Genomic DNA, 72,089 nt, shown 5'->3' with positions numbered 1-72,089 from the left:
CTTGGAATAAATTGAGGGGTTTAAACAATAGGCCAGAAGTACCATGGTTTTGTGCAGGGGATTTCAATGAAATCAGTAGACAAAATGAAAAATTGGGGAGAGCACTATGAAGTCACACCCAAATGCAACAATTTAGAGACGTAATTGATGAATGTGGTTTCATTGATTTGGGATTTGAGGGATCCAAATTTACTTGGATCAAACACTTTACTGATGGTCACTCATTATGGGAACGGTTGGATAGAGGATTGGGGAATAGTGAGTTCCTCATAAGATTTCCGAGCTCAAGGGTGTCCCATCTCATATGTATGTCATCAAATCATATTCCACTTCTTATCAATCTTTCAGGGTTGGAAGCTCCACCTAGGAAGAAAGTGTTTTGCTTTGAGGAGATGTGGTTATCTAATTCACGCTGTGGTGAAATTGTGGAGGCGATATGGAGGAATGGTGAGGAAGGTGATATCATGAAAAAAAAAAATTGAAAAATGCAATAAGGATTTGGGATGGTGGGAAAAAAAATGTTTTTAGGAATGTTAGGTGAGAATTGAAGGAGAAAAAAAAGTTGTTAGCCAAGGTTGAGGCTGAGGCAATGAGGAGGGGAGATAATTCTTGGCTTAGAGAATTGAGCTGAAATTCATGTTCTCATGGACAAGGCAACCCGAATGTGGAGCCAAAGATCAAGAGTGTTATGGTTGAAAAATGGGGATAGCAATTCCAAATTTTTTCATAACAAAGCAACTCAAAGATTTAGGAAAACTTTCATTCTTGGAATTAAAGATAAAAGAGGTAATTGGCAAGAGCAATCAGAAGTGATTGGAGACATCATTGTGGAGTATTTTGAAGACTTGTTCACTACAAGGAATTCGGCCATTGAAGAAGGTTCACTTTCCTTTATCCTAAAGCTGGTCACAGATGAGATAAATGAACAGCTAATGGGGGAGTTCATGGAGTGGGAAATTCAAGAAGCACTTGATCAACCCCTAAAAGCACCAGGTCCTGATGGGATACCACCCCTATTCTTCCAACACTTTTGGGGGATTATGAATAGAGAGGTGACTTCCATAGTACTGACTTGGCTAAATTCAGGTAAACTACCTCACCCAATAAATCATACTTTTATCACTTTAATTCCAAAAGTAAAGAATCCTGTTTTAGTCTCTGAATATCGCCCTATTAGCCTATGTAACGTATTTTACAAAATCTTCTCCAAAGTCCTTGCAAACAGATTAAAAAAAAAAAATCATGCCAGAACTTATAACTGAGCATCAATCTGCTTTTGAAAAGAATAGGCTTATTTCAGATAATGTTTTAGTAGCTTTGGAGACCTTGCATTGTATGAAAAATCATAATTCTAGACAAACAGGTTTTATGGCTCTAAAACTAGACATGAGCAAGGCATATGACATGGTGGAATGGAATTATCTTCAGAAATTGATGGAAAAAATGGGCTTTTGCTCAAGGTGGATTGGTTTGATCATGAAGTTTGTTTGCATTGTCTCATACTCAATTCTGGTGAATGATGATCCGAAGGGGTTAATTAATCCAACATGAGGCATAAGGTAGGGGGACCCACTCTCCCCTTTCCTATTCTTATTATGCACGGAAGGATTACATGGCTTAATCACAAAAGCCGTAAAAGCAAAGGAAATCAACGGCTTCTCAATTTGCAAGAGAGGCCCCAAACTAACCCACTTATTTTTTGCAAATGTTAACTTGCTTTTTTGTAAGGCAAATTCCCAAGAATGTGGAAATGTGCTCAAAATTTTGGCGGAATATGAAGAGGTGTCTGGCCAAAAAAATCAATGAAAAAAAGACATATTTTTTCTTTAGCAAATCCACAAAAGTTGATGTTAAGGAGGAAATTAAAAATGTGTTGGTGTGAATGAAATAAGGTCTTATGAGAGATATTTAGGGCTGCCCTCATTGGTGGGAAGGGGTAAAAAAGCAAGCTTTAGCTATATTAAGAAGAGGGTTTGGAGGAAACTACAAGGGTGGGAGGAGAAGCTCCTTTCTCAAGCCGGTAGAGAAGTTCTTATAAAAGCAATTGCTCAAGCCATCCCAACTTATGCCATGGGATGTTTTAAACTACCCTTGGGCCTATGCCATGAAATTGAAGCAATGGTAAAAAAATTCTTTTGTGGGTAGTGAGGTGACAAAAGAAAAATACATTGGGTTAAATGGTTGGAATTGACAAAACCAAAAATAGAAGGAGGATTGGGATTTAGAGACCTTGCTCTTTTCAATGACTCTCTTCTTGCCAAGCAAGCATGGTGGCTTCTACATAATGAAGATACTCTCTTTTACAAAAATTTTAAGGCAAGATTTTTTCCCCATTGTTCGTTCATGGAAGTAAAAGAATCGGCATCCGGATCCTATGCTTGGAAAAGCATTTTGAAGGGGAGAGAGGTGATCCAAATGGGAGCAAGATTTAGGGTGGGCAATGGAAAAAGCATCAAAATATGGCAGCACCATTGGCTGCCCATAAAGCACCCACCATTAGTCTCGTCCCCAATTATAGAGTCTATGGAGAATGCCACAGTGGACTACCTCATTGATGACAACACAGGTAAATGGAATGCTGAAATGCTTGAAGGTATTCTCATACCAACTGAAGCGGAGCTTGTTTAAAGGATTCCACTACCTCGAAGCCAAATAGAGAATGCTTTGTATTGGCCATTCACTGCAGATGGGCAGTGCAATTGCAAGTCTGGATATAAGTTTCTTAAGGACTTGGAGGTGAATCCAAAGGTGAGCACTCAACCGGAGGTGGATAAGAAAGTTTGGAAGAGCATTTGGTCCCTAGAATTTCCTAACAAATACAAGAATTTGGGGTGACGTGCATGTAGAAACTCCCTACCAATGAAACAAAACCTAGTCCGGAGAACTATAATACAAAATCCAAGCTGTGATCGATGTTCCCTACAAGCAGAGGATCCTTTGCATGCACTGTGGAGTTGCTTGGGTTTGGATAAGGTGTGGGAAGGTGACAAATGGAGCTTTCGGTCAAGGGAACAATTTGCTGATTTTAAGGAGTTGTGCAGCTGGATTATTGAGAATGGGAAGCCAATGGACCTATTTGCTATCTAGGTTTGGTGTATTTGGAATCAGCGAAACAAGCTCAGGATAAACCATGCTTGCTGCCTTACCAAGGACTTGCAACAGAATGCAGAGGATAGCTGGAACGAGATCAGAAGATGTAACCTCAAGCGGGACCGAATCAGTTCAAAGCCTCAAATAAATTGGACAACACCTTCACCAAATACATACAAGATCAACTATGATGGAGCAATATCAAATGCAGACAACAAATTTGGGATTGGAGTAGTTGTTCGGGATTGCCAAGGGGAGGTAATTGCTTCACTTGTGTAGCAGATGGATCAGGCATACCAACCCATGGAAGTTGAGGTAATGGCAACGTGTAGGGCAGTGGAGTTTGGCAGTGAGTTAGGAATTCATTGCGTCATTGTCAAGGGTGACTCGGAATTGGTTGTGAAGGCCTTGAGATGAAAGGATAATGGGTTAGCTCCTTTTGCCCATTTGATAAATGATTTGTCGTTATTTTCCAGTTTATTTTCAGAATTGTCATACTCTTACATAAGGAGAGATGGTAATAAAGTTGCTCACAGTTTAGCTAGGTTAGCTCTAACATCACCAAGTTGTACTGTGTGGATGGAGGACGTTTCATTTCACACTTTACCTTTTGTTTAGGCTGATTTAGCCGCTTTTTAGTTTCTTTCAATAAAAGTCTTCTTTCTCAACAAAAAAAAAAAAAAAAAACCGTTAAGGTGGTTTAGATCATAGGTATTTATACAAAAAAGAAGAAGAAGAAAATTAGAAACTTGGACACTTGGCGCAAAATTAGACTTTAATTGAAATCCAATTTAAAATCTAATTGAATTTTCTCTCAACTTTGGTTATATATATATATATATATTCCTGTGCATTGCACAGTTTTGGCTACAAACTTTTACAATAATTTAATTGAGAAATAATAAATTAATAATCACTTGAGTCTAAATTATATAAATTGTAATTAAAGCATTGTTCATTAAGGCTTCAAGCAATCACACAACATATTTATATGAAAAAAAAATCCTAAATTTTATAATTAAAAACCTAAGGAAACTTAACCCGAGGTTTTTCATTTGCTAAAAAATAAAATAAAACATAATTATCTTCTAACTAATCGATTGGCTTATAATGACATTTCTAGTTACATCTGAATTGTGTTATGCACTTAAAGAGTATAGACTACATAGTATTTTTTTTTTTTTTTTCAAACCTTCATTTAGAGTTATGCTTTGATATACTAATGGTCTCTTTTATCTAAATAGGATCTCCTTAAGGATGAGTGGAGAGTCCGAAAATTTAATATTAAAAGAGTCCTAAGGAAGAAAAAGGATATAGACAACTATTAAAGAAATTTATTAGCACAAGCATTCAATTTCATGATGTTGATTTAATGTTACTTGGTTATAGCAATCTTGTTAAGGAATATGTTGTTGATATTCATAACATGCTATGTTTTAGATTTTTTTTCCACCAATATTATTCAAATGTCTTGTGGGTGCTAAATATAGGTATAAATATTGATATATGTAAAATCAATAATAATAATAATAATAATTGTGGGGACGCAGGTCCAAATATATATTGAGCCTTGGGCCTTGTCCGAGGAGGTATAGTGGTCCGAGAATAGATCAATAATGAGAAAGAAGTAAGACTTTGAACTTCACGAGTAAGTTATGACTATAAAGATTGGGAGAGATAGGCCGAAGAAGAGTATCTCCTCAACTAAATGAAGAAGGGGTCAGAAAGTGTGTTTTGTTGTCCAGAATGACGTTCCAAGAAGTTCTATTGATAAGAATATGTACTATGAATGTACAGGACAAATGGGAGCCAAGAAATATTTAAGAAAAAGCTGCTACCACCACATTGAATGCTCTGCAGTTAACTCTCTAGCCACATTTATGTGAAGAAGAATGCATTGCAGCTAACTCTCTAGCCACATTTATGTGAAGAAGACCCTTGAACAGTGCTATCTTAATCGCCCCTACTCATAGAGGGCCTGTAAGAGTATTTGATGGGACAAGCACTTAAGTAGTGGCTTGGACGATCGACAAGTGGAGGGCCAAGATCATTCAAAGAGAGATATATAATGTAAAAGACCCCTGAGGAAATGAAGATCGAAAATAGAAAGGAAACACTGTAGCAATCAAGAATTGAACTTGTAATCAAACTTGAGAATCAATATATAAGAACTGATCTCTTTGGACTGTAGCCGAGGACAGTTTTCTTTAGATTAAACTAGTCTATTTATATTTTCTTGTCATATGAATCCACTCTATTCGTTGACCGATTCATTAAAACCCAATTTTCCAACCCACTCTCTACAAATTCATTGTGTTGAATTTTTTGAGCCTAAGTTCATTTATACTCTGGGCTAGAGACCCAAATCTGGTCCTTACAATAATAATAATTACAATGCCTTTTTTTTTTTTTTTAAGTTGCATGCCTATAATGTTAGACAATCTCTTCCGCACGTATATAACATTACTAATAACAAATATACAAATGAAAAATAGTAACATAAAAATTTTACTATTCAAGAAAATTAATTTAATCTAATAACACACAAAAAACATAACACAAATACAACCTGTGGGGCCTGAAAATTGGAATCCCGGCCCACTTCACATTAAGGGCCCAAAGCCCAGGCCGAGGAGCCCTATCGTCAGGGACACTCAATAAAAGCTCCTTAAAGGCCCAAGGATGTGGCCGAGGACGACTTTATGCCTGACATCTCGCAAAACGCCCGAAGGAAAGGACAGATTCAGCACAGGAGCAACACAGGGGAAAAGGCTGCCATCACCTTAATGTGAAGCCCATCGCCTGACAAACCCATACTCGAACCATGCTATCCAGCTCTTCCCCAACCACTCTGACGTGAGGGTTGATAAGACGAGTAATCACCCCAAATAAGGAGAAACTGACACGTATGTGAAGAACGGGAGAAAATACTAGTATAAAAGGAGGGAGGGGGAGACCCATAAAAAAGAAAAAGAAAAAGGAGGAATGGCGAAGAGGAGACGCTCCTCGGACTTAGTCCGAGGAGATAAACCTTTCAAACCCCATCCGTGTAAGGCTTAGCCCTACAGGCCAAATCCACATTCGAATGGGTTTCCATGAAAATACTGACTAAACCGTTGCCCAACAACCAAGGTCCAGCCTTTCCAAACCCACTCTCTACAAATCATATTGTTCGGGCCCTTCATAAACGAGCCCAAAAGTCATCTTTGGGTTGTTAAAAATCGTGTCCTTACACAACCCATAACTAAAAAAGATGAAACCTTTGTTGTAGGATAGAATACAAAATTTGGTAATTCTTAAATAATAAATAGATAAAGTTATAAATATTTATAGAGGTTTATATAATGGATTTCATGGATTTAAAATTGACTTTATGACCCATAAGAAAGACCTTATAAAAATACACAAAAACAAAGAAGAGTAATACACACGTGGATGGTAGGTTTGATAAAGCATTTATCGTGGATTTCACAAAAGTCAAATTACCTTAAGTAATAACCAAAAACAAAATAAAACAAAAAGAGTGTTAGATTTATTATCAACATAGAAATTATAAGAGAAGGAGAATTATTGATAATGGAGAAGAGAAAAAATTGAATAGAACAGTAAGTAGTGTTTCTATAAAATAAAAGTAAAAATAAAAAAGAAAGAAGAAGCCGTAAAAAGAAGAATGTGTGCTGAGGAATAAATAGGCTAAACAGTTAGAGAGAGTGAGAGAGAGAATTTTTAATTGTAAGAAAGTTAGATTTGTAATCAATTTAGGAATTATAAAAGAAGGAGAATTATTAGGAAAAAAAAAACACAAAAAAAAAATCTACATTGATTTAAAAATTGTACATATACATTAGTTTAGGATAGGATAGTAGCCAGACACGGAGCTAGGGTTTGATTTACTTCAAATACTTTTTTAATTAGAATCTATTTTTATTTTAATTAGGAATTGTTGCATTATTCACAAATTAAATAAAATGTGGAGATCAAAACCTACTATCACTTGTCATTATATATTTAAAACAAAAGGACATGTCTAGTTAAAAAAGTACTAGAGGTAAGCCAAATCCACGGAGCTATCATTAGACTAGGGGGGCAATGGACCCCAAATTTTTTTTAAAAAAATATTATTATTATTATATATATAAATTCTTATATATATAATAATAAGAATTATATATTTATTTTGTTAGCAAATTCTTATTGGTTCGCATAATGGGCTTACTACTGACATCATTTTTTTACTTACTAGTAATAACTTATTATATCAGTTGTAGGGACACGATTTTTAACGACCCAAGAATAACGTTGATCTCGTATATAAAAAGGCCTGAACAATATAATTCATAGAGAGTGGGATAGAAAGGCTGGACCTTGGTTGTTGGACGGCGGTTTAGTCATGATTTACATGGAAGCCCATACGAAGGTGGATTTGGCCTGTATAGCTAAGCCTTACACGGATGTGATTTGAAAGGTTTGTCTCCTCGGACTTAGTCCGAGGAGCGTCTCATTCTCACCATTCTCCTTTTTTATGGGATCCCCCCCTTTTTGTCTCAGTTCTCTTTCCCTTTTATACTAGTATTTACCTCCCGTTCTTCGCCTACGCGTCAGTTTTTCTTTTGTTGGGGTCAGTACTCATCCTATCAATCCATACGTTAGAGTGGTTGGGGAAAGTTGAATAGTAAGGTCTGGAGTATGGGCTTGTCAGGTGTTGGGCTCTACATTACGGCGTGGGCAGCTTTCTTCATTGTAATGCTTTTGTACTGAGTTTGTCCTTTGCTTCAAGCGTTATGTGAGGCGTTGAGCGTGAGATCCTCCTTGGCCACATTCTTTGGCCTTTAAAGGACTTTCATCATATGTCCTGGATAGTAGGGCTCCTTGGCCTGGGTTTTGGGCCCTTAATACAAGCTGGGCTGGGACCACAGATTTTGGGCCCCACATCAGTAATTTATAATAAAAAAAAAAAAAAAAACTTGTAGCTCTAGCATTTTCCTCATTTTAATGACCATAAAAAATAGTTGATAGATCTAAAATCTAAAACAAAATATACAATCCCAAAAAAATAGCTCAACAACAAAAATTACCAATAATAAAACTTAAAAAATTAATCTCAATTAACCAATTTTATCCAAGTTAAACAACCCTGCCCTTAAAAAAAATCTAAACAAAAACAATTTTGTTCTTACCAACAAAAAAAAAAAAATCTCAGCAGCTAAGTAGTAGCAAAATCAGAGGTTGAAATCATCACACGCAGTCAACAATAAAGCCGCATTCCTAATTCAAAGTTTAGCTATTCCATAAAACTTTTATGTTTTATTATCCCACAAAAAAAAAAAAAATGATAAAGTGGTAGATGAGATATTTATAAGAAAAAAAATTTGTTGTTTCTATCCTAAGAATTCTTAAATAATAAATAGATAAAATTATAAATATTTATTGTGGGGCCCAAATGATTTATGGGCCAGGCCCATCTACCCGGGGAGAATTCGAAGGCCCAAGCCGAGGAGGGCTATGGCCCAAGCTCGACAAAATAGCCTATGGATACCGCCGAGGACAGCTCAGTCCTCGGCAGACCCAAAGTCCCCCCTGAAAGAAGGGTAAAAACAGTATAGGGCTAAAGCTTGGAAGAAAGATCTAAAATATCCAGGGAAAGCTGCCCTTACTGCCATTCAATGCTCTGATTACAACCACCCCCAACGACTTTGAATATGGGCTGATGGGACAAGTATCAATCTTGGAAAGGTTGACCCTATACGTGGACGAAGGACAATGAACGCAGGCGAATATAAAAGGAAAAAGAAGTAACCTAAAGAGGGGGTTGGGAAAAATGGCCAAAAACCAGAGCCTCCCAGCCCACCTCCAGGAGAAAGACTCCAGGGGTGAAGAAAAACTTAAACTTATACGAACACCGCGAAAACCCCACCGCCTGTCAACCAGGGCCTAGCCTTCCAAACCCACGCTCTATAAATGATATTGTTAGGGGCCTTTTTACGTGCGAACCCGACACTGTTACGGTTCGCCACGAATCGCGTCCTTACAATTGGCGCCGTCTGTGGGAAAGGCTTGTGTGTAGGTATAGGATGTGGGTCGATAGAGTTTCTTCGTTATTTCTAACCGTTGGTTATAGAGTTCTAGTATAAAGTTCTGCTAGGGGCTACGTTTCTTGACTAGGGGCTTGGCTGAAGAGCTAACTCCCTTAAAGCCAAGATCTCCCGTAAAGAGCAAACTAGGCACTTGATAGCGTTAATCGTATGGATAAACTCTAGGGGCTTGGTTGAGGAGCTAACTCCCCTAAAGCCAAGATCCCACACAAAGAGAAAACTAGGTTTTGGACAGAACCAGGGTATTGCATGGTCCACGGACTCAAGCCTATGGGGAAACCAACTACTTGGATGAGGAAAACTAGGTTTTGGACAGAACCAAGGCATTGCATAGTCCTCGGACTCAAGCCTATGGGGAAACCAACTACTTGGATGAGGAAAACTAGGTTTTGGACAGAACCAGGCATTGCATGGTCCACGGACTCAAGCCTATGGGGAAACCAACTACTGGATGAGGAAAACTAGGTTTTGGACAGAACCAGGGCATTGCATGGTCCACGGACTCAAGCCTATGGGGAAACCAACTACCTGGATGAGGAAAACTAAGTTTTGGACAGAACCAGGGCATTGCATGGTCCTCGGACTCAAGCCTATGGGGAAACCAACTACCTGGATGAGGAAAACTAGGTTTTGGACAGAACCAAGGCATTGCATGGTCCACGGACTCAAGCCTATGGGAAACCAACTACTTGGATTATGGCAAACTTTTTTTGGACAGAACCAGGGATTGCATGGTCCTCGGACTCAAGCCTATGGGGGAAACCAACTACTTGGATGAGGAAAACTAGGTTTTGGACAGAACCAAGGCATTGCATAGTCCTCGGACTCAAGCCTATGGGGAAACCAACTACCTGGATGAGGAACCAACTATTTAAAAAAAAAAAAATGGCACATAAACCTCAAAATCCATCCGAAGAGAACTCCGCGTTAACAGATGGGTTAATACCTTGATTGCGCGGATTCCTCGGTCTACCCTCTATCCCCAGTATCAAAGGGGTTGATGCGATACGGCGTAACGTATTACCCAAAAGCACAACTAAAGTCCCTCGCTACTCGGCTACCCTCTTGGACGAATTACTTAAAGTTTATCGTTCTCGGACATCGCTCTAGCATGCATCGCGCAGCACTCAGCGGTTATCCCGGTTAGTTCCAAGAGTTTAATTTATTGATGATTAACCTTGTTATGCTTGATAATACTTGTAAGTTTAAACTAGTAGGAATCTGTGTTAAGGCATTTTTCTGCCTGGAATATCATTAAGGGCAAGCTTATATTTAATATTCATGCATAAAGTAGTTGTTACGGAGAAGAAAGATATGTATAGAGAAATAGACATATTTTATTAAGACAAAGGAACAGTACAGTGTATAATGAAAAGCTGAAACAAAGCCTACATTGAAGCTAACTACGTATGTAACGAAAAATACAAGAGAGTGAAGATAAAACCGAGGAGGTAGCACAGAGGAGAAGTTGGCTACTGCCTCGAGACCTTATTCCTCCTCAATGCTTTTGCACGCCCATAAACTCAGGCAGCAAAAGAACCCAACTTGGAGCCTGCACCGGTGAAGGAAAGGTGCAGGGAACCTGACCTCAGGCTAACACCATCTACAGAAGAGGTGCAGGGAGCCGGAAGTTGGGGAGCCCCCGCAAAAATTTGCCTGCTACAAGGCAGACGGCGCTAATGGCGGAAATTCCTTTTTCTGACATACCAAAAATCTGGCATGACCAGAACCTGCTTCGGATTTTGACTAAAAGAAGGAGGAGTACCATCTTCCTCCTGTCAAGACGGAGGACTGGCTTGAATCTGTGCCATCCTTGTCCATACCATATCACCTTGAGGATTCGGTGCCTCTGAAGCGTGCGGAGACCTTTCATCCCCATCCACGCCTCAAACATCTTGCTTTGAGGTAGTGGCACTAGAAAGAGAGATCGCGGATATGGAAGAAATATGGTTCTGAAGGGAACAGGAGAGGTCATGTGCAAGTGAAGTGATCCTCTATCCCATTTATACCCAGAAGTAAACCGGTGGCATTTAATTCACGCAGCGTCCCAAGGAACGCTACAGACAAAACGTCTCTGACTCGATTTCCCACGTCGTCTGCAACCCTGAGGCTAGAGGAGTCTCGAGAAGGCGCACCTCGAACACTGGGACGCCAAAAAGTACCGCGTGATCAAAGACTACGGAAATACCTCTCAATTTGTGGGCTCAGTAAATTCGCGGCCCAGGCCCGTTCAACATATGGGCCCAGGGACAAAACCAAGGCCTTGCATGGTCCTCGGACTCAAGCCTATGGGGAAACCAAGTACAAAAAAGAAAAAAAAATCACAAGTTTTGGACAGAACCAAGGCATTGCATGGTCCTCGGACTCAAGCCTATGGGGAAACCAAGTACAAAAATTATAATTATTACAAGTTTTGGACAGAACCAAGGCCTTGTATGGTCCTCGGACCCAAGCCAATGGGGAAACCAAATACTTGGATAAGAAAAGGTTTGAATTTCGTAAGATGGGTTACTTGATAAAAATGTCAGGTCACTTCATCCACGGCTTAAACACCATAAAAGGTTAAGACCAATAAAGTTGTAAGGAAGGTGGTGGAACGCCCCAGCATTTAGTCGTATAAGAAGGCTGTTCATTTGGTGGGTGATATATCTTCAAATGGTTATTCCTCACACGGCATCAAACCTTCGTTTTACTCCTCGGCTAGCATGGGGTAAGTATTACTTTTCACTGGTCGGCCTTATTGTGCCAAGCATTTCTATTAAAGTTATGGCGACATCTTTTTATTATCAAGTATTTTGGTCTTAGTCGTCATTGATTTAGATGCTATATTATTGTGCCGAGCAGCGTTTGTAAATTTAAAAAAAAAAAAGGCATAGAGACAAAACATGCGAAATAAAATAACAACAATTTTTATTAATACGAAAAATTATTACAACGTACAAAGAGGGGCTCAAACGAGCCTATACAAAATGTGAACTGCCTAAGCAACAATTACATCCGTAGTACAGATAAGTAAACTGTCAGGCGTCTTTTAAACTCGTCTTCGAAGTCTCTCCAATCTCTGCCTCAATACTGCTCATATTACGATAAGAACCTTCTTTGGGAAAAAATGAAGGAGAAGGAAATAGTAAGGAAGAAATCAATGAAGAAGATGGAGGAGATGAATGAAGAAGATGGAGGACATGAGTAAAGAAGGAGGAGAAGAAGAGAGAAGAGATGAAAAGAAAGAAAAAGGAGCAAAAGAGGGAGAATTGAAAGCACCAGGATGGAACTGGTGCTGGGAAGACTAAGAAAGGGAGACGGAGGATAGCACCAGTGAAGGAAGAGAGGAAGAAGTAGAGATACTTAGTCCCTGCCTCGATCCTGACTCCCAACACACTGGAGCCATACTAGGTATGCTCATAGGAGAGCGGTTGGTACTGATGATGGGTGTTCTCGACTCGGTCACGCCGAAAGTTTGACGTGACAAGTCCCTGCTTCGGATTTTGACTGAAAGAAGGATGAGGTTGATTTTGAGTCTTCGCCATCCCTGTCCCGATCGAGCCATAATGAGCTTTATTAGAACATGGCGTTTATGGGAGGGGTCTGGCTCCTGCATCACTCGTTGTTATAGTAAAGTGTATCGCGATTTAGTTTATAAACCAGAGGGTAAAATGAACCCTAGGGGAGGCCAAGTATTTCAAATCTCAGAAGGATGAAAATGAATTCTTTACAAAAACAATAACCTCCTCCCTTCCTTCTTATACAGAGGGTGGAGCGGGAGACATTTAATAGGTTCAGATCTCCAAAGGAATCTGTCAACACAAACATGCCGGTTCCGTTTCTCCACCCCATCAAAACAAACCGCCGAATTAAAGTAGTCTCGTAAATAGTGGCCATTAAAAGCACATTTTGGGATACCCAAACGATAAGAATGCATCAAGCGCGAAATCAAAAACTGTCTCATAGACCGGTGCATTTCTTGGACAGACAAAGAGCCGCCAGCATTATTAATAGGCCAAATTGATTGGGCCGCAGGAAGAGGTTCGGCATCACCAAAACCCCCCTTTCCAACCAAGAGGTTGGACAGCCGGGTTTTGAGGGGCTATTGTGGGGCCCAAATGATTTATGGGCCAGACCCATCTACCCGGGGAGAATTCGAAGGCCCAAGCCGAGGAGGGCTATGGCCCAAGCTCGACAAAATAGCCTATGGATACCGCCGAGGACAGCTCAGTCCTCGGCAGACCCAAAGTCCTCCTTGAAAGAAGGGTAAAAACGGTATAGGGTTGAAGCTTGGAAGAAAGATCTAAAATATTCAGGGAAAGCTGCCCTTACTGCCATTCAATACTCTGATTATAACCACCCCCAACGACTTTGAATATGGGCTGATGGGACAAGTATCAATCTTGGAAAGGTTGACCCTATACGTGGACGAAGGACAATGAACGCAGGCGAATATAAAAGGAAAAAGAAGTAACCTAAAGAGGGGGTTGGGAAAAATGGCCAAAAACCAGAGCCTCCCAGCCCACCTCCAGGAGAAAGACTCCAGGGGTGAAGAAAAACTTAAACTTGTACGTACACCGCGAAAAACCCACCGCCTGTCAACCAAGACCTAGCCTTCCAAACCCACGCTCTACAAATGATATTGTTAGGGGCCTTTTTACGTGCGAACCCGACACTGTTACGGTCCGCCACGAATCGCATCCTTACATTTATAAAGGTTTATATAATGGATTTCATGGATTAAAATTGTTTTTATGACTTAAATGAAAGACCTAAATAAAAAAAACACAAAAACAAAGAAGAGTAATACACACGTGGATGGTAGGTTTGACCATGCATTCTATCATGTATTTAACAAAAGTCAAATTACCTTGAGTAATAACAAAAAATAAAATAAAACAAAAGGAGAGTTAGATTTATTATCAACATAGATATTATAAAAAAATGAGAATTATTGATAATGGAGAAGAGATTAAATTGACTAAAATTCCTTGAATTGACCAAAGACTGAAGAACACGAATTTGCTCTTTGAATTAACTAGAACTCAGTACTAATTAATGTTTTGGTCTAACTCTGATGGCCGAAGAGGACGGATCCTATCAATTTATAAAATAAAATAAATAAATAAATAAATAAAAGGCAGAGGTTGCGTATTGCTTCTTCTTATAATTATAAAAATAATAAATAATAAATAATAAATAAATAAATAAAAAGGCAGAGGTTGAGTATTGCTTTTTATATTCTGCTAAAAATTGTGCAATTAAAAAACTGGAGGATGAATCGCAGGCAGTTAAAACCAAAATCACAGAGAGAGAGAGAGAGAGCATGAAAACAAAAGCTGATGGATAATGTCGAGAAAATAGATCACCATAATTAACAACTTCAAAAACTATAGCATTCCCCAGACCCACCGCTACTGGGTCTCTCATTCTCATACCGGTACCTCTCTCTTTCTCTCCCTTGTTTCTTTTTGCTCTTTTCTGCTTTTGTTGAAATTTCAAACTCACGGGCGTTATAGTTAGTTGGGTTCTTTCTTGGCGTCTCTGACCCTTTGGGTGAGTGGGTTGTTAGCCTGCTGCTTGCGAGGTAGGTAGCTACTACGTATATCTTTTCATGGTCAATCAACAATAACAAATGCCGCCATGTTTTTTCATTCGTTCATAATTAAATTAAAAAACCACAAAATACTCCGAATCCTACACCACCTACTTTCACAATTTAAATGTCATTTTCAACATTTTTCAACGAAAACCAAGTCCCCACTGCCATCCTATATAATTCATTATTAAATACTCACCCCGTTTTCTTAGGATCCTGAAAGGTTTACACGATGGATCAAACCCAGAACTATATTTATTGTAGCCGCCAGCGAAAGCCAACCGTATTCGGATAATGCTATTGACTGTGATGGTAGTATGATACAGTACAAAAGATAAAGTCCTCAAAATCCAAACCCCCAAAACTATCTCTAATTTTTCTCTTGCTTACCAAAAAAAATAAAGAAAACTTATCTCTAATTTTGTACCGTATATTAAACAGATTTCTATATTTTTTTTTCTCCTACTAAAAATTTGTTAATTTAGTGTAAATATATATATATATATATATTAAAAAAAATTGATTTAAGTCAAATCAGGAGATGGGTCCACAAGCACAGTTTTGTTATAATAACGTTTTGAGTGTGGGAGCTTTTTCTCTTCCTCCTCCTACGGTAGCCAGCTCGTTCCACCAAAATTCAGTACCGTTCTCTTGTAAGTCCAATAGCTATTGTTGCGGCAAATATTGGCTGTCCAGATCTGATAGCAACAGCAGATCAAGCGGTGTGAGGAGAATGGCTTCTTCTTCGCCTATAAAGACCTCGCATCATCGTCTGCGGCATGTGGATTCAATGACGATTCTACCGTCGGGTGCTGGCAGGATATCGCATTTGAACGCCGCCATCTTGGGTGAATCCTTGGCTTCTGAAGAGAATGATCTCGTCCTTCCCAATGACCAATTCTCTTCTCAGGCTCTCGTCCCATCTCCCGAAAAGGTAAAGCCTGCCAACCAACCCTCCTACTTGTGATGTCCAGAGATTCGCTTGAATATTGATCGAGTGTGTGTTGCGTGGGATGTGTTAAGTCGAGCATAGCATATACTGGGTAATAGTCGTTTTGAGGTATAGTGCAGATGTGACTAACGTGAGTGTTTGTATGTATTGATTTGTTAGTATGTGGAGATGTATAAGAGATCAATTGAGGACCCTGCTGGATTTTGGTCCGATATTGCGTGGTCAGAGTTTTACTGGAAAGAGAAATGGGGTCAGCAAGTGTTTTCTGAGAATCTTGATGTCCGGAAAGGCAATATTAGTATTGAGGTACTTTTGTTTTGTTTTGTTTTATTGTACTTTTCTTTTGAGTTCTTTTTTTTTTCTTTTAAAAGTTAATTTGGCTCTTTATTCTGAGTCTTTTTCTGGTCTGTGTTTTATTTCTCAGTGGTTCAAAGGTGGTGTAACCAATATTTGCTACAATTGCTTGGATAGAAATGTTAAAGCTGGAAATGGGGACAAAATTGCCATTTACTGGGAAGGCAATGAGCTTGGTGTTGATGGCACTTTGACGTACACTCAGCTTCTACAGAGTGTTTGCCAGGTCATTTTCTAAGCTCTCTCTCATGCTATCCATGCACACAAACAAACACACTCATGTATAATAAACTCAAACTCAAGAAATTGAAATTGAAATGTGGGTGTGAGCAAATAACAAAAATTATAAAAGAAGATATTGGGTTTTCAATCTGCAACTAGCCGAATGGCTAAATGAATGTGATTGATTTTATTTTTATTTTTCCTTCTACAGCTTGCAAACTACTTAAAGGATGCTGGGGTTAAAAAAGGTGATGCAGTTGTGATTTATTTGCCAATGCTAATGGAACTTCCAATTGCAATGCTCGCATGTGCTCGCATTGGTGCCGTTCACTCGGTATGGCATACCTTCATTATTTCCACCCACCTTTTTTTTCCTCTTCCTTTTATTTTTGTTCCAAATTCCACATTTTTTCATTTGTTTACAAATAAATCTCTGATAGCTTTTGTTATCCTCAGGTTGTATTTGCTGGATTTTCTTCTGAATCTCTTGCCCAAAGAATTGTAGACTGCAAACCTAAAGTTGTGATTACTTGCAATGCTGTTAAAAGGGGTTCTAAGGTTATCCCCCTCAAAGGCATAGTTGATGCTGGCCTAACTGAATCAGCCCGAAATGGAATATCTGTAGGTGGGGAAATATCTGCTTATGATTTAAGCACAAAATTGTATAGTCTTCGAAAATTTGTCTCTGTAAAGGGTCATACACCTTTTTACTTAACATTTTCTTCTCATGATTGACACAATTTAATGGCAAAAATGAACTTGCATTGCACTTACCTGAAATAGAGCTGCTACTCCTTTAGGACGGTAGTCTGGGTTTCGACAGTCCATTTATGTTTCCCTGAATTTCTAGTTGTTCTAAGTCTCTTCCATTGTTCTTTCATTTAGTGATACATTAAGTATGTTCGATCTATTGGAGTTGTGACCATGAAATTTCATGGATATTGAGTACCATGTCCATTGGGGACAACATATGCCAAAGGTTCATTGTGCTTTATCTGAAGTAAAACATCTACTGTTGAGGATTGGGATCTATATCAGGCCCCAACCAGCTTAGTTAATCTCAGCATTGGGTTCAGATTGTTCTAAAACCTACTTGACTTGCCAAAATTTTACCCTATGTTCAGTATTGTACAACAAAATATTGGGACAAAATCTTTTTTTCCCTCCACATTGACATATTTGTTTCCTTTTTCTTGCAGATGTGTGCTTAACCTATGAAAACCAATCAGCCATGACGAGGGAAAGTACTAATTGGCAAGAAGGAAGAGATATATGGTGGCAGGTTAGTTTTTGGAACCTCTTCTTATAAATGGATTCTCATGAAATATATGGTGCTTGTACTTGTAATGTGCATGTTGTATTCCCCTTCCTTCTGGTATCAATTCCTTCGTGATATGCCTAGAAAGAAGAGAATGGTACTATTTTAATGTAGAAGTCTAATTCCTTGTGTATTTTAACTTATCAAAAAATTCCTTGTGTATTTTAAATGCATGCCTGGGCTCTATATCAAGAGCCTTAATGTACAATTTTGTACATGTTGCTGGACGGAATGGGATATTTATGGCATATACTTTATCAATTGATAGTGATTACAGATTTAGGATAGTTAATTTTTGGGTCATTGATGATTTGCAAATCTCTTTCAGGATGTTGTTCCTAAGTATCCAACTACTTGTGAGGTGGAATGGGTTGATGCGGAGGATCCACTTTTTCTGCTCTATACTAGTGGGAGCACCGGAAAGCCAAAGGTAGTTATATAACACGGTCTTATTAATATATGTTCTCCCTTTCCATTTGTTTTGTTCTCACATAAGTTTTTGAAGGGTGTTCTCCATACAACTGGAGGATATATGGTGTATTCCGCAACAACGTTCAAGTATGCATTTGACTACAAACCGTCCGATGTCTACTGGTATACTTGAAATTAATCCTTCATGTCATTACAAATTCCCTCACATAGAAGAAATTCTATACTACTAACATTAGTTTTTTTTTTTTTTTTTTGATAATATATACTACTAACATTTGTTGTTTCTTAATTTGTCTTTCTCCCAATTTCAGGTGTACAGCTGACTGTGGTTGGATTACTGGGCACAGCTATGTTACTTACGGACCACTGCTAAATGGAGCGTCAGTTGTAGTCTATGAAGGGGTACTTGAAATGAGAACTTCTATTGTAGTTTCTGTTGTCACGGTCATGGAATAACATTCAAGATTAGAAAACAACTTACACATTCAAACATTAATTATATTGGTGCATAGAGATCAACCAATACATTCAATTTTGACCACAGGATTGGAAATTTAAGAAGGGCTAGCTTTGGAATACCAAATGGAGACTCCAGAACTTGGCATCTAAACTAAAATTATCTGTTCTTTATCTCTTTTTAAGAACCATATATACATATGTGGGTTTAAATGTCATATATGAATATAATTTGGCTATTTACATCGTACTGTTTTATGAAACTTAATTGTCACTTATAAAAAAAAATATAGTTTGAATAATACAGTTTGATTTGAAACACCAATTGGCTGTATTGCTGTGTGGAAGATGCTCAAGAACCTCTTGAGCAATATATTAGATGGTCCAAGCCAACATTTTTGGATGGGCTGTGCGTTGAGGGCATTCATGATGTTTAGATGTTATTTTGGCCCTCATAACTCATTCTCAAGAAGAAAAGGCAGAAGATTGTATGGGAATTGGAACCATCAAATTTAAAAAAAAAAAATTGATGTAAATGTTCTAAAGATTCATCTTGATATCATTTTTCTGAAATATTTAGCTTAAGAGGCCATACCTTATGAAATACAATGAGAGGCAATCATACTGTATTTTAAGTTTTCCCATTTATGGCTAAGTGGCTGTGTATTACCTGCAGGCTCCAAATTATCCTGATTCTGGACGCTGTTGGGATATTGTTGACAAATACAAGGTGACTATATTCTATACCGCACCCACATTGGTGCGGTCCCTCATGCGTGATGGTGATCAAGTAAGCTATATGTCTGACCTGAGCTATGTCTCTGTGGATGAAATGATTTATATAAATATTTGTTAATCAAGAGTATCATACAACTCAGTTATGCCTTTTCCCAGTTATGTGGGATTGCTTCAATATTGTCATTTTAGTTAATCTAGGTTCATAGTTTCTGATGCAGAAGAGAAGCAGGATTTAAGAGTATTCTCATGTTATGCTTTCTTTAAGTTTATATGCTGCTAGTTTTACTTTCATTAATGATAAACTACCCTTGATCCCAAAAGCTTAAACTATTAGGAGATAGTGAATTTAATCGTTTTTAACTGTTGTTCTAACACTCCCCTCATGTGTGGACCCAAAATACCCTTAATAAGTGGGGTGCAACACATGATAAATTACCACATGATACCAAAGGCTTATATTGTTAGGAAATAACAAATTTAATCAGCTAACTATTATTCTAATAAATAAGTTCTATAATTTTAGAAGTCAAAGAAATATGGTATAATTTAAAGAAATTCTGGAATTGAGGTTGCATTAGCCCAAGACTAGATTTTTTTTTTTGGTTACTACATATATATAAGCTTTGGCCAAGTGGCACACGCCGCATGTCCACCCTGAATGATGGGGCACATCCGGGAGTCAAATCCCCTTAAACCTTTACCTAGAAATATATTTATTACTTGTTTAGTAGTCAAGCTTACTACAAATACATTCTTTTCACATTCAGAGACCTAAAAATTTATTGGAAGAAAGATTTGGGATACCTTAGTGTTTGGGATAATACATTCTTTAATTTTCAAATACATTCCTTTCACATCCAAGAGTCATATCTCTTGATAAAAATATTTGGGATACCTTAGTGTTTGATGTGGTGCATTTGGAGAGAGGAATTCTAGAAGCTTAAAGGGGTTTGAAAGACCTATTTTAGATCTAAAATTGTTTTTTCTGAGATTGTTTGAATGGATGATAGTGTCAAGATTATTATCATTTTGAAACTTATTAGATTTGATTGATCATTGTAATTATAGAGCTTAATTGTTGGTGTACCTATTGTATACTTATTGTGTATTTGGGCTATGCCCTTAATCTCTTATTAATAAAATTTTGTTACTTATTCAACCAAAAAAAAGAAGGATTTGAACATTCAATACAAAATAAGGATTTTTCCTCCCAATAACCTCTTTAGAAGATTGTGAGGCTTTATATCACGTGTTTTTAGAGGATTTTATTGGATGTGATGACTAAAGAAATTAAATTACACTTCCTTTATTTCCATTTTAAATGTTTTGCCTTCCTTTTTGGGACATCTAAAAATGCATTTCCACTTTTTAAAAGTGGAAGTTACTTCAATTTCCCATGTTATCCTTAAATTTTTTTTTTCTCTCTCTCTAGAAAAGCAAAAAAGACTATTATTAAGTTGTGCCATCTCTAATATAAAGTAAAGAACATTTTAAGAAGATCTTTATATATTTAGCTTTCTATTCAAAATTGTATCATTTCAAACCATGACATTCAAATTGGGATGGAGGGAGTAATAATTTCAAATCTAAAATTAATTTTGTAAACTGCAAGTTATAATGTCGTTCCCAGCTCACCATTCAGGATTTTTGCTGGTTTATGGAGTTTTGTGTTTATTACATAACAAGGGAAAGAGAGAGAGGGGAGAGAGGGCTCCGAAACTCACATGCTCTGATGTGATTAATTTTCATAATGAATGTACTAATGAGAATTTTTTTCAATTTTGCAGTATGTTACCCGTTACTCGAGGAAATCCTTACGGGTCCTTGGAAGTGTTGGCGAGCCTATTAATCCAAGTGCATGGAGGTTTAGCTATCAGCGCTCGTTTATTGTAGTAATCCAAAATTCTTTTCTTTTTTAATAACAAGACAACTTAAGACATTCCAGTTTCTCTCAGGTGGTTTTACAATGTAGTTGGAGATTCAAGGTGCCCTATATCTGACACCTGGTGGCAGACTGAAACTGGTGGCTTCATGGTATCTTAATTCTTTTCTTTATGTCTTTCTTATTGTGATGCCAGCAGAAAACTCTTATTTCCTATCAAAATGTATATATATGAATGAACTTTGAGATTTTACTTTGACATGTTTATAATTGATATTGCCATCCTTTTCTGTTGAGACTATTATCAATGGTTCACAACTTTTACCTGGCAGATTACTCCATTACCAGGTGCTTGGCCTCAGAAGCCTGGTTCTGCTACTTTTCCTTTCTTTGGGATTCAGGTCTTTCATACTGAACTTTTATATGGATGCAATCATCTAGCATATTAGTTTAATCTTTTTTGCTTATAAAAAAAACATATTAATTTAATCTTTCATCAATCTCTATTTTTTTTTTAAATTACTTCTGCATCGATATCTTATTGGGTTGAAATTACAGCCTGTCATAGTGGATGAGAAGGGTGTTGAGATTGACGGTGAATGCAGTGGGTATCTATGTGTGAAGGGCTCATGGCCAGGGGCATTCCGTACACTTTATGGTGACCATGAAAGATATGAAACAACATACTTCAAGCCATTCCCTGGCTATTATTTCAGTGGTGATGGCTGCAGTAGGTAAGTTATTACTGTCAATTGTCATGTTATCAGTCTGCATGATAATATTTTGTGCTAAGGATCTTGATATAGTGTCTTGGACTTGAACTACAATTTGTATACTTAATGGTGTCTCCAACAAATGACTGCGTAGACCAAGACATAAGACATGCAAAGAGTGGGCTAATTGTGTTAAGCTATCTACATCTATGTTTCAGGGACAAGGATGGATACCACTGGCTTACTGGAAGGGTTGACGATGTTATCAATGTTAGGTATCTTTTAGATTTCATAATCTTTTCCTCTTTTAATCCCCCCACACAGATATATATAGCTTGAAAAAATAAAAGAGAATAGGTCATCAAAATGGTCATATATGGACAATTTTTCCCCATTGTTTCATGTGGTATCTTTGGAGGGAAAGAAATAGTAGGTGTTTTGAAAATAATGAGAGATCCATATCAGACCTCAAGTTATTTTTCTTTAGAACCTTAGTGGATTGGTTGTCTGCCCTGTGAAACCAATCATTCTCTTCTTTTCTTGATTTTCTTGATTTATGTAATTTTTGTACTTGATTTGTTGACCCCTGTACACTTCCTGTGTGCTAGGGCATCTATTTTTTTTTATATCAATAAATCTTGTTACTTATAAAAAATAAAAAAGAATAAAAAAAGGTGATTAGTCTGTGGAAGGCCCTACCTATGCGTGGCCACAGAAGCATCTACCCACTGATGACCAATGCTTGAGGAGCCTAGACGGCAAGGGAGCTGCAGGTGCTCCCTCAAGCGGGTTCAGCGATAGCCTGAACTCAGCTCCACCAAACTCCCTGTAGCAACACACACAGAGACATGTGTAGGATCATAAATTTATTGATTTTTACACACTTCATTAAAGCTATGCATCTCTGTCTCTCAAAATTTATGGCATTCTGTTGTTAGGAAGAAAATTATACAAGTTTTCTTCATTGCCTTTGATATTTGGAAAATATTGCAGTGGACATCGTATTGGCACAGCAGAAGTTGAATCTGCTCTAGTCTCTCATCACCAATGTGCAGAAGCTGCCGTGGTTGGTGTTGACCATGAGGTATACCTTTGAGCTTGAATGTGCATGTGTGGGTGGTGGTTGATTGGTATTTTTTCCCCTTTTTTTTGGGGGGGGGGGGGGGGGGGGGGGTGTAGGAGAGGCATCTGATGGGTGATTTCACAACTAAATTGCCCGTACCAAGTATGTCTGACCAAACTAAAAACTACCATATTTGTTGCTGTAGGTTAAAGGACAGGGTATCTATGCATTTGTTACTCTTGTGGAGGGTGTTGAATACAGTGAAGAACTCCGGAAAAGCCTCATACTCACAGTCCGGAATCAGGTCTGTATCTAGTCCAGTGCACTTCTTTCATATGACAACAAAATAGTCAAACATATAATCTTACTCAATACTGCATATAGTGCACTCGGTAGATCATGTAAGAAAGAACAGAAACCGTGCTGAGAGTCATAAAACTAATTACACCTTCCAATTACTTAGAATAGCATTCAACTATTTGTGATGTAGCAGCTGGATGGCTTCCATTGCATTGAGTGAATCGATCTCAAACATGTGAGGTCAATACACAAATTTTATTATAATTTAAGTGGAATTCTGCTCTCAGATGGCATGATCTGTGGTCATCAAAAAACCAGAAAGGAACTGATGCTAAAAGCGCAAAAAAAAATTTAATTTTGGAAGTCAATTGTGTTTTTGTTGGTATTTTAGGTCTTTAGTAATCAATTAGCTTATTTAGTAGTTTTATTTTATTTCCTACTGTCAATTAGAATTAATGTTTCCTAAGTTAACTAGAATATAGGTTTAGTTTGAGTAGTTTATATAAACAGACTATTCTGCTCCTGTGGAGATTTGTTAATTTGATTGATTAATGAACATTTTTTTTTTTTTTTGGAATTTTCCAATGGTTTATTGTTGACTCCAACCAACACTAGGTGCTGCCTCCAAAAGGTTTTCTGTTTTGCTTGGTGCTAACTCCAAGCAAGTATAGGTTCTGACTCTAGGTTGCCTCTATATTTTTCTGTACTTTAATTTTTGTCTTGCATTTTGCCCTCCATCAGGAAACCGGCTTAAGAGCTCTTGTTTCAGTTAATGGTATCGTTTGTCACAGCATGCAAATTATTCAGAAGTATCTCAAGTTCAAACCCAGCTCCCAACATCCTTGTTTGTATTCTTGATATCTTTTAGAGATCTGATTTATGGATTTTCCTCCATTAGTTTTCTGTGCTACTGTGAATGGTAACCAGTTGCATATAGGTTTTGTACTTTCTAGAATCTAGATCATAGAAAATGTTTCCTTGTTGCTTAGCTCGTCAAGTTGAATGCCCCTAGACTACTTAGCAATTGAAACTAGTGATAGGTTCAATTGCCCATAGGTTTAACTGGCTAGAGGCAAGTCCAAATGAATCTTCTTTAGAAAGGCTTCCTACGTTATAATAAATAAATAAATAATTGAAAGAATTTGTTTCCTTGTTATCTATGGACTTCATGCAATTCTGTAGTTATTCAGCATGTAGCAGTGAAAGGTAGAAAAACTAAAAATAGGAACTGATTTTTTTTCCATCTGATCTCTGTACTCTTACATGCAAATTGGGTGATTTAAGGCTGAGATCACAAACCATATAATTAAGTTAATCCCATTTTCCATCAATGACATCCATCTAAGTTACTTACTAGAGGCATTTTTCATGTACCAGAGACAGATGCATTCAAATATATAAATTCCTTTTTTTTTTTGGATAAATAACGAAAGTTCATAAATCAAAATACCCAGGTACACCGAAGTGTATATGCATAGCATTACATCAAGCTCGTAAATTACAAAGATCAAGCATATCTAAAAAATTAGAACATGAAAACGAATTAAAAACAGAACTCCAGTCCAACAAATGTATAAATTCATAATTATGCTTTCTAAGTTTCATGCTTGTTCAACCTTTCAGATAGGAGCCTTTGCAGCACCTGACAAAATACACTGGGCACCTGGTCTTCCAAAGACAAGGAGTGGAAAGATAATGAGGAGAATTTTGAGAAAAATTGCTTCCAGGCAGTTAGATGAGCTTGGGGACACTAGCACACTTGCAGATCCAAATGTGGTTGATCAGCTTATTGAACTCGCGGATCGCTGAAGCTCCACACTTGTAATGTGGGAGGTACCCTCATCAGGACTATATTCAGTCATGTTACAGGCTCTCGCGATTTTCCTTTTCCTTTTTTTTTTTTTTTTTTTTTTTTTTTTTAATGATAAGAGGCTCTCACGATAATTTGTTATTTGAGCAATAGAAAGAAGACCCCTTAATAATACGCATTCATATATTTGGATTTTTTTTTCAAACATTTGGGGTGTTAATTTATCTGTCCTCCTTTATCTGATTGGATACTTGTGTTTGCTCTTTTCTTTTTCACATGAATTATGTCCCGGCATATCCTTGGACTTAGCTTCTAGAGTGAGCAGTATTATGGTCTATTTAGATACCGCTTATTGCTGAAAATTGAAAACACTGTAGTAAAATAATATTTAAATATGAATTGTGCCATGTGGGACCCAGTTTTAAAGTTTTTTTTACTGAATTCTGTACTTGTGGGTCCCATGAACAGTGCACGGGACTCATGGAAAAACGTACGTAGCTGAAATTTGTTTTCAGCTCTATCCAAACTTACACTTAGTCATTCTTTGGTGCTAAAAATAAAAAAAATAAAATAAAAGAAAAAGAAAAAAAGGGAAGGTTAGAAAACAATAGACATTGGTACACTTATTCCTGGAATTAAGGTTTAATTGAGTGCAAAAAATGGCTTAAAATATTTTAGGGCAAATTGCAAAAACACACTTGGGATTTGGGTCGTTTTCAAACACATCTCCTGTACTATGAATTTTAAATTTTTAGACCTGTAAGATATTGTAATTGATCAAATTGACCCTTCGTTTCGCTTTGTGTTCCAAGAAAGTGTTTAGTTAAAAAGAAAATAGATGGAAGTGAATGGTGGGTCTCGGCTTGATTGGTGGTGGCCAGTGAGGATTTATGGGTCTTGGGGTATAGTCAGTTTGTGGTGGCTAGTTGTGTTATGGAGAGAGAGAGAAAGCGAGGGAAGAAGAAGATAACGGCAAGGGAAAGAATTGAAGAGAGGATAGGCAAAAAACAAAAAAAGGAAAAGGATTTTCTCAAATCCATTATTACCATCAACATGTAATAAATTACATGAATTTTTTTTTTTTAATTCAATCAATCATGTGATTTATTAAATTATTTAAACAGGTTACATGATTATTGTATAACTCATGTGATTAAAAGTATACATATATAATTTTTGAATTGCTATGTAGTGGATTAAAGAAATTATATTTCAATGAAAATTTTGTCGAAATCAAATAACCAAAGTAGGTTATTTCTTTTTCAATTTTTAGATTTTTATTCAATTTTATTTAAAATAAATTGTTTTATAAAAAAGTGGTAATGTGTGTTGCACATGACCATTTTCCTTCAATTATAATCCACGATGAGAAAAAAAATGAAGGATTTTGTAAATATTCAATTGTGAACAATGTACAAATAAAATAATATAAAAACAAACAAACAAACTTTTCATTAAAGAATGGAATTATATATTTATATATATAATTTTAAAAGTCGCAGCATAACGTTTAATGTTGTTACATTCTTATTAAGCAACATCATTGACCATATTATCATTTTTTTTTTTACTAATTTGTTCATCTCTTTTTTTTTTTTTTAATAATATTAAATATATTAAACCGTCCAAGATAAAGATGCTCTACCTTAGGGACAACTTCTATTAATACAACTCACCAACTCAACTAAAATGATTCAACCCAATCCAAATTAGGCCAGATTCGGTTTAATAGTTTTTTCAATCTAGACTCACCCCCAAAGTCTCCAACTATTTTTATATAAATATATATATATATATATATATATATTACTTGTATTTTAAGTTTTTACTAGTTTTATTTTTTTGATATTTTGAGAATTAATTTTAATGAATTTGAAATATATTTTGTGCATATTATGTGAATTGTAATAATAATTTAATGGAGGAAAAAAGCTCTTAAATAGTTGAATAAATTGCAAATCATACCCTTAAAACTTAGGATAATTATCATTTTACCTCTAAAGTTTCAAAATTTTGATTTGGTCCCTAAACTTCGAAATTATGGTTAGAAATGACTCTGAAAAAGTAGCAGACTGGCTTATCTGTAACTCCACATATGACATTGAGCTAGGAGCCTTCATGATAGCTCCAGAGATTATATTAATAGTCCCACATTTGACAAGCATATGGGATTAAAATTCTACAGGATACTTGTGGCTTGAAGACACAAATTGTTTAAAATGACTCAGTAATATACGTTGAACTTGATAATTTCACAATTTTCGACCAGACAATATTCCAAGAATTGGTTTGGGGTCCCAAACTATCATTTCACAAAAAAGGAACAGGTGATGCTTACCCAATAGGATTCTTAGACAGAGTAGGCATTCAGGCAAAGATGTTCAGCTGGGCAACTCAATAGAAAAGTCTGAAGAGAGCTCAAAGGTTAAAGCAGAAAAAACAATGTAATTTGGAAGAACATGTTAAAATTGTAACTCATAAAAAAGAAGGTTGCATCCATTAATTCTTTTATAATTAGTCTTTTATTGCTTGTTTCTTTTTTAGTCAAAACACTTGGATCTCTACAAATAGCTTAAAAAAAAAAAAAAATGAAAGCGTGTATGCATATCACATTTAATTTTCATGGTTGAGTACATGGGTCTTGTACTTTTAGACTTTGCTTACTAGTATCTATTTTAGTTTTTGTCAGCAATATTTTAGTTAGATTTTTCCTTTTGTCGAATTTACTTTTAATTAAATTTCAAATGTTTGATAATTGATACACTAAATGAGACCTGTTATATAAACTACTCCTAGAAATATCTACAAAGAAAAAAAAAATTCTTAAAACCTATGTATAGAATCTTTGGTGTATTACATTAGATTTTCCAATTAAATTTAAGCACTTGGTTGCATTGATGAAAAAAAGACAAACAGTATTATAATTTTTAAGGACAATTAAATTCAATACAATTATGTATTTAAATTTAATTAAGAAAAAAAAAATTAGGGAACCTAATATACTGTCTATGATATTGTAACTAAGTTTACATCATTAAAATTATTTTCTGTTGTATAGTCCCTTTCCTTTTAAGCCACTTTTTAAGAACATGAGAATACCCACAAAAATAATAAAGAGGAAACCTATATTCAGACAATCATATGGCTATTGAACGCCAAAAAAAAATATATATATATATATATATATTATTATTATTATTATATCTGAAAAACCAAACAATAATACAATTTGTTTTTCTTCTCACATTGAACATTCTACTTGGTTTAGATATAAATAAACAAATGTCTTCTCAAAAAAAAAAAAATAAATAAACAAATGTTCGGGGCCTTTTTTCGGTTGCTCGGCCACGTGTTATCCACTGGATTAGTGACCTTGCTAGGCCTGGGTTGTGTTTGGAGAGTTGCATCCTGAACTCAACATTGGGTCATGTGGTCCAATGGCTACCGGCGTATTTTTGAGCCTACAAAACATTAAAGCCAAAGTCTAAGAATTATGATAATGGTTGAATAAACATGTTATATGTGTTTGATATAATGGCTTTGATTAATAGTTGTAATAGTAGTTGAAATAAAGTAATATGTATTTAAAAATGAAGTAATCATGTACTCAATAATGTAAATTTAAAGATATGGAAGCAGAGTCACTTATCTTTGTATGGTTTGTAACTCCAATTGTATAGCACCAGTGAGTTGACAGCATTCCAGTAGAATGACTCTAGCGGTAGAGAGGCAGTTTGCCATGATAACTTCAAGATTGAAAGGGAAAAATGGGTGCAACTGGAGGGAGAGAGAGCATGTCCAGTTGTGTGTAGAGGCTAGTTAAGCTTGTCCCTTTTATCATACACTTAAATGAGTTTCCCCTTGGCAATGCTCTTTTAGGTGTTGTGATGTTATAAATAGTATAGCCTTCCATGAGAAGAGTTTTTGTATGAAGTATTTGTGCCTTCTAAAAGAAGGGCTTTATGTAAGATGGATTTGTGCCTTCCATGAGAAGGGCTTTGATATGAGATCTTGGTGCCTTCTAGAGAAAGGGCTTTAGCATTAGAAGTTTATGCCTTCCATGAGAAGGGTTTTTAGTGTGAGTATTTGATATCTCTCGAAAAGTGTGGAGATGGTAAAAGATATAGATGTTTTGTGGGATGTAGTATTTGTAATATGTATGATATATGGAAGTATGAAGGATATGAAGGTTAAAGATAGTAAAAATATGAGATTATAACTACTAGAGAAGTTGTAGAGATTGCTTTCCAAGAGGAAAGATTTTATAAGAGAAGAGTATATATGGAGATGTGTTTAGGTATTTGGAGATAGGGGCAATAAGATTGATGTATTTTCTGAATATGGAGAATGAGTATAATTGGAAGGGTAATAGTGTTGTAGTGTGTTTAGCAATGTTGCTGGGATTTACTGTTGGAGGATTGATAAGGGCTTATAAAGGGCATTTATGAGCTAAGGGCTGAAGAGTTTAGTTCCTGATTTGGAAACTAAAAACTCCAAAGCTCAGAACTTCATTAAAAACTTTAGAAGATAATTAAAGGGAGACAGAAGTTTATGAGAGAGTTCTTCTTCTCCATTAGTGTGTTCCCCTTGAGGTGTTGATGGGGGGTTCTATTTAGAGCTGAGTTTAAAGGGGTATTTTAGCAAAGAATCTCAGCCAAAATCTATCCCAATTAGCAATGAATTTTCAAAAAATCCATCTTAAGATTTGGCCAAAAATGGTATGTTTAGCTTTAAAGTATTCTTGTTGTACGACACCGAGGTCCCAAGACCCAGATGGGCCCTGGGCTCAGGCCCAATGGTACAGCCCCATCGCCCTAAGCTCTGCTTGAAACTACCTTCAAAGTATACAAGTTTTGGGCCTCGGCTCTTGAACTATGCTCGGTAATAAGCTTCCTGAACGGTCAGTGAAACCTTGTCCAGGCGTACCATAGGATGCTCGGGGAACATCACTACCAAGCAAATTCACCTGAGTTGGAATCAAGTTCCAAGGCCATAATCGTTACACTCCACTCTCACCTAAACATCCACTTATAACAGATAATATTGGACCTCCAATTGCACTAACAATGGTAGTAATCATGATTTCCCCACTAACTTAAAGCTATAAATAGAAGAAGTTGGGGAAGAAGAAGGGGTTCAGAAAAAAAAGAGAGAAAAAACAGTAACTAAGAAAGAGAGGAGGAATATTACTTTGAGTCTCAGTGCCGAGAACGACCCAAAGTAGGAAATCCTGAAGCCCACTTTATAAATAAATTGTAAGCCCAAGTGAGGTTGAGCCCTACAGTCTCATTTCAGGCTTGCACAATTGGCGCCCATCGTGAGGCTCTCCTACAAAGTTGTGGTTCGACTGAGACTCAAATAAGGGAAACGGGAGGGCGTGCCCAGAGCGGTTCCGTGGGATCTTCTCAGGGATCCACATGGCGAGAAAGAAGACAGAAAGGGCGCGAGGATAGGAAGCGCCTGCGAGGAGAGGAAGAGTCTGGCTTGGGAGAAGGGTCGGATTAGACCCGCCGAACGGTGTCGGGTGTCTCAGGACACAGGCAGTATGATGATAGAGACCGAGAGCTGGAGTGGTTGTGTAGACTGGTGATGGATCTAGAACTGGAAGCAAGGGGTTGACACCAAGAAAGGGACCGCCACCACCGGCAAAGGAGAAATGATAGCACGGGAAATCGGGGCGAAGAGGGCTCTAGCCAATCTGGTACACAACGGTTCCAAAATCGATCACCCTCTCAAGAATCACACCGGCGTAGGAATCACTCACACTCCCGAGAGACACGTCACCGTCGGAACCGTTCACGTTCGCATGGATACGAGGACCAAGGGTCGAATTCGCCAGATGAACGGCAACCCCGCAATGCTGCCATGGACGCCATGAGCCGAGCCTTACGAAGGGCTGCTCGGTCACCATTCTCAGATGAAATTGAACGGGCCCCTATGCCGAGTAGATTTACAAGACCGCCATTCAATTCCTACGACGGGAAGACGGACCCTGTGGAGCATGTCAGTCATTATATCCACATGATATCCTTACATGCACACAATGATGCCTTGATGTGTAAGGTATTCCCCTCCAGTCTCGGCTCCACCTCCCTGAGATTGTTCAATGGGTTACGAAAAGGCTCCATTCGTAGCTTTGCTGAGTTGATTCAAGAGTTCGGTAGTAGATTCGTGACATGCAATCGAGTGCCGCAGCTGGTGGATGCGCTACTTTCCATAAAGATGAGGGTCGGTGAAACGTTTCGAAGTTACGCCAGCCGGTACTGGGAACTCTACAACGAGATCGGTGGAGGAAATGAGAAGATAGCGGCAAGCACCTTCAGGATGGGGCTCCCCGAAGATTCTGAGTTACGGGAGTCATTGATGAAAAGACCTCCGGAGGATATGAGGCAACTTATGAGGCGCATTGAGGAGTATAAACGCCTGGAAGATGATCGGCTGTAAAATAAGGGGAAAGCCCCGTTACTCGGGAGATCTCGGCAGGGCATTATCCCAGCAAGACCGAAAAAAGATTTCAAGATGCAAGAACTAGAGGCGCAAATTGAGGGAGTTAATGTGGCATTCAAAGAACCTGTGCGCAAAATTCTAGATCGGATTAAGAACGAATCATTCTTCAGGTGGCCGAACAAAATGGGGGGTGACCCATCTCTAAGGAACCAAAACTTGTATTGCACATACCATAGGGACAAAGGGCACACTACTAAGCAGTGTCGGGTACTAAAAGATCATCTCGGGCAATTAGTAAAAGTAGGGTATCTGAAAGAGTTTGTAGTGGACTCCGCAGACCGAGATGCCGGCCAGGGTGTTCAGTAGAGAAGGAATCCCTTCCCACCACCGCTTGGAGTGATCGAAGTCATGCACGCTGCCCCGAGAGGTACGGCAGCAGCTAAAGGGGTACTGATAGTGGCATGCACAGAAGGAGAATCACCCGAGAAGAGGATGAAAGTTGGTCGGCTAACCATCTCTTTCGGCGAAGAAGACTTACAAGGGATGATCCAACCTCATGATGATGTGTTGGTAGTAACAGCTCGGATAAGCGGGTTCTTGGTAAAAAGAGTGATGATAGACCAAGGAAGCAGAGCCGACGTGATGTACCCGGATCTATTCGAAGGGCTCGGATTGAAGAGTCAGGATTTGGCAAAGTATGACACGCCACTGGTCTCGTTTGACGGAAAGGTCGTGGTTCCCGAAGGGCAAATTTCTCTCTCGGTGGACATGGAAGGCAAGGAAGTAATAGTGACCTTCATAGTAGTCCGGTCATTCTCACCGTACACTGCAATCCTGGGAAGGTCGTGGATCTACGCAATGAAGGCCGTTCCGTCCACCCTGCACATGAAAGTGAAATTTCCCACCGAGTATGGAGTCGCCGTGGTGCGAGGGAACCAACGAGTGGCTAGGCAGTGTCTGGTCGCCGCGGTCAGATGGAAGAGCGAACAGCTCGGACAAGCGGAGGAGACCAAAAAAGAAACTTTATAGTAATCACGGAAGCCCCGAGGGGAAACAGGGGCGGACATTGCCGAGGAGGTTTTGAAGGTCAGAATTTTTCCGGACGATGACAGGTATTTCCAGATAGGCACGAGCATGAACGACCGAGAAAAGGTAGAGATGTTGTTGTTCCTTTTACAGAACGTGGAGGTTTTTGCCTGGAGTCCGTACGAAGTGCCCGGCATAGATCCCGAGTTCATTGTCCACAAGCTTAACGTGGACCCATCATTCCCCCCGAAAAAGCAAAAACCAAGGAGAGCATCGAAGGAGCATAATGACGCGGTGAACTTGGAAGTCTAGAGGTTGAAGGAAGCAGGGGTGATAAGGGAAATATACTTCCTGAGGTGGTTAGCGAATACGGTGGTGGTAAAGAAAAAGAATGGTAAATGGAGAGTTTGTGTGGATTTCACAGACTTGAATAGGGCGTGTCCCAAGGATCCGTTCCTAATGCCCAAAATTGACCAACTAGTAGATGCCACGTATGGGCACCCGAGGATGAGCTTCTTGGATGCTTTCCAAGGGTACCACCAGATTGCCTTGGCGCCCGAGGACCGAGAAAAGACAGCATTTATTTCCCCGAGTGCTAACTATCACTACAAAGTCATGCCATTTGAATTGAAGAACGCCGGTGCCACATACCAGCGGATGATGACGAGGATGTTCCGAGAGAAAATTGGGTGCACAGTGGAAGTATACATTGACGACATGGTGGTAAAGCGCAAAAAGGAGTCGCAACATACGGAAGACCTCTGGGGAGTATTTGAGATACTCCGACAGCACAAGTTGCGCTTGAACGCCGAGAAGTGTACTTTCGGTGTGGGGGCTGACAAGTTCTTGGGTTATCTGATTTCTACTCGGGGGATAGAAGCCAATCCCGACCAGATAGATGTCGTGAATCGTCTCAGACTGCCGAGCAATCCAAAGGAAGTACAAGTGCTAACCGGGATGTTAGCCGTCTTAAACCGATTCATCTCCAAATTCGCAGATCGCTGCAGACCGTTTTATCAACTTCTGAAGAAGTGGAAGAGGTTTCATTGGGACAAGGAATGCGACAAGGCCTTTCGAGAACTGAAGGAATACTTGGCAAAAGCACCCACGTTAACGGCCCCAGAGTCCAGGGAGGATTTGTTTATGTACCTCTCAGTGTCTGACCATGCCGTGAGTGCTGTGTTACGAAGGGACCAAGGAGTACAGCAGCCAGTGTATTACATAAGCAAAACCTTAGTAGATGCCGAGACGAGATACCTGCCCCTTGAGAAGCTAGTTTTGGCACTAGTGCACACCACGAGGAAGTTGCCGCATTACTTTCAGGCTCATACGGTATTCGTCCTCACCGAGTATCCCCTGCAGTCGTTGTTAAAAAGATCGAACTTCACGGGCCGAATAGCCAAATGGGGAACTCATTTGGGTTCGTTCGACATAAGGTATTGACCACAAAACTCGATAAAGGGATAGGTTCTTGCTGATTTCATTGCAGAATTCACCCCTAAGAACGACGAGAAGATAATCTGTAATGTGGAACGTTGTCCGTGGAAAGTGTTTGTAGACAGCGCTTCGAATGCTATGGGGGCCGAAGTTGGTATCGTCATAATCACCCCGGAGGGCATACGATTAGAACTCTCCTTCAGATTAGGATTCAAAGCCTTAAACAACAAAGCCGAGTACGAGGCCTTCCTGGCCGGGTTGAAGGTCGTATTGCATTTGGGTGCGAAAGATGTTGAGATTTATTCGGACTCTCAGCTGGTCGTTTATCAAATCATAGGAAGCTTTGAAGCTCGGGACTCTCGGATGAAAGCCTATCTGAGTGCAGTTAAGCAGATCATTGGCCGGTTCGGGACAATGAAGGTAGCCAAGGTAGGTTGGGCACAAAACAGACATGCCGACTCGCTGGCCACGTTGGCTTCATCCTCTACCGAGAATATACCTCGGCTGGTCAAAACTTTGTACTTTGCTAAAGTCAAGATAATGATGAAGTTACTTGTCTATACTGTTTTCGATCCCGTCATTGCACATTAAGAGAATTGCATGTTTTGTACAAAAAAAAAAAAAAAAAAAAATTTCTAAGGACAGAAACCTCGTCCTCGGTTCGATCAAAATCACTGAGCAGGTGGAAACCTTATCGTTACAAAATTTTTTTTTCTAAGGACAGAAGTCTCGTCCTCGGTTCAATTAAAATCACCGAGCAGGTGGAAACCTTATCGTTACAAATTCTTTTTTTCTAAGGACAGAATCCTCGTCCTCGGTTCGATTAAAATCACCGAGCAAGTGGAACCTTATCGTTACAAAAAATTTTCTAAGGACAGAAGCCTCGTCCTCGATTCGATCAAAATCACCGAGCAGACGGAAACCTTATCGTTACAAAAAAAAATTCTAAGGACAGAAGCCTCATCCTCGGTTCGATCAAAATCACCGAGCAGGTGGAAACCTTATCATTACAAAAAAAAAAAATTCTAAGGATAGAAGCCTCATCCTCTGTTCGATCAAAGTCACTGAGCAGGTGGAAACCTTATCGTTACAAAAAAAAATTCTAAGGACAGAAGCCTCGTCCTCGATTCGATCAAAATCACCGAGCAGGTGGAAACCTTATCGTTACAAAAAAATTTCTAAGGACAAAAGCCTCGTCCTCGGTACGATCAAAATCACCGAGCAGGCGGAAACCTTATCGTTACAAAAAATTTTCTAAGGACAAAAGCCTCGTCCTCGGTTCGATCAAAATCACCGAGCAGACGGAAACCTTATCGTTACAAAAAAATTCTAAGGACAGAAGCCTCATCCTCGGTTCGATCAAAATCACCGAGCAGGTGGAAACCTTATCGTTACAAAAAAAAATTCTAAGGACAGAAGCCTCGTCCTCGATTCGATCAAAATCACCGAGCAGGTGGAAACCTTATCGTTACAAAAAAAATTTCTAAGGACAAAAGCCTCATCCTCGGTTCGATCAAAATCACCGAGCAGGCGGAAACCTTATCGTTACAAAAAAATTCTAAGGACAGAAGTCTCGTCCTCGGTTCGATCAAAATCACCAAGCAGGCGGAAACCTTATCGTTACAAAAAAAAAATTCTAAGGACAGAAGCCTCATCCTCGGTTCGATCAAAATCTCCGAACAGGTAGACACCTTAACACCCTTACAGACACTAACTACAATGTCATTCTCGGATTATCCAAACACCGTGCAACAGGTTTTGGGGCATCATACCATTTACGGTCGGGGGAACTAAATCTCATTGTATATACGCGATGTATTAAGGCATGATTTAACCGAGCGGGCTGCTCTTGGCCCGACTTACTACAGAATAAAAAACCACAAAAATAGGTAAAGAAAGGCGGCACATACATAATCTAGGCAAACACACAATGAATAGAGCGTCATTCAAAAAGACAAGAGCAGAATTAAAAAGCAGAGTTAATATCTCATCGCCAAAACTCGGCAACTGTTTACGGGTATCCCCGTAAAATGAGGAAATTGTTCAGTCACCACAACCCAGTGACATAGGCAAATATACCAATAATAAAATGAAATAAATGCTGTAAAAATAATTAAAATCATGAAAAGCTGGACGACAAGTAACTTGATCAGATGGAGGGCCGAGTTGGATCTGTCACTTCGTGCTGCTGCTGGCCGGTCACGGGAAAATGCAGGTCCTCACCGAGTAAGTCTTGCATAGTTGGGATGCTGGTGGCTTCCGTCTCATCTGGCTCGGCATGAGCATCAATCTGTTCCATCAGCTCCCTCATGCTTGCCGTCTCTTCCTCCTCAGCGGGCACCGTTGGGTCCTGTGCGGTAATAACGGGGCTTGGAAAGGGAATCTGGCCGGAGTCTCTCAGGGGGGAATCCTCGGGAACTCCCAGAGCTTGTAGGGCGGCAAACCACCCAGCCTCAAAACCCAGCCTCCGAGCTTGGGACACCACCAGTTCCGCAGATTTCTCGGCGTCCGTGAACCCCTCATTGTACCACTTTTGCTCGCAGGCCTCCAGGGCTGCCCTCAGGTCGGTGAGCTCCTCGGCTTGAGAGGTGGTGAGGCTAATAACTTCTGCTAGCTTCACTTCTGTTTCGTTCTACTTAGCCAGGAGCTCAGAGCATCTCTTCTCCGCCAGTGCCCTATTTTTCTCCGCGGCAGCAGCCTTCTTCTCGGCAGATTCTGCTGCCTTTAGTTTTTCCTTTGCTGTTTTGGCAGCTGACTCCCACGCCCCCTTTTCACGATCAACTTCCTCAGCAAGATCCCTTGCACGGCCAGCCAATATGTGAGCCAATTGAGCAGCCTGACAAACACAGAAGTTAGTACGGAAGTGAAAAGGAGTGTGTGGAAAGTAAAAGACAAACAAGGAGTTACCGCAATAGCATGCCACTCTAACCGGCGGCCCACAGACTCCTTCGACCCTTCCTCGAAGGCATGCACGTCGTTGGGAAGGAGAAGACCCTCGGCCAGGGTCTGGGCAATACGACCACCTTCGCCTTTCTCCCATATCCGCACACAAGCGGTTGAAGGCAAAGGCTTGCCGTCCAGCAAAAATTTGGGCTTCCACACTGGAGCGGTTTAAGAGGAGGACGCAACCCCCGGACCGACCTGGGTCTGCGGCTCATAGATAACAATGCCCCCTGTTGGCCGGGGAGGAGTCTGGATGGCAGAATCTCCCGAACCCGTAGATGGTTGATCGGCAACCCTTTGTTTTTTCCGGGCTCGTCCAGCTTGAGAAAGGGGTGGAGGGGGAGGCACCTGGCCCCAACCCTGAGAAGGTGAAGGCTGGGTGGGTTGCCATGCACCGGGCACGAAACGATCAATTGTCATGACCCTCATTGCCACCATATTTTTGCCGGGATTGGTATCTGCAGCCGACAAAACGGTCGCTTCAAGCGCTTGATGCTCGGGCTCCACAATAGGGTTCTCATGCTGCACTTGCTCTTGAACAGGGGCCTCTTGTTGAATAGCCTCGTGAGCTAACTCTCGAAGGCGCCGAGACACGCGCTCCGCAGACTCGTCCCGCAAAGGAGCTAGCTCATCCAAGCAGGTGTAGCGCTTTCTGTACTCCCTCGCCTCCCCAGTCGTAAGTTTCAGCGGCAAGAAGTTCGGATACCGAACGTCAATGTACGACAGTAGCGGACTATCAACCAATAGCGCCTGCTTGAAGGACTGCCAGGTGGAGTACACAGGCTTTACCCCGAGGATCAGGTGCGATGCTCGGAGCTGTCCTTCCCAGTGCACGAATACCTCGGACTGGAGGACAAAGTTTAAGTCTTTTACGTGGACTATTCTGATGTCCAGAATGAAGACCTTGCCGTCTGTAAAAGAACAAATGTTATGTCAAAATCCGATAATCAAAATCTACTTCAATAAAGAGGAAAGAGAAGGAAGAAGGGGGGGGGGGGGAGAACGGTTAGATCAAGGGATTGGTATAAACCCACTTCATGCCGTGAAAGAGGGCAGGGGACTTCCCCGGCAAACCAGTTGCCGCGCACCCGGACAAACTCCCCGGCCGAATTCCTATTCGAATCAGGTAGGCATAATATCAGTTGTACCCGATTATCTCTAGTTTTTAGGTAAAAGTTGGAAGTTTTGTTCCCACAGAGGCTATACATGTGGTTAATATCATGGTAATCTAACTGTAAATCAAAGGTATGGTTCAACCTACTAACGCAGCTAACTACCCGGTAAAAGTTAGGAGAAAGCTGGTCAGGACACAGCCCGTAGTACCTAAGTGTGTTTATCAAAAGGGGATCTACGAGGAACCTAACCCCTCCCTCTAGAATTTCCATTAAAGGGAAAAAGGCTATACCATGCCCTTGGTGGAGAGCAATTTCACTCTCATGGCAGTAAGCCACTTCCACGTCATCGGGAATATTAAACTTGCACCTAAAGGTGGCCAAGGCAGCCAGGGCCTCTAAAAGATGAGAGTAACCTATCTATGATACTTAATGCTATGAAAAGGAACTCGAAGAAATAAGCTGAAGGAATAGGAAGGGGAAGAGAACTTACTTTGGGTTCTAAGGGAGAAAGGAACTCTGGGCTGGTGAGTAAGCACACAAGGGAGTGGTCGACAGAGAGTATGCTCAAGAGATCAGAGGTAGAAAAAATGGAAGAATGTTCTGAGGAAAGCTATTTATAGGATCAGAAAGAGGTATGAGAGCGTTAAATCAAGCAATAAATGGGCACGATTCACGAACGACCGTGTGAATGCCAAGGTAACTGACACGCGCGCCGCTTCGGTTCGCGAACCGTCAGGCAATAATGACAAACTGAACCTGACGCCCCAGAACAGCGCGTCTTTTGAGAAGAGCATTAATGAGAAGCCAAAACCGCATGAGTCCTTGACCATAGGACTTTCGAGACCAAAAGGCTCGGTTGGCTCCTTGATTCTTCCCGGCAACCGGGTATGAATCAAGGGGGGGTTAATGTACGGCACCGAGGTCCCAAGACCCAGATGGGCCCTGGGCTCAGGCCCAATGGCATGGCCCCATCGTCCTAAGCTCTGCTTGAAACTGCCTTCAAAGGATACAAGTTTTGGGCCTCGGCTCCTGAACTATGCTCGGCAATAAGCTTCCTGAACGGTCAGTGAAACCTTGTCCGGGTGTACCATAGGATGCTCGGGGAACATCACTACCGAGCAAATTCACCTAAGTTAGAACCAAGTTCCAAGGCCATAATCGTTACACTCCACTCTCACCTAAACATCCACTTATAACAGATAATATTGGACCTCCAATTGCACTAACAATGGCAGTAATCATGATCTCCTCACTAACTTAAAGCTATAAATAGAAGAAGTTGGGAAAGAAGAAGGGGTTCAGAAAAAAAGAGAGAAAAAACAGTGACTGAGAAAGAGAGGAGGAACATTACTTTAAGTCTCAGTGCCGAGAACGACTCAAAGTAGGAAATCCTGAAGCCCATTTTATAAATAAATTGTGAGCTCAAGTGAGGTTGAGCCCTACAGTCTCATTTCAGGCTTGCACACTTGCTGTTTTGGGTAAGAACTGTTGGGGAAAGAGCAGCAAAAAATGAAAGTATTTTAGTAAGAAAGAGATAATTACTTTTGTTGGTTTTGGTTTTTAGCCAAATGTGGAAAAATCAGTGATTTCAAGGCTACTGGGTCAACTATTACATTTGTTCTGAAAAAGCTATCCCAGCTATCAGAAAAAGTTATGACAGCTATCATGAGATAGCTGTCATAAGACAACTGTTGCTTGGGGCAGAAGTAGATGAAGTCAGATAACAGGCTGATGGGGATTTGAGCATTAAAAGGCTGATGATATCACCTCCAGCCAAGTGTCAAGTGTTGAACACACTACTGGTGTTTTGCTAGAAATGTTTTCTTTTTTGGGTGTTTGTGTTTTTGGTCCAAGATTCTATTACAACACGTTTTAAGTAAGTAATAGAAGGATTGGTTGAAAGTTAATGAAGCTTTAGAGATTTAGTTAAAGTTTCATTGTGTTGTGACTTAATCTTGGTGAGCAAGAAGAGTACTTAATGCTCTGCTCTTGCAACTGGTAGAAAAATATATGGTCGGATTGGAGCAGACAGCAGCTGGATATTTAGAGATATCATGAATATTCTATATATTTGAAGAATAAAGATAGCCAATCAGATTAAGCCATGTGTTTGAGTTGGATTTTAGCTGAAAGTAGTAATGAGATTTATGTAGAATAATATAATTAAGTTTCTAAATCTGTAAGAACAGCTGAAGGTTGAATGAATAGCTATTTGTTCAGCATTTAGATGGCTGGAGGTATTGAGTGTTTGTCATATGATGAATATTAAGTTTTAGGAAAAGAGCAATAGGGAATTTTATCATTTTAAGTGCTATATGATAAGAGATACTTATCATATGTTACCCGTTACACAGACTCGTCAGAGTTCAAGGAGTTGGAGAAGACACGCCAAGCAACATGTTTCTTTTATCAACTTTAAACCGCTGGAGCTTTACTGAATATATCTCTTGGCCCTCCAAACCACAACACTCAAAGTTTCCTCAAAGAGACTTATGAGCTTGGATCATAAGCCGAAAATGAGATGACATATCTTGGGTTTTGTTGTCATTTTGTGTAAATATGGACTTTTGTTGAAAAAACCGTTTGCCATGAGTGTAAGAGAGGTAATATGGGCCATGAGTTTTGATTCATTGCTTGAGCCCGATCTATATGTTGATGTCGATGATGTCATAGGGTTATGATCCCAATTGATGAAGAGGAATTGTGGACCATGAATCGGTCTCTTGAAGTAAGGATCTTGTAGGCCATGTGAGCCCAATCCATGAGATATAAGCTTATTTTGGGCTTTAAAGAGATTTACCCAAAAAATCAATAATATGTTCATGTGGCGTGGGTTGCCAATGAAGTAGTGCCATGTGGGGCAAAAAAAGAGTCCTTTACAACAAACAAAACAATTTGGTGTTTCAACTTAGAGGATATAATTCATACCTATTGCTGATTAGCTTCTACATATAAGGGTCAAGCTTTCTTCAAAAGAAATAAACATTAGATGAACACCATGGGTGCTCGGATCATGAGCACCCACTTCACAAGCATCAATGGTTCCACTTTTGATATCATAAAAAGCCAATTTTCCTTCAGGCCATAGTATCAATTTTCCTTTGCTGAGGCATGTTAAATAGAGAGAAGGTTGTATAGCATAATATGGTAGATCCTCCAAACTTACTCGACATTCTCATTGATGATCCTCTAGCATAACATATACACCAAAATAAATATAAGGCATTAAGTCAACAAAACACAACCTCCCTTCATATTCCTCTAAATGTATCCAAGGTTGTGAAATATTATGACAATGGCCTGTAGGTACGCTGATTGTTCTGAATGTTTCATCACTGACATTAAATGCCGTAATGACCGATTGCATCAGATAAGTACCAACTCCACGTATGGTATTCAAATATTATATAGTGCCATCCAAATAGAATGTTCCCTAAAAATATATGACGCCGGGGCTGTCAATAATGCTCCATGAATTACCAAAGCCAACTGTTATTACTGCAGTCTTGACTGTATCATCTAAATCTTTTAAGAGTTTGATCACTTTATATTGATTTGTTAAAGGACAATATCCAAACCCAATTCCATAAAACATCCTAAATGTATGATGACAAAGTGGAAGAGTAACAAATTCACTAGTGATGGGATTACATACATGAACATCTTCAACACCAATGAGGCAGATCACACTGTGGATAGAACTAAACAATTTGAGATTTTTGGACCATCTATGGGGTGTAGACGTAGTAGTACTGGAAGATACAGTTTTTGTCATCAAAGTCTTAAGGCCACCTCCTATTTGTAAAGAACATATTTCAAGGGAAAACATACCTTCAGAATTGCGATCATTGGAACAGGTAACATCCCAAGAGAGGTTTCTTTTGAGCGCTTCAGGTATTCGTCTGCAAATTCAGTGATCAGTGCATTCTAGGCCTTGCACACCAACCTTAATCTGAGGACACGATACAGTGGAAGTAGTGAGAATATGCGTAGAGTGATATCTAGTGGGAGAAAATCAAAATTCCTACCTTGTTCCAATTCCATTATTGCTTTTGGTGTACGTGATAGAGAGCACTCTTGTTTTGTGCAATATCTGCTCTTTCTTACTCAGACATAAAATTAACTTGTCGCAAACCCGCGCATTGCGCGAGATAATTTTTTTTAGGATGATCTTATTAAATATATTTTGGGTAATAAGTAATAATACTCTCCCATTCTATTTATATTAATAACAAAAAATTTTAAATTTATTTAAGAATCTGTTTATAAATGTTTAACCATGGTTAATAAAGACATTACTCATAACTTTAGAATTAAAATACAAATTTATAAAATACCAAAATATTTGAAATGACAAATCTCTCTCCATAACTCGTTGGGAAAAGAAAATGGGGAAAAAAAAAGCAAAAGACATTTCTTAATTTTTGGAATACACTTTAATTTAAAATTTTAAAATAAGTGAATTTAATTTTAAAATTAAGGATAATTTTGGAACTTACCTTAAGCACAGGCAGGTTAGTACACAATATTTTAATATTAATTTGACAAAGTTTGGTTAAACAAATGTAAAGGGTGAAAATATTTTTTCCTTTCAAGTTTGGGGTAGAGTGTCATTTCTTCAAACCTCAAGAAAGGGGAAGGTAATTACCCCTATATTGTTGTTGTTGTTGTTGTTGCTGTTGTTATTAATAATTGATTTTTCATTTTCTTCTAAGTTAATAAAAACCTTACATATAGTAACTGATTAGTTGATAATGATAGTAACTAATTAGTTTTATAACTTTTTTCCATAATTTCATTTATAACGTTTTTTACTATTATCATATATTTATTGGCTAATGATTTTCACAGCAGAGGTGTTAAATGAGATGTAGCATCGTTTATTAGACTATTAAATGTAATTGTGTATGAAGATAATATATGTGTGTGTATATATATATATATATATATATATATATAAAGTTAAATGAAATGTCAAAAAAGGGATTTTAAAATTTTCTAACTTTATTTCTTATGTAATTTCTATTATTACATGAGAACATCTACTTTTAGTTATGAATTAGAGTTTGATTAGTTTTAAGTTTATATATATTGCTATGATTGTGTTTAATTATGGATTATTGATTCAATTTTTAAGTGAATGTAACAATTGATTTTATTCCATTATAAAGTTTTTAATGTTCTCCATATTGGTCATATTTATTTTTTATTTTTACTTCTCCTTACAACCTCTTTGTTTTCCAATTAATAGTTACTAATTGACATTTGATTTTATTTTTCTTTACCATCTCTCTCTCTCCCCATAACTAACCTACTGTTTTCCAAAATTTGATGATTATTTTATTGCATTAAATAAGCATTGTAGTTTTTTTTTTTTTTTTTTTTTTTTTTTTTCATTTAATTTTGCTACCCTTAAGTTAGTATATCCATAACTATTAGTTTCTTTATATTATATTTGGTTTGATATCCTCATTATTATTATTATTATTATTATTATTATTATTATTATTATTATTATTATTATTATTATTATTATTATTATTTTAATTTAGTGTTTCCCAATTGGCATTTGTTTTGTATTATATTTTTTCTTTGATGTATTGGGTTTGAGAATGAGTGTGTCCCTAGTATTATTCCACTTTATGAGGACACTTTTATTTATTGAATTTAAGTAAAATTTTAAAATTTTAAAATTTTTTAAATTAAAAAAGGAGGGAAAAATATAAATAATTTAATTATTTGGAAGATGTGGGGAGATGAATAGTGATATTAAGGTAGAAGGTTATGGGGAGATGAAAAGATAAAAGTAAGGAAAAAGCTTGGACAATGTGTAAATGAAAAGAAAAAAAAATGAGTACAATTTTTTAAGGATAATTTTATTGATTTGAATTTAAATAAAATATTCCATGTTTAATTATTAAAAATAAAAAAGAGAGAAAATATAAATAATTTAATGATGTGGAAGATGTGACTGAATTTAAATGTTGAATAACATAAGATGAGAAGGAAAAAAAGTAAAAATAAAATATATAACATAAATACCAATAAAGAGAAAAATTGCACATAAAAGATTTTTATTCTTTCTTATAACTCTAATCAAGATTGATGGTTTTTTTTTTAATATGTGTTTTAGTATTGTGTTTTTTAATTTTCCCGTTAGAAAGTCTTTTCTTTCCCTTTTATAATTTTGATTGAATTTTGGTTTGGATTAATACTTAGTTGTTTTTGGAAATAAGAATTTGAATATGCCTACCAATTTTTTGACTAATAAATTATTATAAAATCTATTTTTTTATTTCTTTAGTTTTATTTTAATTTTGGTTAAGTTAACATTGTAATTTTGTGATGATTTTTTATTATTATGATAATTTCCTTATTCCATAAGAGATGAGTTGTATATTAAGCAAATGTAACACACTACAACAAAGTTAGAAAAATATGGTTCACCTTAAAAAATATTAATGAAATACACAAAAAAATATTAAAATGATATATTTGTAGAGATAAAAAAATTAAAAAAAATATTTTTAAAAATATTTTTTTTTAATTAAAAAAAGACAATGCTTGAAGTAATTGTTGCTTTTTATATATTACATTTTATTACATAATATTTATATTCCCATGCATCGTGCAAGTCTGCTAGTTTCCTATAAAAACTGAATGATCCTACAAGTCTTCTATTGGGAATAAATTCTAAGCTTAGGTTGCTAAATGCAAATGTAGTAGAAACATGGTGAGAGAGAATAATGGCTTGTGCTCATGGTTAGTGTAATAAGCATGCGATATGATTGTGGGCTTCCTTTATAATAGGATCTTTTGTTACTCTTAAAGCAAACAAAATGACACCCTTATCACCACCCAAAATGTTTTTTTATAATGACAAGCTTTATCTTTTAACTCTAAGAAATGCAATGCAACGGCCAAAGGATACGCCCCTTTAATATATTGTCTCTAATCAAATATACAAAGGCTCCTGTCCCCTTTAGGTACAGGTTTATACGGAATTCAATTGTTTTCAATTTTTCTTTTCTCTGTAAGAAAGAACCATCGACCTTTAACTAACCCAAAAAAAAAAAAAAAAGGACCATCAACATTAATTAGAGTCATAAGAAAGAACAAAAATAGGATAACATTTAACAATTACAGAGAAAAAAAAACAATTTTAAAAACAAATCTAAATGGCATTAACCAATGTGGAGTTTTAAAGAACTCTTGGTTTACCTAGAATATAATAGAGAAAATAAAAATGAGACTAATACTAAGTCTAGGAAACATATATAGAGAAATAGAAAAAAGGATGCTAATTAAAGAACATTGGCAATACCATCAATCCCGTTTAAAGCTTAATCATAGCTCCACTAATTTGCTAACTTTCAACTTTTGGTTGGTATATATTCAAGCATTCTCCAATGTCGTAAAATTCCTTATTATTGTCTGGTTTTACTTGAATTCCAGCAAACTACTCGATCAAATTAAGTGAGAAAATGAGCATAATGATTGTGTAGAAAAAAAAAAAAAAAAAAAAAAAGAAGAAGAAAGAATTCCCAAAGATTAGTAATTTAGCATAAATAGAAGAATGTATAAAAAATTCATTGAAAAATTGAGAGAGCAAGAGAGAGAACCTTTTTTTGAATTCCGGTAAACTACCCTACTAAATTAAGTGAGAAAATGAGCATAATGATTCTAGTGTAGAAAAAAGAAAAGAAAAGAAAGGATTCCCAAAGATTAGTAATTTGGCATAAATAGAAGAATGTATAAAAAATTCATTGAAAAATTGAGAGAGAGAGAGAACCTTTTTTTGTGAGAGAAAACCATGCATAGAATGGTATAGATAGTTACAAATTTATAGTAAGAGAGTGTGAATAAGAAAAGACTAAATAAAGGAAGATGAAGAGAAAGAAGAAGAATAATATTTATGTAAAGGGTAGTGGGGAGATGAAAAGAAGAAGAAGAATATTTATGTAGAAGGTAGTGAGGAGATGAAAAGATAAGGGTGGAGAAAGAGTGGAAAAATTGTAAATATTAAAATAAAATAAAAAGTAAATGTTAAAAACAATTATAGGAAAATTGGAAAGAAAATGATAATGAGGTGGACGATGATGTGGCTCGACTAGATCGTAGCAACAATAAATGCTACGCTTAAACTTTTAGATATATATAGATATGTACTATATATTAGTATATATATTACACAAAGATAAGTTTTCCACCTTCGGGCAACATATTTATAACAACACAAAGATAGGTTTTCCTATCAAAAAAAAAAGAAAAAAAAAGATAGGTTTTCCACTTTCCGCCAACATATATACAACACAAAGATAGGTTTTCCCATTAATTTCCGCCAAGTCGCCATCCAACAAGTGAAAAACTTATCTTTGTATTGTATATTAAATAATAATAGATTTTTAGTACAAGTAAGATATTTAACTTGCACACAAAATACAATTGGGCTTAGGTGTGTGTGTGTGTGTATATATATATATAATAGTATTGTATAAAATTAGGATTAGGAAAAGGGTTTTTGTCCCCAAAAAAAAAAAATGATTAGGAAAAGGGGTTTATCATGAGGAGTGAGGACTAGAGGTGGTAAAAAATTAAGCAACAATCTGTTTATAAAGTTTTTAAATATTGAAGCCTATCTGCCCATGTGATCTACCATAGACAGAAACAAAGGTAGATGGGCCAAATTCAACCCAACTATTTTAGCCATCCATTTCCAACACCATTGGGCCTTTGAAACCAACAATCCAATCCTATACTAGTAGGAGATTTCTAAATTGACTTTGAGGGTGAAGGGGAGAGGGAGTTTGGTAAGTAACTTTAAAAAATATATAAATAAATAAAGAAATATATATATATATATATATTTAGACAAATTAGTATTGATTACTATGCTTGGTGATTTTATTAATTTTATTTATTAATGAGTGATAAAGAAGAATATTCATTAACAAAATCAAAACTATTGGGTCTTGGATTCTACGCAAAGGTTCTTTTATGAAACTTCCAATCTTTGTCAGCTACTTTCTGTGGAATTTTTGTTCAATTTGAAAATTCCCTACTTTTTTTTGTTTGATAATCTAATAGTTACAACAAGTGCGAGAATGAGATTTGAGATTCTTCTTATAAAGTAAACTAGATAATCTGGCTCTTGAAATGGTTATTACTCAATAGCATTAGCTACTGCAGATGTGACAAAATTATTGTAATATCAAGCCGTCTTTACTATTGGAGGTATCATTTTCACACACATAAAAAAGTAAGGATATTATATCCTCTACCAAAAATTGCAATAAAAAGACTAACACTTGCAATAAGCTCGAATTTGGGTAAACTCTATTGTGGAGGCTTAGTCATATAGTAAAGGATGATTGTGGATTATTGAGATTCTCTTGCCCGTTTAAGCCTAAGCCAAGCCCCAATCAAGTTTTGTCTAAATGAGGATCGTAAAAAGACCGAGGAAATATAGTAATCTATTAAGGAGACACATAAAATTATGATCTTGATCTCAACCTAGCTCTAAAAAAGCACATCTCCCAAATCTGCAATCATATCTGCAATAAATGTTGATTAACTAGATTGAACAACAACAACAACAAAGGACAATAAACCTAGGGATGGATTCATATCTCGTGCAATACCTAGGGTATTGCACGGGGTGCAATAGCACAAATCCCAGCCATCCATTTAATCCAATGACTCCTTATTTTGACACCTCATCAGGACTCGCTGGCAATCCATGTGCTCACTCAAGATTTCATTTTAGCTTCCCATTTTTGAATTTCACTAAAACTCTCTCTCCTCTCTCTCAATACCTCCGATCTCTCTTTGTCACTCTCCCTAACGCTCCACCCTCTCAACCTCGACTACGCCTCCACCACTCTCTCAACATCCACGTTTACTCTCTGCCTCTCCCTCAACCCCGTCATCACTGCTTCCTGCATACTTAACTCTGACCCATAAGCAAAAACAGCGGCTCACCATCTGAGATCTCGACCCTAAACACTCACACCCTTTTTAGACCCAGATCAAAGAGAGAGAGTAAGGGTTGGGGTTTGGAGAGAATCGGGAGTTTAAGTGAGAATTTGATGCTTTTCAGACCCAAATCAGAGAAAGTAAGGGTTAGGGTTTGGAGAGAATCGGGCAAGAGAGAAGTTGATGCCTTTTCAGGTTTGATCTATGGAGGGATATGAGATTGAGAGAGAAAGAAAGAGAGTTTGGTCGAAGGAGAGAAGAAGCCAACATCAGGGGTGGTGTTTGTGATGAGCCAGCCTTGCCGATTTCGGCTTGTTTCAGAAAGAGACCACCACTCAATAAAAGGGTTTTCTTTTATCTCTATTTTTTTTAATAAACTTTGTTTAGTTGCTAGGAAAGGAAGGAAAGTAAATAATGGTGTCACAATTTTGTTGATTAAATTATTGGGGCTGAATTTAATTATGTTTTCTCTTTTTTTGGTTTTTAGCTTAGGAATTGAAATCAAGTCTTTTATTACTTGCATTTTTGTCAATTGTTTAAAAATGCTTGAATCCTTGTAATTTGTATTCAATGGGCTTATTATTAGGTTCCTAATGATGAAAGTTGGAACCTTTATGAGCTATTTAACCAAAGCATGAATGTTCAATACATTGAAAGGCTTTCACAGAAAAATTTTGACAGTACATTTTCATTTGGAGTTAATTACATAAAATTGAATTTAAGACTTCTTGTAGATGTGTTGTTAAAAAGGCATGCTTTTATTGTGTTGAATGACTCATATCGAGTGTCACTCCTTAGATATAGAAGAAACTAAATGGGTAGCAAATTCTTGATTATACAAAATTTACTTTTTCAGGTTTTCAATTTTCTTGGCATCCCCAAAAACTGCTACAAATGCAGATCATTAGCCATGAAGTTTGTTAGTTATTATTTCTATAATGAAATTGGTTCTTTAATCTTAGTCTTTTTGGATTTAATTTGTAGTCACTTCGGCTACATGTTTTTTTAATAACTTGCATTACTTCCACAACTCAACTGAAAACCATAACAGCTCATTACTATGCTTTGGGTATGGTTGAATATGCTACGATTGAATTTCTGTTTGATGGTGAGCCTATGTGTGTCCTTGGTGTAATGGTTATAGCTTTTGTTTGGATTTGAAACCAATGAATGGTGGTTGGATGGGCTTTGCATGTATTAGTGTAAAAAAGTTGCAATGGGTGAGTGTATTAATCTTCTTGATATTTTTTTTGCCCTTTGCTTTGATTTTTGTTATTGCCTTGCTTCTTGTGGTGGTTGTGGTGGTTGTTGTTGTTGTTGTTGTTGTTACCTCTTGAGCAATTTTAGGAGTTTTTTTTTTCTTTAACTTAAACTGGAAATTTTATTGCTTGGTCATGAGCTATTCTAAAAATCCTTACAACATTTTTCTTTTCTTATCCTAATTTTTCTTAAGTGTGTGTTATTTTCCTAAATTTGGATTGACCATGCACTATGCAGCAATGTATTATTCTGGGAGGATAATATGTTTGGCCAGTTGTAGTTTATTTTATACATTCAATCTATGGCTTTGGACAAATGAACTTGTGAGGAATTTTTTTGCTGTCTTGAATTGTTACTAGTCATACTTTATAAGTTCAGCTCAAATTTTAGGTAATGAATTACATATTTTTATATGTTTGTTAGTGCATGCCCAAAATATCCTGGGTTCTTGGTTCAAAATCATCTTCCAAAATTTGGTGATTTTATTATTGACTATAATGATTGCGAAAACAACAACAACAACAACAACAAAAAAAAAAAAAAAAAAAAAAAAAATTCTATGGTTATTGTACTAATTGAAATTTGTTTTTCAACACTACAAGATGACATAGAAACCAAGCGGCCCAAGCCCCTACCATGAAGCCTACTCAACCTACTGTGAAGCTGGCTTTGTTCATGATTTTTATTTTAGTTTTTCATATTTTTATTGTATCATCTTTCCATAGTTTTTAGTGTTTTGAGTGAGTTTTAAATGGGGAAAACACTTAGCTAGCTGAGTTTCTTGCTCTATCAATTAGATAATTTTCTCTCTGCTTTGGAGATGGTTCTGTTTCTTAGTGCCTCAAATAATTAGTAGCAAGCTTCATTTTGCCATAGTGATGAAAATGTGGTTTATTGCATGTCATCCCATATTGCTACTCTTTCCATTGTCAAAATTAAAAATCTACAAACACAATACAAAAACAGTATATTAAAACTGTACATCTTCCAAAAATAGTGATTGTGACTGCTCAACTTAAGAAATCTGGAGGAATTTAGTGTGGATTTTACATAGCTTTATTATGCTTGATGAAAACTGCCATGGATATGCTAAATATTCGAAGGTTAAACGCCTTTTCTCATTCTAGAAGATTCCTTGACTTTGCCTTTTGTTCCTCAACTTATTTAGATGGATTAAATCAAATATGTTTACAATAGTAATCTAAACTTGCTTAGCAGTACTTTAATGCTAGAGAAAACATTCTTGCTAAACAAAATTATATATATCATATATGACTATATATAATAAAAATTGAAAATAATAATATAAAGTTGTTTTGGTCATCTGTGGATGTTAACCAGCTTTGGCCTTGATAGTCACCAAATCTAATATAAAATTGGAAATCTCTCATTCATTCTAATATGTACTAACAAATTTAGGGAACAAAATTTAGGTATGAAGAGATGTTGCATTCCACTAAGTAAGAGCATTTAAAAGATTAATTACTTGCATTTAAAAAATAAACAAGATTTGGTACATGACATTGCATTTAAAAATATTAATCACTTGCATATATAATTAATGTTTAACTAGAAGTTACTCAAACATGCATTTGTACAATCTAACATATTTAACATGTTTGACTAACTTCTTTAGTTAAAAAATTATCCAAAAAATTTGCTACATGTGCAATCAATTGTCTACATAGTCAGATTTGCTGTCCAAGAAACTGTCCAAGACAAAGTTGTCCAAAAATATTGTCCACTGTGCAATATGCTACCATGTCCACTATGCAATATACTATCAAACAAACTGTCCAAAAAATGTTATCCATCATACTGTAAAATCAATATTAGCCTGAAATTATGTCAAAAAAATCAAGTTACATTTTAAACTTAAACAAACATGAGAAAATTTCACTATAATTAAACTTACCATTTATTAGTTTTTTACATACCAAAAGAGTGCTGTGTTTGCAAGCAAGCATTTTTATTTTCAACACATGGAGTTAATCCATAATTGAACCTAACTTCATTTCCATGTGTATATATATAAACAAATAAGTTTATTCATTTGGTGAGTAGAGAGGATATAAACACATGGATTTATTTTTTAATTTACCAATATTCATTTGGTGAGTAAGAATTAAAACTAAATATTTTAAATTTGAGGGACCAAAACCAAACTTGCCTCAACCAAAAATATAATAAGTCACTCACCAAATTGTTACAAGTGGAACTCACACAAAAGGCCAGTCAGTAATGATTTTTTAATAAAGTCACTCACCACAGGCCAAGCCAAAACCCAAATCACCCATTGCCAGGTATGCATAGCCAAGAGACAATCAATAGCCAGCCACACCCAAATCATCCATCACTATCAACCATCAAAGAGCCAACCCAAATCACTAGTCAACAAGACAACACACAACCAAGCCATAACAATATCCCAACCCATCAACTACCTGACTGGCAACCAAGACCTACTTAAATCTTACGCATAAAGCCACTTCAACAGAAACTTCGTAATATAAATCAATCAGAAAAATAGATTTCAAATCCACCAATTCAAAAGTTTCTAGACAATCACTTAAAACGTGAATATACTTCACAAAAATCTAACAAATTCATGAAAAAAAGAAGAAGAAAAAAATGGAAGATTGGTTGAGCTCAACTGAGGGAAGATAGTCACTTAAAACAACGTTTACATTTTACCTGACAAACAATTGCATCATTTGATACTTGAGACAATGATGGAGTTAATGGTGCCTATGTAATCACAATGATTATAAGAGAAATAATTTACGAAATCATCTAATTACTTATAATTGCAAAACAAGTAAACATGTAAGTTTTTTCAAAATTTCATGTATGAAAACATTTACATTTTACCTGACTAACATCCGTAGGATTTGATACTTGAGACAACAATAGAGTTAATGGTGCCTATGTAATCACAATGATTATAAGAGAGAGTTTAAGAAATCATCTAATTACTTATAAGTGCAAAACATGTAAACAAGTATGTTTACCCTTAAGAATGACATGAAACTAGTTTGGTAACTATGGATTGGTCCCAATCCAGATGTCATCATTGGCGTGGAAAAAGTGACAAGATAAGTTTGCTATATCACAAAAAAAAAAACCTTATTAATAAATTCACTAATGAAAAGACAAGTGTAATACAACCTCCAACTTCACAAATTATTAAGTTATTCCACTACGAAAAAAAAAAAAAATCTCTTACTTGATGCGAATAATGTTCTTCACGTGAGCCATAATTATTGTATTGCATGTTAGGAGCAAAACTAGGTTCCTATTTGAGAAAAAAAAAAAAATATATATATATATATATATATATTATTGGCCATAACAATATAAAAGTTTACAAACAATGGAAACTTAATAAGAGATAAAAATAAATAAATAAAATTTACTTTGGAAAACTATTGGCTAACCTCATCATTTAATTCAAATCTACCCCTTTTTTTTGTTTGCTTCTCAACCTAACTTTTCTTTCATTTTTCACCCTTGCGACCTTTTTTCTTAAGACTTTTTGCTCTTTCAACCAGATCTTCCAAATGTTGATTAGGATCAAGATTTTTTGCACCACTACAGAATGGCATTTGATGGGGCAATTGATGACCAACCACATTTTATGTCGCAACATCTTCAACCTTTTTTTCATATTCCTCTATCATCTTCTCTATTAAAGAAAATGCTTCTTCATTGTCTGCTGCTCGAGAAGTTAACTGAACCAACTTGGGACATAATCGTCTATACCACTGTGTAGCAGTCAAGTTGACATCCTCTTCCACAGTTGTTCTCTTATTGTCCAAGATACATCCACTTTTTGCCTCTTTTGTCCATCTTTTCAAAATGTACATATCAGGAATTATCTTTATATCAAGGAAGTCAAAGACTTTCAGAACATAGCAACATAAAATCCCAACTATTTCAAACTTTCTACAACTACATGAAAATGTCTTATTTGTAGTGTCATAAGATACTATGTACTCATTAGGCTTATGCAGAAACTCAACAGTGTGTGTATGCACTAACAAGTCCTCTTGGCGATTTTTTATCCTTGCTGCTGATACAAGGTCATATTGATTGTGAAGCATTCGAAATATTACAAGTGTATATACTTGTACTGCCTGCTTCAATAATGGAGAATTTTTCAAGCCCAATTGGGAAATTTTTTGTCTTGCATTAAATTCAGCTTGTAACTCTCTTTCTCGTTTTTGCTTAATCACCCGATAAAAATGTTCAAAAAATTCTGCCACATCCAAATTAGATCTCAAGTAGTCTTTCAAATCTCCATTCAAGCTTTCACTAAGTTGGGTACTTCATATTCCCAATTTAAATTCATTCTTCAAGTAACACTTTGCCCATTTTCCTTTCAATTTGTAGATAGTATCCAACCAACTATGATCATGTATAGCATATGTGTCAATCATGTCCTCCCAAGTTTTTTCCAATTTAATTTCATCATTAAACCCAAACATACAAGTTTTAAAAACTTGATGAAAAGAGGAACCATCCTTCATCAAATTCCCCAAATGTTTTATCCCATTTTTCATTATGTGCCAAGTACATAATCCATGGTAAGTGTTAGGCATTACCTCACTCAATGCCTTTGCCATTGCAGGATCTTGATCCGTAAAAATTGTTTTAGGTCTTTTACCTACATGTGCAACTAAGAAGCTTTCAAACAACCACTTAAATGATTTTTTCATTTCATCATAAAAGAGCAACTCCAAAAACCGTTAACCCTCTACGGTGATTGAAACCGATAAACACCCCTAAGGGTCTTAGCTCTTTATTAGTAGTGTCAAATGTCAACACATCACCAAAATTAGCATAATCAATAATCATTCTAACATCAGCCCAAAAAATGTTTGTAATCTGCTCAACATTATCTAATTGTACTGCATATTGAAAGGATGGATTTGTAGTCAATTGTTCCTGAAAGTATCCTAATAAGCACGCAGCTTGACCATATACCAAATTTTTTTGCCATCTTGTTCTAAGATAATTATGCTAATCAAGCATAGTGAATCCAAGATTAGCTCTCCCACCAGCCTCTCTACTCATTAACTCATGTGCTGCTTTTAGTTTGATTCCAGAAGAGGATGCTAACTCAATCAATCCTGCATGAACTTCTTAGATTTTCCGTTGAGATCTCATCATATAAACTTTTCTGATAGATGAAGAGTGTGATTATGTTCTTCAATAAAATTAGTCACCTTATACTTTCCAATTTCTCACACTAATGAAACATATAGCTTTATAGGACAATTAGTCCTTGTATCATCTTGGTTACGAGTGCGAATCATATCTTCTTTTTCTAGACCTCGAATGCCCTGCTTTGCACATACAAATCCCATTAATGTTATCTTTCCATTCTTCTTACTTTTATTTATGTAATGTTTTCTAACATCAAAGCCCATTTGCCTTCCATATTTTAGCCAAAATTCTCATGCATCTTCTAATGTATCGAATTTCATACCAACTCTAGGACTCAAATCTTCATTAGCATCCATGTTTTGAGAGAATTCTCTTGCCACACTATGCAATGAATTAAAGAATACTCCTATAATTAACAAACAAATGAATCCATTGGACAGTTTCAGTCAAAACACTTTGGAAACAAACAAGATAGTTCCAAAAAACAACCAATTATTCAACCAGTGTGTACTACAACAAGATAAATCTTAAAGCCTCTGTATCAATCTAAGATATCAGCTAATTGCTAATGAGTACAATTAAATCATAAGTATAGCTAACCCAATGGCACTTCACAACTCCCTGTATGAGGGAGTTTGACCATCAATTCTTACCAATCTTTCAATAGATCTACTTTGATCAAATTCAACAAAACTATTTGGCTCAATTATTACCAATGGCATATCAAATTAAAGACATACAAGACAAGCACAAAATAAAATTTTGATCTTTAACCAACTAAAACAAGTTTCAAATCCCATTATTTTGATGAAATAACCGAAACCCAGTTCCAATAATTTCATTTAAAACAAAACCTAGACTTTTTTTTACTTTACAATTTCAAAATAATTGATCTTCAACTAGAAGAAACAAAAGGGTTGAATCTAAATTTCCTTACTTGCTGACTACCGTAGTTCAATCCACAACCACACTAAGGACACTTGTAGAAATTATCGATAGGAAAAGAAGTAGAAGCAATCCCAACAGAGAAGTAAAGGTCATCACCATCCTTGCCCACCTCGATGATGTTGAGCCACAAGAACAAGATCTTGACGCTGATCCCAATGAGGCCGGTGACAATGGATTGAAGGAGAGGTAGAGAATGGGTTGAAGGAGAGGCAAAGAGCGGCAGTTGCGCAAGGAAGAGAAAGAGAAAAAAAATTTGATTTTACGAAAGTTTACTCAGACTTACCAGAAACAGTGGGCGGGCTATGAAATTTTTTAAAGGTAAAATAGTCTTTTTCCTATTTGGTGAGGTGTCAAAAATTTAAGCCATTAGATTAAATCTATGGCTGAGAATTTAGGTATTGCACCAGATATGAATCCACCTAGGAACACCCTTTTAGTATGGATGGTGACAAGGGGGATGGGACTTGTTTCATCATTGCATCCCCTAGGTTCATGGGGGAGAGAGCCCAACCCTCTCTATAAATAGAAGCTATTCTTGCAATTAGAAAGAGAAGATGAGTGCAACAATTCCCCAATCGAGCATTCACAAGAAAAGTAACATTGAATTTTCACATTCTGCTTGAATTATAACACTAAGTCTCATTTGTGATATTCACAAAAGTAAATAATAAATCCATTGTATTGAGAAAGGATTTTCTCCATTTCACTTTAAAATGGATTATAAAATGGATATAATCCATTTTATGGTTAGGATTTATTTGAACAAATCTAAAACTAGGATGTGCCACCTCATTGAAAGACAATAATTAATACTAACAAGATTTAACGAGATCCTTGACCCTTCTAAACTAAACAACTTAACCACCGTGCACTTTTGGCGTGATGGTTACTTCACAAGTACAAAGTTTTTGTGGAGTGGGGAGGACAAGGGTCAGAGTTTAAGTTTTCTAGAGAGAGCTTCACACACATATACACTTAGATTAAGTTAAAGTAAAATTTCTATCTTATATAAAAATAAAAATAAATAATAAATAAACTAAACAACTTAAAACAAAACAAGCAAATGAGGACATGGAGGTTGGGCTCAACAATGTCTCCAAATAGTGCATGTTGGCCAATATTTTTAGGGTTTTGAAAGGCAGCTCAGGTTTTATAAATTAAACAAAAATCTGTTTATAAATAAATATTGAAGCCCATCAGCCCATGGGCTACGTCACCGAGCATAGACAGAAGAACTACAAACGAAAATACATGGGCCGAAGAAGATTAATAGTATTCAGTACTGGCGATCAAGGATGCTTAGTGATTTTTTTTTTTTGTAAAAAAAAATTATTTACTAATAAGTAGTAAATAAGGATATTCACCAATAAAAAGTCATAACTATTGTGAACATGAATTTCACACGAGGATTCTTTACGATATCTCTAATGTTTTGTAGGTACTATTATTGTTCAATGTCCCATGAGATATTAACGAACGTGATTGTACTGTCATGTGTGACTGTCCAAAATGATTTAACAACAACAATCAAAGCCTTTATTCCAAACTTTTAAAGGCCAGTTATAAATCTTCAATAGAGTAATTAGTGTAAACTAGTCTATCCAAAATAATAATAAAAAATTAGATCCAAAAAGAAGAAGGAAACTAGTTATCAAGTGACATGGCATAATTTACCATTGGATTTTCATGTAGACCACTATCTTATTTAAGTATTAATATTATAGGGACACAACTTGGGTCTAGTGTCTTGTGCACTGGACCAAGCCTCTCCCATTATATTCTAACATTAAAATAAAATAAACTAAACTAAAAATATTTTTAAAATGTGTAGTTACTTCATAATACGATGCTAGTTATCAACGGATGTAATGAAATTATTGTTATACCTAATCATGTGAATAGTGTAGATTTCATACCCGCACAAAAACCAAAACAAAACAAAAAGTCTGTGTATTGTAGAATTTCCTCTACGCAAAGTCGCCATTAAAAAAAAAGGACTCTAGTAATTTGCTCAATTTTGTGTACAAGTCTACCTTACCAATGAAAGTCGAGACACAGCATCAACAAATACTAGGTGAACCTACATAGACCATGCAACATAGAAGTATGCCATCTGCATCTTGTTCTGTAATTTGCCGCAATCAAGTTGTAAAATCGGTTGCATTTCTGGTTGTTACATGGACACAATCTATCTCCAGTCCATATCCATTTTGTTTCTAGGCTATGCTGGTTCTTCCAAACTCCTAAGTCCTAAGACTTGCTCTATATCTATAATATTTCAAATTTAGAGCTATACTATTTTTACTTAAATGTTCTCTCTCTCTCTCTCTCTCTTATTTTTGCCAACTTTCACTAGACTATCAAATTTGCACCCCAAATAAAATAAAAATCATAGTTAATGACAAAAATGGAAGAGGGCAAATCCCACAGGCATGCTTGCAAAGGGACCATTTAAATTACATGAATTTGTCAATATCAGTGTTCTTAATAATAATTTCATTCCTAATCAAGGCCGCCATTGTTTTGGCCTCTTTAGGCACTAAAAAATATCCACATGATTCTTAATATATATAAGGTACAGTCGTACACAAGTTTTAGTAATTTACAAAAGCATTAACTTTCATATATCGTACAATTGAAAAATCATTTGTTGCTGAATAAGACAATAAGTTCATATATCGTACAAATAAAAAAATAAAATAAAATAATACAAATTGATGTTTTGGTGATGAGAAAGAGCAACCATCATGATGCCACCTTCCCACATGTTCCTTAATGAGGACATCTGAATCATCTGATTGGAAACTGCATTTCCTACAAACTATCAGGTTTAGATTGTAATAGCAAATTTAAGCCAAAATAATCAACAATATTCACATACAAGGCCTTTCACACCAGCAAACTCTTATCTAATATTGTTTATTGAGCAATCAAGCCTCAAAGATGACGTCCTTCCCTGAAATGATTGATAATTTTAATAGAGCCTCAAAGATGACGTCCTTCCCTGAAATGATTGATAATTTTAATAGAGCAAACACAAAAATCAACTGCAATAGAAATTCTCATAAAAAAAAAAAAACTGCAATAGAAATTGCAAAAATATGTAAAGAGTAAGCAGTAGACATAATAAGGGAAGGCAACTAAAATAAAATAGTAATGAGTCAGCAATATTCCCAGTTTGAGATTCCAGTAAAATCATTGAACATGAAGACAAAACAATGAGCACCTAACCCTTACTCCTTACAACCCATAAAAGTGTCATGAACTTGAGTGTAATTGTAAACAACACATGAATCTGCAAAGCAAAAGAAGAACTAAAATGAGCAATCCACATATCCTGGTTATACCATATCCAGCACAAGGCCATATAATTCCTCTACTAGAGCTATCACAGTGCTTAGCCGAGCATGGCTTGAGAATAACATTTGTAAACACAGAGTACAATCACAACCGAATCATGAATGCAATGGCAATGAAGGATAAAATAGGGGATCAAATCCATATGGTTTCTATTTCTGATGGATTAGAACCGTTGGACAGAAATAAGCCAGGGAAGTTATCAGAAGCAGTCTTGAGGGTCCTGCCTGGAAAGCTGGAGGAGCTCATTGAACAGATTAATGGGTCCAATGGTGAAGAAATCACATGTGTCCTTGCTGATCAGAGCATTGGATGGGCCCTAGAAATTGCAGAGAAGAAGAAAATACGACGAGCTGCCTTCTGTCCTGCAGCAGCTGCACAATTGGTCTTAGTATTTAGCATCCCAAATTTGATTGAAGATGGAATTATCACCGATGATGGTGAGTTCCTATGTTACCAACTATTAACTTTTTTATTTATTTATTATGAAATACTATTAAATTACCAATTGTTCCAAAAGTTTAAGTTATTGGATACGGTAAACTTAATAATTTAACCACATATTTCTAACAAATACCAAGAATGCTGAAAATAAGTTGGAGTAGGGACCTTTTTTAGTGGTAACCCCTCATTTATCAAGTTAGTCATAAAAAAACTACTAAGCAACAGTAGTAGTGAAACGTACCAATGTTAACGGTAGGTCATATGGTCTCAACCTTCAATTGAAATTCTCCTCGCAGGAACTCCCATGAAAAAACAGATAATTCATCTCTCACCAGGAATGCCTGCCATGAGCCCAGAAAACTTTGTGTGGACCAGCGTTGGCAATCTGACTATGCAGAAATCTATTTTTGAACTTCTGGTAAGAAATAACCAGTCTGTGAAGGTGATTGAGTGGCTGCTATGCAACTCTACTTATGATCTTGAGCCTGCTGCATTTACCTTGGCTCCAAATATTCTACCCATAGGTCCACTTTTGGCAAACAACAGGCTAGGAGACTCAGGAGGAAACTTCTGGCCGGAGGATGCAACTTGTTTGAAATGGCTGAATCAACAGCCACCACGCTCAGTGATATATGTTGCATTTGGAAGCTACACAATTTTTGACCAAACTCAGTTCCAAGAATTGGCTTTGGGGCTTGAACTCTGCAACAGACCATTCCTGTGGGTTGTGCGGCCAGATATCGCAGATGGAACAAATAATGCATACCCAAAAGAATTTCTAGACAGAGTAGCAACTCGTGGGAGGATGGTGGGTTGGGCACCGCAACAGCAGGTTCTGAGACATCCATCAGTTGCTTGCTTCCTCAGCCATTGTGGTTGGAACTCCGCCATGGAAGGTGTAAGCAATGGGATACCCTTCTTGTGCTGGCCATACTTTGCTGACCAGTTCCTTAACCGGAGCTATATTTGTGATGTTTGGAAGGTTGGGTTGGGTTTAGACAGAAATGAAAGTGGCATCATAACACAAGGAGAAATCAAAAGTAAGGTGGATCAACTTCTAGGCAATGAAAAATTAAAAGCAAGCGCATTGGACCTCAAGAATAAAGTCATGGCTAGTATCACAGAAGGTGGTGGCTCTCATAAAAATTTGAAGAATTTCATAGAATGGATGAAAGCATAGAAAAGTTTGCATTGAGCATTTGTTTTTTCCTTCCCTTTTCTTGAGATCTTGCTTGAATAATCTTGACGCGGGAGACGTAAGAAGATTATTATTTAGTACTATTTATATTTGCAAGTCAATTGTAATTTTATGTTTTAGGTCCTAGTAATTTATTAGGCTATTAGTATTTTAATTTGGAAGTAATGTTATTTTTGTAATAAGGCAATTAGGGTTTCCTAGCCAATTAAAACTAAGGTTTAGTAATCCTTTATAAGCAACCTATTGTACTCTTTGAGGAGATAGTTGATATTTTGATGAATGAAAAAATGGCTGTTTGGTCTCTCTTTGGTTTGGTGTTGACTCCAGGTCTATCCTAGGTGCTGACTCCTAGTGGTTTTCCCGCTTGTTGCTGTCTCCAAGTAAGGCTAGGTGCTGACTCCTAGGTCATATCCCTTTATTTTATTGTTGTTTCAGTTTTGTTATGGTTGTCCTGCGTCAAATCTACTTCGAAAGAGATGGGGAGCAGGAATGCAAAGAAATCATATAAGGAATATCTATATCAATATCTATATAATATCTAAAAGTTAAAACGTAACATTGCTAGACTTCTATTAAGCTACATCAACATAACATTTAGGTCCACCAGTCCTTGGTCTATTTTGGTTCATTTCGATCTATTTTGGTCCATTCGGTCTATTTTGGACTAATTAGGCCTTAAATTAATTCTTTTGTAAGTTGCCTTTTCATTTTTGGGCTAAAAAATTCAATTTTTTTTTCTTACTTTTTAGGTCCAAACTCTTTGGTTTTTGGGATTTTTTTTTTTTTTTTGGTCAAAAAAAAAAAAAAAAAAAAAAAAACTCTTTGGTTTTTGGCTAAAAATATAAACAAAATAGGCATTATAAATTAGAGATATGGACTCTGAAAAAATAATAAAAATGATAAATACTCATAAGATTATCTTAAAGTTCAAGTTTTAATAATATAGGCATTTATATTTATACTTCGAAAGAAAAAAAAAAAGGTTACAATTCTATACTTATCTAATAATTTAAACTTTATGTAATATGTTACATGTGTTCCAGGAAATTGGGGTTTACAGTTTTTTTTTAAAAAAAAATATTCTTGAATATGTTCAAATTTGTCAACCAATTATGGTATATTTAAACAAAAGTAATTTTAATAACATCTTTTCTAGTTATACAAACAATATTATACTTATGTAATTTAAATCTTTTTATTAAATTAAGTTTTTCATATATCCCTATGTATTGTTGTTGAATGCAAAATACATTATATGTTCTATTACATAAAACTTTAAAAAAAAATTAAATAACACCAACACTATTTAACCTACAAATTTTATATTCTTATATAAAATAATTATATTATATTTTCCCACGTATCGTGTGGATTTACGGCTAGTTGAACTAATATCACTAACAAGTAAAAATGTTTTCACTGTTGCAATATGCTAAGATTTGGATTATGGTCTGCACAACAATTTTTCAGATATAAAATTCAGATCTCAGCCATTTCTGTTGAGCTCAATATTTGGCCATTTCACTTTCTTATAATGATATAGAATAACAATTTGATATTTTGAAATAATTTCATATTTTGACATAGCTAACAAACAGAAGGCATTATCCAAGTAAAGCTCTTTTTTCTGCATACCCAGATTTATAGCAAATAATACAGGACATCATTGGCAACATTATTTTCATATTATCCGTAAACTTACACCCCACAAAACTTGGGTGTATGCCATTCCCTTTCTAATCCAGCTTTTTGAATGAATTGACAATTAAAATTTGTAATGAGAACAGATGGTAGATATATTGCATACCTTTCAATCAACTAATTGTGTTCAGTTTTTATCCAAAGATTAACAAAATTTGCCGCCAACACCAACGCCCACCACAATTTACCACCATCTAATATCCTTCCTTCACAAATAACCCTCTAAAGTAACACCCCATGACCCTATTGTTGGGTATACACATGTGAATAAAATGAGAGGTTAATATAACATAGTTGAGCCCAACTCATTGGCTTAAGTTTTTGGATTAAGTGGTGTCCCTATATTATGTATTAAGTTAATTAACTACTCAATTCAGTTTTCTTTTTTTCTACTTTTGCTGATAAGTACTACTCCATTAGAGTCTCCTCAAGGTATTTTCTCCCCAACACATACATGGCTAAAAGCTAATTTTAAAACCACTTCACAGACCACTGCTTGGGCAGTTCCAGTTCAGTAATGGTTGACCCCAAAGCCTTGCCCAAAGCAGTTGAAATTAAAGCCAGCGAGCCCGCCAGTGTAAGAATTTTGTTTACAGTCCACAAGGTGCTACCATTTAAGAGATAACAGGAGTACATATTTGAAAGCAGGAGGTATGCATGAAACTGCTATCATTGATTTGCTGCCATTTGGTCCTACTATAATGCTGATTCACTAAGATAGAATGAAGCCTTTTAATACAATACAGGTTGAAAGGAATGAAAAAGAGGCAGGTTAAGACAGAACCTTATCCTAAGACGGAGGTTTTTATACTGAAGCCCATACAGTCAGCTCTACTCTGACAAGTAATATGTCTGAAGGTGCATTCTGTTCACTTTAACTATATATGCTATGAATACAAAGCTAAGAAAAGTAACTCCAAAGACAGCATTATACTATAAATCTAGGCTGTGTTTGATGAAAAAATCTACTGTGACAGTGAAGCCACGGTCAAAGATAACCATTATCACTGCCTCACATGCTGGTGCTAGCCAGCCTAGCCTCAATTTTCAAGCATTAACATTGCTCTTTGGATCCATGATGGCAACAGCAGTCATCATTTGGCTAACTCTCCTTTAATGAGTCACTACACAATTTGGTTCGGTAAAATAGTATAAGCCTAGCCACATCAAATTCAAAGAATAATGATAAACCAAATGATGGGTCAAATGTAATATTAAGCTGTATCTGAGGATTTCAGATGCCTAATGTCAATCAAAACCTGAAATCATCAAATGCCTATTGTTTCTTATGTTTGATTGACATTAGGTATCTGACATTATCAAAAACAATAAATTAGTATAGCCAATTAGCCATATCAATTTCAAAGAATAATGATAAACCAAATGATGGATCAAATCTAATTCAGCTGTATTTGATGATTTCAGATACTTTATTTACTGAATGACAAAACCTGTATGCTTTGAATCAATATCTGTGTTTGATTGACATTAGGTATCTGAAATCATCAAATACAATAAATTGATATGTCTTGGGGTCTAGGGGGAAAAGGCTTCGAGATGCAGGATTACTGGATTAGTAGTACGTTATAATTATCTCTAAAAAAAAATTCAGTTCATATAGCTTAATTCTACACCTATCGGTACTCCTTAAAATCAGCAAATAATGTTGAACTTCATATAGTTATATCTATCTCCACAACATTGATGAGGTTATCAGCCAATAAAACTCAACTACGTAGAGTTATATATATCCTTTTTTCTTTTTCTTTTTTTGAGAAACAGAGTTTTTTTTTTTTTTTTTTTTTTTTTTTTTTGAGAAAAGAAACAGTTATATATATATCAAATACACTAACGTAAGGTTTTAATCTAATATAAAACATTGCTTACAATTATATTACTAACGTAATCCAATCATGATAATCTGTACAAAGTTTATCTCTAAATCTAAGGGTCATGCTTGTGGAGTTGTGTTATAAATATCTAGAGGTTATACACATTGAGCTGGTTATTATCTATGATGCATGGACGTGGCAAAATTGGCGCCGCACCTGTGTTTGACACGCGAGCAATAATGTTGCCTGTGCATTGGTGCCGTGTCCAATTTTTTTTTTTCGTCTCCCGATACGTGCCGATTAGCGCCGACTCGAGCCAAATCAATCTGTATTAGCCGAAACACACTGATTCAGGCCGTACCAGCGCTAAATAGGCCGAAATTCAAAAAAAAAAAGAAAAAAAAAAAGGGTGCAAAACGCACCGTTTGAACTTAATAACAAAACCCTAAACTATCTCAGTTCTCAACCCAATTCATTATTCAATCTTCAGCTCTTTCTCACTCTCTGTGCTCCCTAGTCCCCTTTCGACTCTCTGCTCTCCGTCTCCCCTCTCTCACAGATGCACTCAGTCACTCCCTAAGACACATTCTCAGTCTCCTATTCTTTGCATGACTCTCGGTCTCAAGCTCACCTCACCTCACCTCACCTCCCCACTCTCAACTCAAGTATCAAACTAATTAAAGCTTTCAATCTCAATTTTTCAATCTCAAGCTCATTATACTCTCACATGCTCTGACTATTACTCATTGTGAATCTGTGATCTCATACTAAAACTTGTGAGTTGTATTCTAATTTCCGAACATCGTGGAATGTTTTTGTTTCAAACTTGTGGGTTGTATTTAATTTATAAATATCATGTTTTAGTTATTATCTACTATTACTCTTAAATTTGGTATATGTTTATATAATGTGAAAAAGTATGCTTAGCAATATATTAAAAATATAAATAAAAATATTTTTAGAAATTTTTTAATCGCCTCACCCGCACCCTACTTTTTCAAAAATTGCAGAGTTCTGCACCCGCCCCTGAATCTAGAAACGCACCCGTGCTTCATAGGTTATTACAAGCATAGGCAAATATAATTTAAAATTCCTGAGTGTAGAAGAGGAAGTCTATTAAATGTTCAACTATATACCCCATCTAGGATAGGTAGCTAGAATAATTAACAAATATGAACCATAATTACATCCCTTACACATGAAATCCAATGAGAATCAGATCGGCAGAGCAATCCCAACATCTTAAAAAATGTTCCTTAAGATAAAGGAATATAACACAAATATCTGGCAATTACATAACAAAGGTGCGTATTCCTACTATTTATATGTTATCTCTTTTTCTAGTAAGTTTTAGTTAGCTGAATTGATAAAGTCTTTTGTGATTGAATAAAATATCTGAAATTTAAATCATTGAAAATTGGAAGGAAAATAGGAAGAACATATCCAATGAAAATCAGTAGAGCAAATCCAGCATCTTAAAAATGTCTCATTTTAGTAACAGAATTTGTTACTCTCTCCAAGATAAACATGAATTTTCCTTAGAAATATCAAATATGACACAGATTTCCGGGCAATTACATAACATAGGTGAATATTTATTCCAAAAAAAAAAAAAAAAAAAAAAACCCTCCATATTGCAAGCTTTGTTTCAAGTGTTAATTCATTGATGCTGCCCAAATACATGCTCTGTAAGTAGAAATGTTCATAAGCCTATTACCAACAAAAATGGGAAGCGCTCCAGTAATTAATTGAGAGCTTACACTTAATCACACAGTAATTATATATAAAGAAAAGATATGGGCAATGGCTAGATCTAAATATCAAGCACAACAGCGCCACCGACCTAAATAAATACATAAAGAGAATTTTTTTTTTTTAAAAAAAATTCTGAAATATCCCATAGGAAAAGCAAACCATTTTATACAATTTTAAAAAAAAATATAAATATTACTACTAGATGCAAAAGAAAGGGAAAAACTTAGGTTGGGTTGCTTAATTAGCCATTCATCACTTCCTATAAAGTAGTATTAAAATATATATGTGTGTGTGTGAACATTTCTAAATAAAATTTCAGATATTAATTTGATAATTGATCTACTTAATGAGACGAATTACTTCGTAAAAATAACTACAAGTAACTAATTCATGAAAAAAAATTGCTTTTAAACTACTTTTTGAGAAGATAAGAACACCCACAAAATGAATTATTTAAAAAAAAAAAATTGTATATATATATACCTGAGCAACGATAACATGGTTACATGGCCATGATATAAAGAGGCCATTTTTCACACTGATCATTATATGTCTCGGGAGTCAGATGTTCTACTTGGATTCAAACCCTTATAATTTCTTTCAAACCAGAATTATACAACTCCTCAGCATGCATGGTTAATCCCAAGATCTAATCTTATAATCCTTACCTGTTCTGTTTTTTAAGGGTGGGTTGGGTGCGAGATGAAAGTAGTTAATTGTAAATTAAACAAAAAGTGAGAATGTGAGATCACTTGTTATTGAAATTATTGGCTTCTCCTGTGAAGTGATTTATCGTTGAATTCACAAAATTTCTAGTTGTACAGTATTATTAAAGCATTTTCATAATTTTTTTTTTTTTTTTGATAATTCGATAGTTGCAATAAGAGAGAGTCAGTACCGGCTGAATGGTAGAGGCAATAGATGCGGTTGACTAAGGCCCCAAGTAAAAAAAAAAAGGACCCCAAATTTTAACCAATAGGGTTATCTATAATCAATAAGTAAAATAATATTTTTTTTTACCAAATGAAAAACAAACAAAAAAGAGAGAAAAATGTTACATCCACAATATTTTTCACAACATTTTTATAACAAATGCTAAGTAGCAGGTTGTTAGATGTTGTTATTAATGACAAAAGAATAATTATAGTGTTGTTTTCAAATAGAGAATAAGAAGCAACTTAAAACCTAGAATTTGTTGTGAAAAATATTGTGAATGTCGCACTTCTAAAAAAAATAAGAATTATAATAAGAGTTGAGTTAGCAAACTTTTATTAGTACTCATCTACGTCTAACACTAACACCACTATTTCACTTACTACTATCAATCTACCACATCAACAAGTGTGAAAAGTTTTGTCAAATTATTTGTGTCTATAAAATTTCTAAATTAAAAAAGAAAAAATTATATGTAGTTTATATTAATTAGTAGTAACTTTGCATCTAAAACAAAATAATCAATTTTTACCTTAAACCCCCAAATGCATCAAGCCGCCCCTGTAGCAAGTGGATTTGAAGTTTTGAATATGGATGTTTAATTAGAAACACCAAACAGTATAATTGATCTATAGAACTCATGGCTTGTACTTAATGTTACAAAATGTTAGTTTCCATAACAAAAACTGTGTTTCAGTATCAAATGGCAACAAAAAAATAATTACAAAAATTAATGGAAGAAAAATAACATTAGTAATAATAATAATGAGAATATATGTTGTCGAAAGAGTTGAATATTCAATTTCCATTCCATACCTGAAAATTAAAAAGGAAAATGTCAATTAATGACCATAATCAAATCATTCTTATTTATATACTAAATTTAAAATTTAAAAAAAAAAAATCAAAATCAAAACCTCTATAATATTAGAACTCCATCCATGTTCTTAAAGCAAATAAAGACAAAAATCAGAAAATTTATAATCAAACAAAGAAAGATTTAGGCGAAACTACAATATTGGTCCTTCAAGTTTACCATGTGTGCGCAATTGGTCCCTCAAGTTTGAAGCGAGCACAATTAGTCTCTTTAATTTTAAAACTAAGTTATATTGGTCCTTTTACTAACTGCTATTAACGGTGTTAGTTACATAACTAACAGAACAATGACTTGGCATTTTTTTTTTTAATGATGTGGCATGTTTTTTGTAGGGTCTCGATTTACAGTCCAAGCCCAAAACGTATAGGATGTTGGCCCACTGAGCTCAGTACAATAAATTTGTAGAGAGTGGGTTGAAGAACTAGGTCTTAATGAATTGAACAACGGATAGGTTTAATTTGAACGACTGTCAAACACAAATAAAAGATTTGATCTTAATATATTTTTAGTCTAAGGAGGTCCTCCTTGTATAAATTAATCACAAATGGATACAAAGATAATTTAGATTGCTACAATCTTTTCTCTCTATTTTATCTGATCCCTTTTCCATGAAGAGTCTTTCACATTATATATCCTCCTTTGGACCATCTTCATCCTGCACCTGTTGATCATCTGAGCCCTTACTTGAATACCTGTCCCATCAGACACCCTCTTTGGTTTTCTATGAGTTGTGGTAACTAAGATAGCACTGTTCAGAGGTCTTCTTCACATAAATGTGGCTAGAAAAGTAGCTGTAGTGCATTTAATGCGGTGATGGCAGCTTTCCCTTAAATATTTTTAGGTTTCCTTCCTTCTCGTATGTTCATGAGGCATGTCCCTATCATTGGAGCTTCTTGGAGGATCACTCTAATTGCTGGAGTACATACTTTGAACTATATTCATCATATCCGAGGAGGAGTTCCTCCTCGGACAACCGTTCGTTTGTTCCCTACTTATGAGACTTTAACTGGGAACATCTAACAACTATTTACTCCTCCTCGAACCTATCAATGTCCTCAGACAGAGCCCAAGGCCCAATATACGATCTTAGGCCCTCACCCCTACATTTTTAATTAAAAAATTACAAACTAAATTTATACGTGAGAAAAAATATTCACAACAGGTACCAAATTAAAAAAATTATTTTCTACCTATTGTAAAAACCCACAACAAGAGAGAAGGGGAAAAAGGAAAGAAACCAAGCCCTAGCCACTGCCTGAAATCCCATGCCCTAGCCGCTGCTGACAATAGCCCAAGTCGTAGCTGCCGCTAGTGACAACCACTACCCTAGTAGCTGCCAGCAATAGCCACTGACATGGCTCCCTCCTCCTCTTGCACAACCACTAACCTGCCTTTGTCCTCCCATCTCAGATATTACACTTTTTCCGATGGTATCTCACCTCAATTTAGGTCCATGTAAGATTTTTTTTCCCCTTGTGTTTATATATCAAGTATTACACTTTTTCTTATGGTATCTCAGGTATTACATTTTTTTACTTATTGGTTTCATTTTAAGTGTCTACTAAAATTTTATAGGGCATGTTTGCAGTTATTCTTGATGTTTTTGTTTATTTATTTCTGTTTTGGCTAAGAATATGTTTATGATCCGAGTACTTCTATGTGTTTCCCAAAATAATTTGTGGGTATACACTGGATTTTGGTCATGATGGAGAATGCATAAATTTATTTGCAAATTGTAGGCAATTTGTATTGAACAATATTTAAAAAGAGACCTACATATGAAGTTGTTGATTAAGCAAATTGCAAGCATGACTTTTAATATGAATACATCAAGTGATTTAATGAAATGAGTTTTTTTTTTTTTTTTTTCTAATGCTAAATATTATGTTAAACAGATGAATGAAGATTTAGGAAATCATTCCATTTGTTTTTAGCTTGGATCACTTCCTTGTATTTTTTTAGTTATCTGTACATATTGATCACATGCTGGCATGACAAATTTCTATCGATATGCTGATAACTTCTTGGTTTTGAAATTATGTATCACATTCTTTGTTTTCCTCATGTTTTCTAGAAAATTCTTAGCTAGTGTTCTGGAAAATTTGATCTTTTTTATTGTTATTAGTTTCTTCCATTTATCATAAAATTCTTAGCTGGTATTCTAGATTTTGGCAGCTAGTTGTGTTTATGTAAATTCAGAAGTCATGGCTTTGATCTAAAGAGAAAACATGGCTTCAGAAGTCACGTCCACATGCAATCCTTTAATAGCTTACCTTTATGATCCTTACTAAAGTTATTATATAGATGTCGAACACAAAATCGATGGTCCACACCTAGCATGAGCTCATCAAACATTTGTGTTAATCCCTACAACAAAGACATAAAATACAAAATTATTGGATGTATTAGAATATAATTAATTTGGTGTGAATTTATAGCAAGGTACATCATCCAAATTTAAAGAATAAAATAAAATGAAAGTTCAGTTCACCTTTTGCTTGTCAGATATGAAGGTCCACCCTTCATTAAACTTCCAATATCATCAAGCAACCTTTTCATGAACCATGTCCATGAGTCCTTTGTTTCTGACTCAACCACGGCAAATGCAATTGTGTAAACACCATTATTGCCATCCTTGCCAACTGTTGTCAAGATCTGTCCTGGATACTCACCCTTCAAATGACATCCATCAACACCAATGAAAGGCCTACAAGTAGCTAAAAAGCCTCTCTTACAAGCATCCAAACGTACATATAATCTCTCAAATTTTGGTTGCAAGTCTGGCTGAGGTCTATTGGTAGAGATTAGTATAGTAGACCTAAGGTTGCTTCTCAACAATTCTTCACAGTAATCCCCCAACTGGGCATATTGTTCTGTGAAAGTTCCGTGCACTAATTCTTTAGCCCTACCTTTTGCTCTAGGCTTGATACCTACTAATATGAACCTTAAACTTATTTACAACTCGGTCTTTGATAACGAACACCTTCACATTTGGGTCACTCCTCACTTCATCCACTAGATGCTTCCCAAGACAATTTGAACATGCAAATCTATTCCTAAATCGCCTACCACAATTACGTTCTAGATTCAATTTCTTCACTATCCAAGTATCTTCATCTTTCATCTTTCCACAATACAACTCAAAAGGACATCTATCTGTGCATTTTACTCTTACCCTCACTTTGTCATTTTTTAAAAAATTTACTGGAACCCCTTTGAAAATAGAGTAGAGTTTGATAGCATCCATAACGTCCTTTGGTGGCAAACTGCATCTCAAGTTCAAATTGCACCTTAGAGAAGGATTCTGGTGGATTTTATTGAGGATACCTAGGCCTAGTTTCATCATCAGATGAACTAACTAGACTTGCAAATGTCTCTGACTCCCATTTATCTTCATCCCTATCAGCTCCAAATGCAACAAGCGCACTTGCACTAGGATTAATCCCACTTGCATCAACCCATGTAGGATCAACACCTCTTGCACCAACCTCACTTTGACTAACACCACTAGGATCAACCCCATTGCCACCAACCCTACTAGGACTAACCCCACATGCACCAACCTTTCCCTTTCTCCCCTCTTTGAGTTTCACCTGCTTATCTTTTCTAAGACACAAGGTCTCATCAGGTAAGCCTTTTACTTTGGAGGCTATTTCACCACTGCTAATATACTGTGCAAACATATCATCGTCATCACTTTTACTGCATCCAAAATGAACCCTATGAGCACTATCCTCTTCACTAACAACTCCATCTACTTTATCTCCCTCATCAAGATTACCCCTCTCATTATCACCATCTTCCCCATCTCCCTTATTACCAATAGCATTCTCATAATCATCTAGGAACATAACATACACTTCCACTTCATTATAACCCCTAATACACTTCACCATGTTCATTACATCAATATCATTCTCCAAAGGTTTTAAACCACCTGCAAATGGCATAGTAGACACTCTATACATAAATACATCATTTTCACCATACCCAAAAATTTTGGCCTTATTCCATATCTCAACAAGTGACATTTCATTAGAATTATTATCTTCATATATCTTTACCTCCCCTCCTTCGTATCTGTAAGGATTATTCCTAATCTTCCCCCAATAGTAAAGGATGATTGTGAAGTCAAAGTCATCCATCCCTACAACAAGAGTAAGGAATTTACCATTAAAAATAGACAGCAAAGGGCTAGATTATTTTTAAAAAGTTACTCTATAATTTGAATACAAATTAAACAATAAAATAAAGAATCATCATTTGAGCTATAAAGTTATTTTTTATGTATGCAGGCCATTCTGGTGGATACTGATAGGACAAAAAGGAATTGACCCATTGTGATGAATTAATTGATTAATTAGTCAAGTTTATTAATTAATCAAATTAACATGCAAACACATGGTAGTACAAACAAATCACCAATAAACTAAAGTATGCAACGGAAAATAAATTGACACGGTAATTTGTTTACGAATGGGGAAAACCTACATGGCAAAAACCCCACCGGGTGATATTAAGGTCACCACTCCCGAGAATCCACTATTATCACAACAAGCGATTACAAGTAAAGGAATCTCAGTACCTTATACCAACTTACAGTTGAACCCTTACCCAATACCCAATTGGACTTGTTCTGTAATGACAATCTCTCCTTGTAATGCACGGC

The 72,089-nt window shown here is 36.3% G+C and overlaps 3 protein-coding genes across 3 annotated transcripts; all 3 read left to right on the top strand.

Moving 5' to 3' along the window:
- Window positions 1–14,445: 14,445 nt before the first annotated feature.
- Window positions 14,446–25,246, top strand: LOC115976307 (acetyl-coenzyme A synthetase, chloroplastic/glyoxysomal). The gene is made up of 19 exons (XM_031097506.1): window positions 14,446–14,604; window positions 15,302–15,697; window positions 15,875–16,021; window positions 16,140–16,295; window positions 16,503–16,625; window positions 16,748–16,916; window positions 17,491–17,573; window positions 17,938–18,039; window positions 18,115–18,203; window positions 18,353–18,443; window positions 19,174–19,287; window positions 21,023–21,099; window positions 21,191–21,269; window positions 21,450–21,518; window positions 21,676–21,851; window positions 22,049–22,105; window positions 22,824–22,914; window positions 23,099–23,197; window positions 24,817–25,246. Exons 2-19 carry the CDS (start codon window positions 15,305–15,307, stop codon window positions 25,000–25,002), a joined length of 2,301 nt encoding a protein of 766 aa, XP_030953366.1. The 5' UTR covers window positions 14,446–14,604; window positions 15,302–15,304; the 3' UTR covers window positions 25,003–25,246.
- A 5,622-nt stretch (window positions 25,247–30,868) lies between these two features.
- Window positions 30,869–31,447, top strand: LOC115969071. Its single transcript, XM_031088638.1, has one exon. It carries the CDS (start codon window positions 30,869–30,871, stop codon window positions 31,445–31,447), a length of 579 nt encoding a protein of 192 aa, XP_030944498.1.
- Window positions 31,448–58,464: 27,017 nt separating this feature from the next.
- On the top strand, window positions 58,465–60,304 carry LOC115975319 (UDP-glycosyltransferase 83A1-like). Its single transcript, XM_031096054.1, has 2 exons — window positions 58,465–59,120; window positions 59,421–60,304. The coding sequence occupies exons 1-2, from the start codon at window positions 58,613–58,615 to the stop codon at window positions 60,302–60,304; spliced, it is 1,392 nt and encodes a 463-aa protein (XP_030951914.1). The 5' UTR covers window positions 58,465–58,612.
- The last annotated feature ends 11,785 nt before the right edge of the window (window positions 60,305–72,089 follow it).

This window comes from Quercus lobata, chromosome 2, assembly GCF_001633185.2.
Source record: "Quercus lobata isolate SW786 chromosome 2, ValleyOak3.0 Primary Assembly, whole genome shotgun sequence".
Taxonomy (NCBI): domain Eukaryota; kingdom Viridiplantae; phylum Streptophyta; class Magnoliopsida; order Fagales; family Fagaceae; genus Quercus; species Quercus lobata.
The sequence above is the reverse complement of the archived record's forward strand: the minus strand, read 5'-3'. Positions and strand labels throughout refer to the sequence as shown.

Bases quoted from the DNA above. Each gene is read 5' to 3' on its own strand.
- LOC115969071 (XM_031088638.1), top strand. From the start codon at position 30,869: ATGGACGCCATGAGCCGAGCCTTACGAAGGGCTGCTCGGTCACCATTC.
- LOC115976307 (XM_031097506.1), top strand. From the start codon at position 15,305: ATGGGTCCACAAGCACAGTTTTGTTATAATAACGTTTTGAGTGTGGGA. The intron at 16,296-16,502 runs GTCATTTTCTAA...TTCCTTCTACAG, and splicing joins TTCTACAGAGTGTTTGCCAG to CTTGCAAACTACTTAAAGGA. The intron at 16,917-17,490 runs GTGGGGAAATAT...TTTTTCTTGCAG, and splicing joins CCGAAATGGAATATCTGTAG to ATGTGTGCTTAACCTATGAA.
- LOC115975319 (XM_031096054.1), top strand. From the start codon at position 58,613: ATGAATCTGCAAAGCAAAAGAAGAACTAAAATGAGCAATCCACATATC. The intron at 59,121-59,420 runs GTGAGTTCCTAT...TTCTCCTCGCAG, and splicing joins TGGAATTATCACCGATGATG to GAACTCCCATGAAAAAACAG.